Below are 72,089 nucleotides of genomic sequence, written 5' to 3'. Positions count from 1 at the left end.
TGGAAGGACACAGTAACAACCTATAACAACAATTAACTCTACTTCTTAAATTTGTTGTTACATAAATATTCTATGAATGGATTAAAGAATTAATGTATTGAATATAAACAATGAAAATTACCGTAACTCAGTATCCTTGTTTTGGACTCAAGGATGTTCCTCTGCCCACAGGTACCGCGCTGTTCCTTCACGGTTCAGCATTCTGACAGGTCCTAGGCTCTGTCAGCGCACAAGACGCCTTCAGTTCACCTTGGGCATCAGAACACACGTGCTGCCAGCCTGAGCACTTGTGACTGGCTAAAGTGAATGTGTGCTCGATTTAGGATGTGGCTGTTTGGTGTTTCCAGGAACCTTCTCATCTTCTGCCCTTAACGTGAAAAACCTCCCAGAGAAGTCACATGGCACAGAGGCAGGTGTGGGCTCCAGACCCAGAGTCACATCTCGTCGTGGACAAGTCACAGCAGAGGCTCACTTGGGCTCCGTGGATCACCCTTTGTGGGATGCGGGTTTCTCACCTGTAGGGTGAGCGTGCCTGTGAGTTCCCGGGACAGAGCACGTTTGACAAGGACGAATCCACAGCCCCTGCCTTGGTAAGTGGAGTGAGAACAGCCACCTCTCATTGTGTCTGCCGGTTGCCAGGGGCTTTATGTGCATGACCTCATATAATCTTTGCCATCATCCCACAAGACAAGTATTATTACATTATTATATCTGAGGAAGTGTGGTCTGAAAGAGATATCACATAATAGTGCTTTTTCACAGAGAGAGCTGGAATTTGAGCCCTGGGTTACAAGGCTCCTAGCCTTTCCAAACAGAAGAGCCTAACTTTGAACCAGTGTTTTTTTTTGCAAAATTCTCTTTTTGTTTTTCTCCCATATTATGCCTTTCTAATGATTAAGCCTTTAGATGGTGCAGATTTCAGGCCTTGTTATCCACTACAGGAGCTTGTGCAGGTAAACTACACGGCTAGGTGCTATAGGATAAGTACCCTGTAAATGCAACACAAACACACATTTAGACAAGCTACGCAGAGGGAAAACATTTGAGCAGATCCTGAGCAGTATTTACACAGCAGGGATGTGGGACGGGGTGGGGGTGGGTACAGGAGTAGACTTCAAACGGAAGAAATGACGCAGATAACAATGTCACTATTTAAATTCACCTCGTGGGCTGCAGATAAAAAGTAGATTGGGGTCAGTTAGTCAGACCTTTGGACACTGGAAACAACAGCACAATTTCTGAGTCTGGGGATCCTCCAGGGGTCGTCCAGCTGCTCCCACAAATATGTCCCCCTTGTCACCTCCTGGACCTGCCCGCCTCCCACCACTATGACAGCGCTTAGGATGAAGGAGCATTTTCACATGTTAATAGATACACTGCTCTGTCATCTGAGACGTGCAGACCACCCACTCGACAGCTATTTTTTCGTCCAACTACGTGGACCAGAAAGCGAGGTGGCCTCTGCGGCTACAATTTTGTAGCTGAGATGCAAGCCTCGGTCAGCCGTGCCGGGCCAGGAAGCTAGCTAGCCTTTTACACGTTGTGTCGCATTTTAATCCTTTCATCAAACCCAGAGGTAAATGTTGTCTTCATCTTCTGTTAGATGGTAAAATGGATGCTATTGAGCGATATAAAATTCAGCAAAGGCACGCACAAATCCTCAACTTTCTTCAAGAGGGGCATGTACTGGAAACAGGAAAGAAGGCTTACAAAAATAGCCTCGTGCTACTGCGTATAAAGTGATCTGACATCCACCTCTGACCTGAGTGCTTAAAGTTTGGTGGTGTGTTTTCTAGAAGACTGTAGAAAGAGAAAGTATTTTTTTTTTGAAATATACCAAAATGGGGCCCAGGATTCTCCAAAATGCATACATGTTCTTTGAGACAGTGTTTATGACACTAAACTCTGAACAAAGACTTCCTGCTTCTGATAGGAGGAAAGAAGGTTCAGGAAGAGCACCACTTCCCAGTTTGAACCGGCCCTGTGAACCCCATATGAGCATCGTCAGCCGTGCCCGGGACAGATGGAAAACGAGGCCATTATGCAGCCTCCTCATTATTCCTTGTCAGTGCTGAGCTCCACTGGGGAAATTCACGTATTGAATCTTTCTCCTGAGATACATCCCAGGAAAACGATCCATGCAGAAGGAGGCTTCAGAATATCTAATGTTGGTGATAAATCTAGTGGGAGTTTGGAATATTTGGTGTCCAGGAATCCCAGAGTCCCTGTGACCCTGACAACCCATCCTGACTTGCTGGTGTAAATGCCGGCGCCCCTACTCAGAAAAGCCTCTATCAAGCAGGGGCGGAGTTTGTCCACAAGAGAATACTTTATTGCTGCTTAACTGCCACAAGCCTCGTTTATCATTTTAATAAACTTTCCAAGGGAGAGGAAGGATTTCCCTAGATCCTCTTTATAGTTGGCGTGGAAACGTAATGGGTAATCAAGTGTTAGGCCCATGTTAATCCCTCTTAATCCCCACATGACTATTTTATTTTTATTAATAATCACACTGAAACCACTGAGCATTCTTTTTCTTCATAATGTGTTTGTTTGGAGGAGAAAAGACTAGTCCAAAAAAAAAAAAAAAACAAAAAAAAAAAACCCAGTTTAAACCCAAAGTTCAGAGTAAATAAACAGAGTAGATCATGAGAAACCCAAAGATACCAACATCCAAACATTCTGAAAAAGGTAGTTTTAATCTTACAAGAGCGGGAAGGAAGAAGGGGAGGTTGAGTCTTCAAGTCTTTACGGAGCATCTGTGATGGACCAGATGCCTTGTACATGTGACTTTGTCTCATGCTACAGGGGACATTTTAGTCTCTGAACATGAAGGGAAAGCGGCTCAGGCTCAGAGAGCTAAGGGAGTGAAGAGTGATGTGTCAGACGTGAACACAGGGAAACGCCCCAGCCTGTGCCCTTAACAGTGTGTATTGCTGCCTTTCAAGCAAATGATAAAGAATACAGCTTTACTTCACGGTAATGATAGAAATTTTCTTTCTATAACTTCCTCACCCTGCCCCATCTCCTCACCCCCTCTGTCCTGCCTCAAATGAATCATATCTGTAGTCCTATGAAACTATGTCTGCTGGAATTCCAGGTCTCATGCTAATATCTAGACTTATGAAAATTGCTGAATGTTTCAGGAAACTAGACTGAAAAAGGCAAAGTATGGTTCCTGGAAACTCTGAGCTTGTCTTGTGAAGGAACCCTGGGAGAAAATCGCTGGTACCCAAAGTCGACCTCTGAAAAATCAGGGAAGTGAGTGTTCTATGAGATAAATCACCACCAGCCTCAGTTTCTCGTGTGGCCAATGAGTTGGTTGTACCAGTTTCCTTTCTGGGCTCTGATGGCTGGGACCACTCTTGAGGGAGCTCCTAGAAGTTTATATTCTCCGTGTTTGCACTGAACAAGAAAGTAACTGCCAAACTTTGGAAATAGAGAGCCAGTGGTCAGAAGCCAGGAAAAAAAAGCAATCAGACATAAGAGGAATGAGAAGAACTGGGGAAGCAGGAACAGAGAAGGTATAACCAAGCAGGACCATCTGATAGCTGTAATGGTGTTTGCAACTGCTTAACTGTAATGGTTTAAACTGTAAATGGTTTAAAGGGTTTTACTCAGGCTTTTGCTGACCAGGATTGGGCTGGAGAGGATGGAGGCTTGGGTGGTCCACCCAACCCCCTTGTGGTGTGGGTACAGTGTGCAGGGATCATGCTCAATGCCTTGCTCTTGCCCCCAGTGCCCTCCTCTTGACCCCAGCACCTCAGAAACAACAATTGGGTGTTTTGTGCATCTCACAGTTCATAACTTACCCCAAATTGCACATGTCTGCAGTTGTTTTTAGACCCCTCATGATTTCCTTGTATCCTGTTGTTTGAGGTACAGTCCTTAGCCTGCTTAAAAGGCTAAAAGCATTTATCAGACTGACTTTAAACTGCACATGTTTTTCTCTAGAGCTCTTTTCCATGGAGGCCCTGCCCATGCATCCTTTGTTCTAAGTGCAAGAATATTAAGAGTCCCAAAGCCTGAGGTGAACTTCATACCCAGCAGAAGGAAGGGGACCATTGTACCTACAAAAGCAAGAACAACTTTGCAACAACTTGTTACCTGGTATGTAATCTCTATAGGAACTAGCTCTGCCCTTGAACTTTTACCATAAAACCCCTTGCCTTCTCTCCCCAGCAGACTCACAGTCTTAGAAGCGTTAGCTCACTGTGACCTCCTTTGCCTGGCAAAGAAATAAAGCTGTTGTTTCTCCTTCATCCAAAGCTCCGTCCTTGAGTCCCAATTTGGTAAGCGAGATATAGAGGCAACAGGGGGGTGACAGGAGGGCGTGATATGAATGAAGCAGGTGGTTGGGGTAACGAGCAGACTGGGCCACCCTGCAAAGTCTGGCTGGAGCTTGTGCAGTGCCCGACTCCTAGGAGGCCCTTGGTAAAGAGTAGCTGGTCAAGAGTGGTTCTGCCAGTGAGATAGTGAAGCCAAGAAAACAAGAGATGTGATGTTGCAAAGAGCAAAATGGTGGCCCTGAAGAGTACTTGAGATGCTTGGGTGTCTACCCCATGTGGGGCATTGACTCCTGCTCTGTTGGAGAGCCTGGACCCTGGCTACAAGGCACTCTCTGAACCTCAGGGGATGGAACGTCTGCATTTCCTTTGTAAATGAAATTCTCACACTGTTTCAATACTGTCAATTACACCAGCACCTTAGCATCTGACAAATAGGGTCAGATCTGCTCTATCACAGCGAAACCTTGTGTGCTGGGATTTCCCACTTTCCACCCCCCAAATAAGAGAGTGTTGGGACTTTGGCCATGAACGCCTCTGAGCAGATGGCTCCTTGCCATGATGCCATCACCAGGCATCAAGAAGGCAGGGCCTCCATCCTCTGGCGGCCTCTGGGTCTCCATGGAGTTCTGCGTGCTGTCCTCGGCATTGAAGGGCCCCCTTTCATACAATATAAGTTTGTCTATGCAGTTGGCCTCTGCCATTGAGAGCTGCATTTCATGGGGCTAGAGAAATAAATTGACAAAAGGAAGAGTCGCATATTTCCTTGCTGGCAATGAAACTTGCAAAACCAAGAGAAGAAAAAAAAAAAGACCCTATTGTCCTGCCAACCAAGAAAAGATTGCCAGTTTCTAAGTAACACTTGTTATCATTTAATTAATAAACATTTCTCCTTGAATTTGCAACCCTTTCCTAGGTAGTCCTCATAAAAACCCCCCTGACATAAGTCACCGTTACCCTCTGCACTCTGCACAGAAGGAGGTTCATCTCTTCCCTGCCCCTTGCTAACAAGGAATGACAAAGGGGCCTCCTCTCAGGCTCGCCATTCTGTCCCCTAGTGCTGCTCAGTCCTCAGCTCCGCCACTGGGAACGAAGTCTTAGATGAGCGGCCAGGATTCCAAGACAAAAGAAGGCCAAGGTCGTCCTGACCGAGTGTCCATCACTGCTCTCTGAGGAAGCCCAGTGTGTACACTCAAGTTGAAGAATGTGGCCTAGACGAATCCAGAAAGGCTTTCTGAGACAAAGCCTCGTCACGGGCACTGTTGTCCATCATCTGCCTCCAACGTGTCCTTCATTTTCAGCTCCCGTGTGTCAGTGGAACAGACGGAAGGAAGGCACATCCCGGGACGGGGGTGATCCCGCCAGCGTTCGTGTGTTCCTGGTATGTTTCTTGTCTGCTGCCAGAAGAGGATGCGAGTTCAGCAGGACTTGAGCTAATTCTGAACTGGGGACTTTTTTTAGTAGTTAGTTTTTTGTTGTCACTGTCTTAACGGAGCTTGAATGCATATCACAATGCAGCACACTGGGGTGTTTAAGTACGTGTTCGCACATTCTAAATAGACACATATGCCCTTCCGAAAAAGCTGTGAGAAAGTCTTGTAACAAAAAATGGAAGTAAGATAAACAGAGAAAAAAGGACTTTTTACAGATGTACAAAAAGAGTCTTTTCTGCGCGGACGCCTTCAGGCAGTTAACAGCTATTTGCTTCTGATGGGGCTGCTCCCTTCCTGTTGATTCCTGAGTCTCAGCTGATGACACGCTCCCCAGACTGATGCTCTGCTCAGACCATGCTGATGTCTGGCCCCACTGCAGCAGTAGACGTGGAGCCTTAGCAAAAGCTATGAAACCAATACCTCGTGGGTCTATAACCAAAGATGAACTCAAAAACAGAAACAGACCGCAGAGGTGAAATACAAGAAGGTGTTTTAAGACATTAAAAGAAGGGTTCTTTCTCTTTCTCTTCTATTTCCCTGGTTTGTTTTGGAGATTTATGGCTCTTCTCCAGCCAGGAGGATTTAGTATTTATAGAGGGAGACCGATTTAATGTTCATAAAAAGTTCCGAATAGACTTGCACGGACCGTGGGCTTCTCTGCAGCGGTTAGGAGGGGCTATATCTTCATGCATCATCGCGAGGGCAGGGACCAGCTTCCCTCCCCCGATCTTCGCAAGGACTTGAACGAGCTGTGAAAGGCCTTCGTCTTCCACAGGCATTTCACGTCTCACTCCAGAGAGGTGTGGCGACCCTTTCCTGCCCTTTGGTCACGGCAGCCCTACCGACTGCGGAGGCGGGAAGTCAAATCCAGGTGCCTTCAGGGTCTTGAACCACCATGACTTTTCAGACCAAGATCTGAGCGTAATATTTAGCTGCCAAATTGACGCTACTCAACTGGGCTTTCTTATTAATTCTACCGTTGATTTATTTAAAAAAATTAATCAGGATCCTTTTATGTTCGTAATTCTGTGCTGAGCAGCCATACAGAAAGCGGAACAATGTAAGTGTTCAATGCGTGTCTCATGGCTGACGAAATGAGCGAATCACCGTGTGTTGTTATGACGGAAGCATTTATTCAGCACTTACTCTGTGTGTTTTGTACTTATATTAGGTAGATGCCAAGGTGACACTGAGATGCATAATATACACATTCTGACCTTGAATGCCTTACAATTCAGCCTAGGAGGATGACCTAGATAAAGCAGAATAAACTCTATGAATTAATACAAGTTCAAGAAAAATGGGGTGTGAGTGGTAAGAAAGTTATCATTAATTGCAACCAGGAGGATTGGGTAGAAGCTTCAGTCAGGTTTTAATCATAAGACGACATGTGAGACTGGAGGGCATTCCTTTCGAAAGGAGTTGAATGAATAAAGGAAGTAATTAAAAGTCAGCCCCAGAATCCACTGCCAGTCATTGACCACTCGTAGAATGTCGAGCACTAAACCATGAACTTTACGCATATGATCTCATTTGCAAATAAATAAACAAGTTCTCTCATCATCTCTCTCGTACAGAGGAGGAAACTGGGACTTGAAAGGGTAAATAATTTGTCCAAGTAAGAACTAAGCTTGGAAGCAAACCCAAATCTTTCTGAGAGCTGGAAAGGGCCCAGAAGAGGGTAAGAGGTGCTCCTGTAGACTGGGACATTGCAGAGAAGAAAAAATGGGTGACCTTGGGTTCAAGACACCTCTGATACAACTGAGGGATGCACACATGATGGACCACGAACAATACTGGGCAGTAATGACAAGAGTCAAGTAAATAAATAGTTAAGTGGGATCACACATCAGCAGTGCTCCGAGGACAGTGGCAGGAGTCAGGGGACTGGAGGAACTCGGAACAGGCTGCCCTTGCTGAGCTGGGGGACTTCAAGCAAGTCACTTCACTCTTTGGTCCCTCCATCACCCTCAAATGAGAAAAATCTGACCCTACGATTCCTCCAGGTCCTTTCAATTGTAAATTCTGAGCCTAAAAATATTAACATGGTTTGGAAAGAAAAGAAAAACAAAGGTTCAAGGGGAAAATGAAGCATCTGATAATATTTAAGGATAAACAAGTGGATAGAGAGAAAAGCACCAGGAGGGCGGGGTGTGTACAAAATCCCACACTCTTCCTTCTCCCTCCAGGGCAGTCTCCCTCAGACCCCGCCGTGCAGTTTGCGTGAACTGCTGCCCGTCCGTCTCCCCAGCTGGGCTGTAAGTCCACTTGGGCAAAACTCTGGTCTATCTGGCTTACTTTGTACTTTCAATGCCTAGAACAAATGCTCCCAGAAATACCTTGAGCAATCAACAAAGCATCATTTGAACATGGAAAGCAAGATTTATGGGAGTTTTGATTGAATATAAATGGACAGGTTAGCTACCTGCCTCCTCAGTCTTACAGGGATATTACAGGGCAAAACACGGAGCTCATTTCATGAGAAGAATTCTGGAGGAAAAGACATTGCATTATTAGCAGAGTGGTAGCTGACACAGACCAGGAAACCAGGAAAATAATAAAGCTTTACCAGGCAGTCAGGAGATTAGCTGAAAGAAGTGGTTTTTCTACTTTTCTAGAGCAGGGAAGTGGGGGGATTGAAGAATTCTGTGTGCCCAAACTAGATAGTTGAAGTTGAAAAAATTCTGAATGTATCAGTGAGGTTGCAGCATTATCCCAGAGGAAAAATTAGAAAAAAAAAAAAAAAAAGAGGAAAGGAAAAGAGAGAAAAAGAAAGCAGGAGAGGAAGGTTCCAATGCGAATTATTGCTGCTGACTTCTCCTTTCAGGGGCAAAAGGTAAACCGTGGATAAAAGACCCCTCCGTCCCCAGTCCCTCCTCTGGTCTTGTGACTAAACTCTGTAGTCAGAGGGTGATGTCTCCACAGGCATCCAGGTGGAAGCCCCTTCCTCCTCTCTGCGCCTTTTAGCTTCTCCGAGGTTAGTTTAGATGGATTTGGGAGGCTCATTTAGAGAATGGACTACTGACATCTTTGCTAATGTCCATCTTTTAGAAACCAAAACTCTGCATCCACTTCAATGTATGTTTAGATGCTTATCAAGCTGTAACAAGACGGGGGGGAAAAACTCTGCAAATGAAAGAAGAGAGGTTTAAATTCTTAAAATAGTAGAAAGCCCTTTACTCTTTCTCAGAATCTACATTGCAAACTTACAAACATACAGGTTTTTCTTTTAAAATATTTCAGTTAATTGTCTTGAAAAGTGAACGATTAAAATTTTCTGGACTTCCATCTGGTTCTTCCTGACACCTTCATTTTTCTTTCCTGAGACTTTCTATTTCTTACTGAGATGGTATTTATTCCTTTTTTGAGCAGTAAGTTTGTGCTTGGTGATTGAAGTGTCTTAACAATGGCTGCTTTAAAATCTTGGTCAGATAATCCTGACATTATTTCTACCTTTTCTCCCACATGTATTCATTCATTGTCTTTTTCTCGTTTGGTCTGAGATCTTGACCCATGATTTCCAACAGAACTTGTACCATTTAAGCATCACACTGTGAGAATCTGGGTCTTATCTAACCCTTATTTTAGCAAAACAAAATACGTCAGTGACAAAGAGGAGTGTTTTGTATTGGTAAGTAGATAAAGACATTATAGCTGTCAAGAACTTACATGCCTCTAACAATACAGACTTATACTTTATAAAGTATAAAGAAATTGATAGAGAAATAAATACATCTGCATTTTTTATTTAAGAATTTTAATAGATGCTTCTCACAAATTCATCAGTGAGAAAAATACAAGGAGAAATTAAATTATTTAAATAATCAAATTTCAAACCATGAGAGAGTCTTTATAAATTAAAAAAATATATATCACAAAGCAAAGTGTTATGGGCAAAATACAATGAAATTAGCAAACAAGAGCAAAAAACATTGTTGCAGATATATATATATTTCAGTATTGCAGCAGAAGACATGATTGCGAATGTAAAAGGGTCCCCCTGGGTCACCTCTCTGTGTCCTCACACAGTGAAGAGGTAAGGGTGTTCTGTAGGGTCTCTTTTATAAGAGCAGTGGTCCCGTTCATAAGGGCTCCACCCTCACGACATAATCACTTCCCAAAGGTCCCACCTCCTAACACCACCACACTGGGGATTAGGTTGGCAACACAGGAATTTGGGGGACGTACAAACTTCAGACCAGAGCAATACCTACTCTTGTTCTGTGCCTAGGGCTCTGATGCTGAATTCAGCTGTACTCTATAGAATCAAATCGATACGAATCTGTGTTTGCTTACAGCCTCATATGTTCGTGGATCTAAGTTACTTAGCCCTTCAGTGGGTTTCTGCTACATTATTTCCAAGATGGAATAAAAATGCTCACCTCAAAGCATTTTTTAGGGGCTTCAGATATTACATATAAACCAGTTGGTATATTGCATGTGCTAAATAAATGTAAATAGCCAGCTCTCCTGAAGCCGTCTGCCTGCCTGAGAGCTCCACGTGAGCTTGTCTCTTCTTCCTGCGATGCTAACCTCACGTGCTGGGAAGACCACAAAGTTTTTTGATCCCTGATGTCACTAATGGTGAATTTCCTCTCCCAGCAGCCCTGCTTCCAGATGGCCTCAGACCTGACCATTGCCCCACTGGCTATGCCACAAAATACGTGTGGGGAGCTTTCCCTGGCGCCGTCAGTCATAAGTACCGCGAGGCTGCTGTTTTTGTTTGGTTGGTTTTTGTTTTCCTTTCCTTTAAAACTCTCTGCATTTGTGTCAGAGACTCTCAGACTATTTCTACTGCCACACAGGCCCGTTTCTGTGGTTTTCTAAGCTTAGCGTGATGTGGTTTCCCAAAGTGCGAGGACACATTTCTTTAGTTAGAAGATCTGCTTACTGCTAGTGTTCTTTTTTGATGACCATGTACCATTTTGGTATATTCCAGATCTCGTTACTGACACTAATTTAACTTCTCACCCCTTCCTGTACCTGTGCCCTTCGGTGTGTGACTTGGAGCTCCTCCCTCCCGTGGAAGCAGAATACCTTTCCCCACCCTTTATCTGGGGCTTGGGCTTTGCTTTGATCAAGAGAATATGGAGGAAGTGACGGTGTGCCAGTTCCAGGCGGAGACTTTAAGAAGCCTCGTGTGTTTCCACTTGCCCCCTCACACTTCTGCCATCGCTGTGAGAAGATAAACACACCTGGGCTACTCTGTGCATCTCAGAAGAATGATTAAAAACAATTGGAGACGCACCGCCTCCGCAGAGTTACCTGCTGTGTCCCTTTTAGTTCAGCCACCCTCCAGCCAGCCCACCAAATCAGAACTGATAATAACATTACAGAATGTGCTTTTAAGCCCCTTAGTTTTAGGTGGCTTATTTTATAGAAAAGTTAACCAATGAAAAGGATATAAAGGATCCTGTAGATGCAATGTGATTTTCCAATTACACAGGAATTTTGTACACTTTGCATTTATTATTATTGACACTGATTTGAAAGGGAAATACAAGTTTGCGAATATGATTGGGTTTGGTGGGCCAGTGGAAGAGCAGATCTGATTCTAATGGTCCTTTTCAACAGATAGGGTTTTCCTAAACAGTCCGGTCTTTCAGCCTCTGCTTTTCCCTTTTCTGTTCGTACCTGCTGTCACATTTTGCTTCAGGAATGCACTGAATGAATATCACCTGGGGAAGCATCTTTGGAACAGAATGAGTTCTTGAGGGGCTTCCCTAGAAAACTGACGTTTTCCAAAATGCCAACCTGACAGAAGAGCCAAGGGGAGAAATGGACCGGTCTGGGATTTGCTGCCTTCCTCTCTATAATGTGTCCGTGATTGTGGAACAGCGAGGAAAGTTGCTAAATCTGCAATTTTATGCAGTGTATCATTTCTTCCTGAGGTTATGGTGATCACCCAGGTCTCAGCGTTTTACAGGAACTTGCAATAGAATACATTCCAAGTGAATTGTAAGTGACCAAAAGTGACTTGATCAGAAGAATTCAATTCATAACAAGATTCGCCACTTCAAAGTCAACGCCATCTCCTTTATTACCCAGCAGGTAGAGGACGAATCACTTTCTGTGGATTGCACTAAGGTCACGCGCTAGATACTTACAAGGTCACAATTATCAAGACCCAGGGTCGGACCATGAGGACCACACTGTGCTTCACTCCGTGGTGCTGTCGTTGTCTCAAAACTGGAATTTTCTTTAATTTTAAGTCTATGTGCTCACATTTCTAGACACTGTGTTGCTCATCAAAATTCAACTCCAATACACACCTTCCCATACCTGTTCACCTCACACTTTGCACCTTCACACACTCTGCTTATTTTGCAGCCAATTCTGTAACATTTCTGACACACATCACACCAAATGTGCTCCTTTTTTAATTCTTTTTTACTTTTTTAAGTTTTGTTTTACTTTTTATTTTTTTTAACTTTTTTATCGAGTTATAGTCATTTTACAATGTTGTGTCAAATTCCAGCATAGAGCACAATTTTTCAGTTATACACGAACATACATATATTCATTGTCACATTTTTTTTTCTCTGTGAGCTACCACAAGATCTTGTAACATTTCCCTGTGCTACACAGTATAATCTTGTTTATCTGTTCTACATTTTGAAATCCCAGACTGTCCCTTCCCACCCCTCCTCCCCCTTGGCAACCACAAGTTTGTATTCTATGTCTGTGAGTCTGTTTCTGTTTTGTATTTATGTTCTTTTCTTTTCTTTCTTTCTTTCTTTTTTTTTTTTAGATTCCACCTATGAGCGATCTCATATGGTATTTTTCTTTCTCTTTCTGGCTTCACTTAGAATGACATTCTCCAGGGACATCCATGTTGCTGCAAATGGCGTTATGTTGTTGGTTTTTATGGCCAAATAGTATTCCATTGTATAAATATACCACATCTTTATCCAGTCATCTGTTGATGGACATTTAGGCTGTTTCCATGTCTTGGCTATTGTAAATAGTGCTGCTGTGAACATTGGGGTGCAGGTGTCTTTTTAAAGTAGAGTTCCTTCTGGATATATGCCCAGGAGCAGGATTCCTGGGTCATATGGTAAGTCTATTCATAATGTTTTCAGGAATCTCCATACTGTTTTCCACAGTGGCTGCACCAAACTGCATTCCCACCAGCAGTGAAGGAGGGTTCTCCTTTCTCCACACCCTCTCCAGCATTTGTCATTGGTGGACTTTTGAATGATGGCCATTCTGACTGGTGTGAGGTGATACCTCATCATAGTTTTGATTTGCATTTCTCTGATAATTAGTGCTATAGAGCATTTTATCATGTGCCTATTGATCATTTGTATTTTTCCTTGGAGAATTGCTTGTTTAGGTCTTCTGCTGATTTTTGGATGGGGTTGTTTGTTTTTTTCTTATCAAGTCGTATAAGCTGCTTATATATTCTGGAGATCAAGCCTTTGTCAGTTTCATTTGCAAAAATTCCCTCCTATTCCATAGGTTGTCATTTTGCTTTACTTATGGTTTCCTTTGCTGTGCAGAAGCTTGTAAGTTTAATTAAGTCCCAACACCAGATGTGCTCTTGCTGTGTGAATCATGGATGCACGTTGTCTGCTCCAGCGGAACCTGATCACATCCCTCCCCATCAGCTCTCTGCCCCACCACCCAAGCCAAAGTTTTTGCTGCAAATCAGAGGACATGGAGGAGAGGTAGAAAATGTAAACCTGACTGAGACTGAAATTATGTGACTTTATGCTTATTAAGTTCTAGGCAATCAGGTAAAATGTCTATTGGCATACAAATTAAATTCAACTGTAGATGCTTGAGAACTCTGTACCCGTCAAACTCAACAATTCCAATAATAATATCCTGGGATCAATGTTATGAAATGGAAATGTACATGCTGTCCAAGCGGTGGGGAGGAGTGGTGAGCAGAGTGATCAGGGAAGATGCTACCTTAGGTCACCACCTGCTCCTTTTCCAGTTAGATACAGTGAGTCTGGAACAGGCTATGCCCCTGTCCTGGAGTTACACCACTAAGTTTTGCTAGAGCCACAATTTGAAGCCCAGTAAGTTTTAATCAAATATCCATGTTCTTGCTTTTTTACTCTGCTGGGGAGAAGTCTAAAAAGAATCTTTCAAATTAATATATATTTGGCATTTAAATATTTTCTATTTTTTATCAAGCTATGCATATAATACATACTGTCAAATCAATATTGCAAAGGATGATTTTTTTTCTATATTGGTAAAATAACCCGACATTTCAGATCTCATTTTTTCATGAGTTTTTTCACTCATGATTGATTTACTTTTATTGGGTTCTATGTAGAGCTGTCTCTGGACAAGGGGAGAAAAGGCTACTGTCGTCTCCTTAGTACCTTCTGAAGAAGACTGATAAAGCCAAGTAGTCGTTTATAGCCCGGGGAAGGTTAGTTCTAACTGTGGCACAAAAGAAGACTATTGCGAAGAGGCACCAGTGTTTATAAACGTCAAGGCCACAGAGCAGTAATTTAAGCACCACGAGCTGAGTCTCACTTACCCAATTTGGCCACCTCTCCCTCCCTGCAATTCTGCAAATCCATGTGGAGCACGGAACCCAGATGGGGATGGTGAGGCATTTAGTGCAGAATCAAACTCACTCCTTTAGTGAATGGCCTTAGACTTGAATTAAGTCTCTTGTCTGATCAAGATGTTAGAATCAAGGAGGTGGATTGGCCAGGTGTGGGCTCACTGACGGAGTGCTAAGATTCGGGTTCACAGACACCCTGCGGGATCCTTGAGGAGCAGTTAATGCCAAGCTCTGGCTTCGCAGCTGAGAAACACTGCCTTCAGCCCGGACTCTGCAGTTGTGCGCTGTGGGTGCAGGATGAGTTGGTAAACTGTGCTGACCCTCTGTGTCCGTACCTAGGAAAGGTGTCCTTCACCCCGGTAGCGTGCCCTGTGGCTGTCTCCCAAGACTGGCACTCGTGGGGACTCGACAGATGGCAGTTACAGCACGATGATGTCTCCCCAGGGGGAAGACACTTACCCTTCCACACAACTTGCCCCCCGACACGCTGTACAAAGGGGGGAGATGTGCGCATTCGTCTGTCAAACACTGAAGCTCAGAGACGTGCTGTTGGCATTTTCCTGGCTCCTCTAACATAAAAGGAAGGGGAAAAATTAGTGTCATCTTCATTGCTATGGCTGAAATTATTAAAAGATAAACTGAGGCATATTTTAGAATTTTGAAGAGCTTGAGCAGAAATCAATTTGAATCAATTCTAATTCGGCAGAGAGAAAGGCGCTCAGAGGAGCTGTGCAAAATGAAAGACTTTCGCAGGCAGAAGGGAGTGGGGATGAGGAAGTTGCAACGGGCAAAAAAGCAGACTGGTTATTGCAGAGTTACTTTCCTTTATGGGACGGCAGGGATCCACCAGGCAGGATACCTGACTAGTGCTGTCCAGCTGATGTCTGGTTGACTGGTTCAAGGTCCCATTTCTGGGAGAGCTGAGTCTGTAATTAAGTCATGGTTTGGTGATGTGAGACTTTGCAAAAGTGACTCCATTTAGGGCTTATTGTCTTGTTTTTAACAAAATGATTTGATTCTTTCTGAGGAAGAGGAATGACATGAAACTGATCAGAACACACACAGACACACAGACACGGTGATGAACACAAGTTTTAGTGGCTTCTTGGAGAAGAATCAGACCCAGTTGATAATATTTGACTACCAAGGGCCAGTTCTGCATTTTCCTTAAAAGTGTCAGATTTTAGTTTTGGTTACTTTTAAGGAACATTCATATGCCTTGTGTTTGCGAGGGCTGGGGTGTGTTCACCATGTAGGTGTCTCTGGACGAAGGGGCCATTGCTTTCAGGTAAGTAAAGGAAAACGGACAAGGCAGATGTTGGTTAATAACAAGAAATAGATTCGACTCCAGCGGCAAGCCCTGAACCCACCCCAAGTGACCCACATGCCACCTCAGCCAAGAGCCAGCTCGTGGTTCCTGCTGAGCCAGGATCACAGATGCACAGGCAAACTAGCCCCGTCCTCGTCCTCAGAGAGAGCCCTCCGGGACACAGAGAACTTCCGCTGAAATGGTCGCACTTGGCTGTCTCTGCCTCGGGAATTCCTCTCTAGAGGACTTAAGCTCCCAGGAATCATGAGAGACAATGAGAAGATTTGAGTAAATCCCCACCCTCCCCCAACTCCATGGCTGTCCTGTGACAAACCATCCTATGTATTTCGGTCCTTTAACATCAAAACAAAAGAAATGTGCTGTTTGGAGGTGAGGGGGACACAGCCATAACCTTTTCCTTCTCAGAGGTACAAAATTCAGCATTTATAGGATTTTTGCTAAAAAAAATGGAAATTTATTTGGAGATGGAGAAGAAAGGAAAAATCATCTCACGCTGCTTTGAAAGGGAGGACTTGGCCAGGGTGCGGGTTGTTTCTCCCCTGGCAAGGGCGGCTTTCTCGGTTTTTAGAGTGCAACGAGCAAGAAGGGTTTTAAATATCATCTAAATAACAACAGACCCCGATGAAGCCACCCGCTCCCTCCCACCGATTCTGAGCAGATACCACTTTTGCACAAGTCCTTATTGTCAGTCAAATGATCCCATGAAATTAGTCTGGGTAACAGCAGTTTTATGCACATTTTCACAAGTCACACCATTTTATGATTACATATCAAAGCCATTCACGATGCCAACCAATCTGTCAGCATTTAAATGAGGCATTTTGGAAAAAAAAAAAAGTCAGATGCAGCGTAAATGTGAGTCGTGTTGCAGCATTATAAACCACGCTCTGGTGGGGATGGAATGTATCTGGGTCCTCCGTAAGTCGCGTGCTGTTTCTTTTGGTGAAGCAAGATTAATTCCCCAGAAGTACCCATGCAGGGGAGACGGCAGCTTCTTCTGAGAATATGAATGAGAAGTACCTGCCAACATGAGCCCTCCCTTTCTCCTTTTTACACACCTGTATGCAGGGCTGGTTTTAGGCAAAACTGTGAAGGGGTCAGATTTGACGTCCAGAACTGTGTTTTGAAAGCACGTGGCATGGTATTTAGGAAAGAATCTGGGAGCCAGACAGATCTGCATTTCAATATCCCCTGTCATGTATTAAATAGATGCTTAAGGCAACTCACTTCAGCTCTAAGAACCTCAATTTGTTCTTCTGTTAAATGGAAATAATTATGTCAGTTCCTAGGGTGGATGTGCCTAAATTCCCTTCTCCTATCCATCTTGGGACAAAACGTAAAATCGTTGCATACAGAGAACTCTTTTTAAGGTACCAACATTTATTTTTATTAGTTGGTCTTCCATTGATCATTTTCCATATTTTAAGTGTATTTACTTCACCATGTTACTGAATTTTATTGTAGCTTCATCAAATCCACACGGAGAAAGGAGAATGTGTAACTAAACGGCAATGAAATGCCCACAGGTTCTTAATTCTCATGATGGTACGAAGAGCCGACAGCAAGTCAGAGCTGCGTTTCCCGTGGGACACGCATCGTCGCTGATCATCAAGCCCACGCCCTGCAGTTCTGACGGCGAAGCTTCAGGCACAGTCAGAAAGCACAAACTCACGCAGGATGTGCAGGTAAAGGGTGCAGCGAGGAGAGTGTGTGGTCCTCTCCAGCGCCTCCAAAATCAGACCATATGGGAGAACGTTTGCTCCATCCTTCGGTCAGGCCGGCCCTGCCAACACGAGATACTGAAACCACTGAGATCTCATCTGCCCCGTTGAATCAAAACTGAAAGGATCAGTTCGAACCAGATGGACCGGGAAATGGCAGTAATTGCCGACGAGGGTCTCTGTTTGAATTTAAAGCGCCCAGTCCCAGGAGGGTGTGAGGGCCAGAGCAATCCCAAACGCTGCCCTCTGGCCCGCCAGTCATCGCCAGGGTCTGAGCTAACTTTTGGCAAGGGCCCGCTAGCTACCCTGTTCCATCCTGAGGCTGGATTCACAGACTCTGCGGCTGGACTTAACGGTGAGTTTAAGAGCAAAGGAAGAGAAAAAGATGATGAAATTCTGATGGCAGCCAAGTCGACTGCTTTCAGGGCAATGTAAGGCTTAATGTCGAAGAGATTAAACACAAATACGAAGTTCATTGACCAGAGATGGGAGAAGAGGCATTGAACTGGACCCCCATGGAGAATCAGAGAGCTAGAACACCAGGAAGTAGGAGGTGGGTTCAGGACACCAAGCGTGGTTGTTACAATACCTTGGGTGTCAGCAGTTGTTCCCGTAGGCGTATAGCCTCAGCTGAGCTCATGTCAGAGCCCGAGAAAACACAGGCTCTTTCTGCCTGGTCTCCTTTTCTGGGTGCAGAAAGCATAGCCCTTGAATAGGATGCTGAAACTGGAAGTCAAGGTGAGCAGAAATAACTAACAACTAATAAGGTAATGAGGAAAGAGTCTAGGGAACTCATGAACAGAAGTAAAGCATCATGTCTAAGGGCAAGGAGCCAGCCTGGGATCTGTTAAGAACTGAGTGGGTGTGTCCTCCCCAAAGTCCTGTACTGACATCCTAAGCCCCAATGTGATGGTATTAGAGTCAAGACCTTTGGGAGGTAAACAGGGTTAGGTTAGGTAACAAGGGACCCTCATGATGGGGTTCGTGTCCTTGAAGAAGAGGAAGAGAGAAAGAATTCTCTTCTCTGCACGTGCACAGGGGACACCATATGAGGCACGGATGGAAGGCAGCCACCTGCAAGTCAGAAGGAGGGCTCTCATGGGAGCCCAACCCTGACGGCACTTTGATCTTGGACTTCCAGCCTCCAGATCTGTGAGATAAGGCATCTGTCAGTTAAGCCACCCAGTCTGTGGCATTTTGTTATAGCAGCTTGAGCTGACTGAGATCAGACCACAGGCAAAGCGTCAGCAGAAAACAAAAGTTCAGCTGGGGGCTGTGGGCGGGAGGCACGGGGCGGAGCCCACAGGTCTCAGGGGAAGGGCATGTTCCCCGTACCGCCCCTGGGGAGGGGCTGCATGAGCTGCAGAAGATGTCCATCTTGAGGGGTAAACAGAAAGCCAGTGTTTACAGAACATAACGGGGATGGGGCCTCTTCCGCTTCTACCAGGGAGGGGCTTGTGGGGCAAGGGTGAGACAACCAATTCAAAGAGATCTGTGTGGGCCGAGACCCTGAGGCCAGACCAGGAGAATGGCTTCATCTGAGGAGGAGACAGAGTGAAGCTGAGCCTCATCCGCTGGATGAAGGATGGAGTAGGAGGAGGGGCCATCCAAATGATACGAAGGATAAGTTCATTCGTATCTTCTTTTTTCTTTTTTTTTTAGATTCCACATATGAGTGCTATCACATGGTATGTATGTGGATGACTGAAACACGATGCCCTACACCAGAAACTGACACACTGTAACTGACTACTCTTCAACAAAAGGAAAATGATGTGAAGGAAAGCGGTCCATCACAATTAACCATGGAGGCCAGCGTGGGGCCAGGGATGCGGATCCCAGCAGACACAGAGGTACTCCGGGGAGAGCGACAGAGGACCGCAGAGAGGCAGTTCCAACAGTGCCACGTGAGTGATGGCCAAGAGCCTGGGGGAGGGAGGGGGTGGGACTGAGGACCAGAAGCAGTGGCAGAACTCAAAGGGGTAGAGTGAGGAAGTGCAGAGCCAGAGAGAGACTTAAAGGTGATTTCGAAGAAGGAATAGTCTTTCCTGTACACAGACATTCATTCAGAAATGGACTGAAATCTCCAGCAAGAGTTTCAGGGAAATAAATAGCCTATTTAGGATCAAAAGAAATGCCCTTGATAGGGAGCATGCTTCACTATTTGTTCTTTCTCACGTGCAGAGGCCCCCACAACTGCAGGCTCATGGTCATATTATTTTAAATATTAAAAAAATAATTCAGAAATGTGAGGTTTAGAGGCTGAGGCACTTTTTCAGATCCCCGCAGCTGCTCCGGAATCGGCCCGGTACAGAGCCTGGCACTGAACAGTCCTTTAATAAGCATGTTGAATTTGGATTCTTTTACTCTAGGATGCTGAAAATTTATCATTAAATTAACATTTTTCAGAAATATCAAAGTGTAGTTCTCCAAATTCTATATTTTACAAAAACATCAAAATAAAAATATTCAAAATAGAAGTAAATTTAGTGGAAAAGTAAGTAAACATATTTGTAGTCACTGACAGTAAACACGTTGTTGCCACATTATCCAAATACACTCAGTTTTTCTTGCAGATCTTTTTATACATTTTGTTATTACAATAAATTTCTAAATCTTTCATTTGTTGTCAAAACTGTTCTTTATATCAGCCTTACTAAAGTGAGCTTTCAGGAAAAGTTGCTTAATTCTAAATGTCTGGATTCTTCTGTAATGTTTCCTATTAATAGTATATGAATTTAGTGATTTTTTTTTTAATTTAATGAAATACTATAGAAATTAGTAAGGCCCTGAGTGGTGACAGATAATGGAATGCATTTAATGTAAATCATTTATCCAAATCAGGTATCCGGTTTCACATATTAAACCGCATACCCATAATCATAAATTTAAGAGTGATAACTTGTATTACCTGATTTTAGAGATAGAAGCTAAAACTTGCCAGTGCTCGTTTGGGTACATTGTCCCCTATTAAATCATTCTCCTAGTATTTACTGTCTCGAGTATGGAGCATTTTAAGAGTGGTGTTCGATTATTCTGGTTATTGTCAAAAGCAGGTTTTCTGGTAGCTTTTCTGAGGCAAATGAGCTAGATGATACCAATGTGCAAAATGTATGTCATGTGATCTCATTCTCATCTCATGTCCAAAACATATATAAGATATGACACACATATGCATGGTGCATGCAAGAGTCTTGGAAGCCTCGAGGACAGAACTGTTGACTGATTGAGGGAACTTTCTGTGAAGGGTTCCAGCCTCGATGCAGTTCCAACACCTTTGAAAGGAGCGCAAGAAGAAAGGAGCGCGTCAGAAGAGTCGGAGCACAATGGAGAGCTGAAGAAATCTCAGCCAAGCCAGCGTACGTCCCGAGGTGTAACCTGCCTGTGATAGCAGGAATCTGTCAGCACGAGGGCTCCCCCTGTACTTGGTTGAAGGCCAGGAGCAGCCTAGAAGGAGCATGGCTCACTCACGGGTGCAGAGACTAGAGGCTTCACTGACCTCTGCTTCCCACAGCAGGTTTTGTCAAGATCCAAGTGGCCCGTTTCCACAGCTACCACACAGTCCGTATAGAAGTAAAATTAGCACATTTCCCGAAGTTGAAATTAGTCAGTCTTTAATAGTATCGCACATGGGGCCCAACAGCCCAGGCTAGGCTTACCATATCAAACTCAGTCCATGTGCCCTTCAGTCCTTCTCCGCTGAGTGCATGTGTTACCAGGGTATGTGCAGTAACACACAAGCCCGACAGGCTCTGCTGGCTCACCAAAATTAATTCTATTTCTAATTTGTAAAGAGTTAACTTTGGTCCAGGAAACTTCCCAGGGCAGTAGTCCTCTTGGTGGGGGCTCAGCAGTCCAGAATGACATCTCATTATCAGTCCATGCCGCAGGGGTTACTGTGGCAGAAAAATGTGTGTCAGAGGGTCTTCGGCTTGGAAGGGGCACACACCTCACTCTCATTGCATCTTCCAGGACTAGTCCAATAACTAATATGGAAATATGGGAACAAGATGGCTCTCTGCCCTTGGAAGGAGATGAGAACTGGGTAGAGCTTGGAAGTTTCTAGTAAGCTCAAACAATTGCAATAGTCAGTTCATCCCTAAGGTGACCTTGTAGACCTTAAAGGGAGTCATGAGGAAGTCATACCTTGCACACTAGGATGTACCAGCTTTTCTAGAAAATATCTAGAAATTTCCAGAAACACCTGTCCTGTTGGTGCCAGAAGGATTCCCTGGGAACTAGGGGTGCTTCAGGGCAAACAACATGGGCTTATAACGAGAGTATTGCAAAAAAAAAATGCTATTGGAGAACTAAGAGGAAGAAAACTTTCCATCCTGAATGCTTACCCTATACAAAAATATTTTCATAAATTTGTCCTGCTTTTAATTTTGAGAAAGCTAATTGGTATTTATATAATCAAAACACTTTTCAAAGGAGCCCCACTACTCATGGTGATGTAAAGTGGAGAAAAGTGCTCTGTGTTGGCAAAAACAACCATATGTTTCACATTAAAAAAAAAAATCCTGAATATATCTCTTTCCATTGGCATTTCCATCCAGTCCCCAAAGCAAAGAGGTGAGAAAATGAATGGTGTACCTGGTGAAGGGCCTGTTAAGCTATCTGATCTCCAGGTATCATGTGGGCACCTGTTGCCACGCCTGGCTCGTGGCTCCCACCCGGCCGGAGGGCACACCCAGGCTGGTCCTCGGCGCCGGCTCGCTCAGCCCACCAAGGCCCGGCCGTGTCAGCACCTCCACCTCCTCACCTCCCAACCGTCATCAGCACCCCACAGCACCTATTTCCCGACTGCTTTACAAGCTGCTGTCAGGAATTTAGTACCTTAAGGCTGACTTCAACACCTTTCTTTCATGTTTTATGTTTTTTCCAGTTTTATAGTCATTACACAGCTGCAGAAAATGGCGACAAATCAGGCGAATGACTTAAAGCACAGCAGGGAGGGGACAGAGTAGCCATGCCTCTCCACGGTGAGCTCTCAAAGACAGGTAAACCTTTATGAAAGCAGTAATAACATTCCGGCCTGCGGGTGGATGCATATTCTGCTTTCTCCGTTGTTTACTGTAAATAAAGCAAATGTCTCTTCCCTCCCTGTGGTTAGAGAGGAGGCTGTGAGCTCGGCCCTCTGCTCAGGTGCTCCCGGAGGGACGCAGTGGGCAGCCTGGCTCAGCGATGCCCCGGGCCCGCCGCGAATGCCCTTCCCTCTCCAGGGGTGGTTGGTTCTTTCAACAAACACATCCCTCACTGCTGAGCGAGAGCTGTAACTCAATATTTCCACCGAAGTATTGGTAGAAATGTCACCCTTAGAAAATGTACGTTTTCTCATTTCACTCTCTTACCTGTACGGTATTTGAAATCCTTTTTTCAAAGACAGTGGGATTTGGACATGAGCAAGCCCATGGGGAAAGCCTGGTGGAACAGGCTCAGGCAGGCTCATTTGCCTGAGGATTTAAGAGCTCCTAGGGGAGAAACCGTGAAGGAGGGAGCCAGACATAAAATATTCCGAGTTCAGCAGGACAGCCACCATCTGAATTTATAACTTCACCAAAGCTCTATCTGAAGGCACAGGCTGTATGGGAAAAACGTAGAGTTACCTCAGTAAAAACGCTGCAGGGCTGCATGTAGATCAAAAGAGAGAGGGCACGGGGTGCCTCTGTCCGGGGCAGGCGTAAGACGGGGGACACCTGAGTGAGTCCCCAGTGTCGGGAAGAGCAGGGCGGAAGCGCAGGGAGCAGCACGTGGGGAGGGGGCATCGTGGTCCAGGCGCCATGATCCAGAGGGGGCGCGTGAGAAGGGAGTGCGCAGAGACAGAGCCATCATCACTCATCACCCGCGTTCTCCGCAAGAGAAGAGCGCAGAGTGGGCGAAGAGGACATGCTCCCGGTGGTGTTCAGGGGCGTGAAGAATCAGGAGGTGCTTCTGAAGATGTGACAAGATCTGGTGGGTGAGTAGAAGTTCGCAGAGTGGAGAGTGAAGAGAAGCTTTTCGGGTAGCGGGGGTGCGATGTGCGATGTCTCAGGGCCAGGAGGGCCTTCTGTGCGGTCAGGTTCCCTGTCTTCCCGCTTTCCTCCCTTTCCTTGCTCCCTCTAGTAGGAATCCATTGAAGGGTTTCTGTTGTTGTTGTTGCTTGTTAGTTTGTTCATTGAAGCACAGCTGATTTACAAGGTCGTGTTAGTTTGTGGTGGACAGCATAGTGACCCAGTGATACTTATATATATGTTCTTTTTTATTATTTTTCATTATCAGTTATTACAAGCTACTGAACACAGTTCCCTGTGCTCTATGGTAGGTGTTTATCTCTTTCATATGCAGCAGTGTGTATCTGCAAATCCCAAACACTGAAGGATCCGAAGCAGGAGCCAGACACAGCAGGCCCTTTTCCCATCAAAATTTGCACACGGAGCTTGGGGACACTCAGGCCATGAGTGTGTATGAGTTAACTTGTTGCTGCTGTAACAGATTGCCACTAACTTAGTGGGGGAAAAATAAAATCATTACAGTTCTGGACGTCAGAAAAATAAAATCAAAGTGTCAGCAAGGCTGTGCTACTCTGGAAGCTTCAGAAATCTTATGATATTCTAGAAAAACACATATCCTACAAAAGTGAATGAAAAATATGCTTAACATTTACATAATAATGATAAAAATCAATCCCCATGAGCTTCTCATCAACCTTTAGAAACAGACAATCCCTTATTCGCACGTCTCATAATATCCCTCCCTCGCTCATAACCTGAAGTAATTATACCTCTATTTTGTGTTAATTCTCCCCTTATTTTTCCTGAGAGATTGATTGCACAAATAAACCATCATATAATTATAATAATATTAGTAATTTCCAAGGTTTTGACCTTTCTGCAATCATAAATATGTGCATTATTCTTTTCATTCTTTTCCTTACAGTTCTACCCAACATTACATTTTCTCAATGCACCTGTGTTGATCCGTGGAGAAGTGGCTTAGCTGTCAGTCTGTCCTAGATTCCCTAATGCAGTTAGTTCACAATTTACCTATAAATTTGATAGACATTTGTTTGGGTGGTTATTTTCCAATATTTTGCTGCTAAAAACAATGCCTTGATTATGCCCTTACATATCCTAATTCTCTTGAGCTATGGCTTTTCTAGGGTGTGTATGTAGAAGTAGAATTTCTGGATCTTAGATGTACAGGTCCCCAGCTTTTCTGTGTCGCTGGTAAAAGACTAATGTATATACTTCCCTTGGAAGCATATGTGTTCCTCCTGCTCTGCATCTCACCAACTCTTAACATCATCATGCTGTATCTTCCCGCCAGTCTCCTGGCTGTTCAGTAGTAACACATTTACGATTTTAATTAAACATTTTCATGATTACTAATGAAGTTGAACACCTTTCCAGACATTTATTCACAAGTTGTGTTTATTTTTACATGAAACGACTGTATTTTTCCCTACTTTTCTGGTGACTTTTGTCTTTTCCTCATCAACTCATAGAAAAAGATGAAATATACATGGTGATAATAAACCTTTTTGGTTACATATGTCATAATGGCTTTCTCCCAAGTGATAGCTTGCCTTTCATGTGTTTTGATTAGAACAAAAGTTCTTAATTTTAATGCAATAAGGTACATTTTGCATTCCTTTTATGACCTAATATATAAAGATGTTCTAAAAGTTTCAAAAATTTTGCCTTTCACTTTGCAGGGTTTATCCATCTGGAATTGATTTGAATGTGTGGTGTGAGGTAGGGATACAATCTCATTTATTTTTCATTCAAATAACCAGTTATATCAGCACTGTTTGTGGAGAGCTTCACACTTTCTCCATTCTCCGTCAATATAAAATATTACTGTAGACATAAAAGAGTTTATTGGTTGTTATATCTACCTAGTTTTATTAATCTATGATCTGTATTAATATTAATTAATAAAATAATTAATATTGCTTTATAATAAATTTCAATTCTGAGGGTGGAGAGAAAATATCTCTTTTCTTCCAGCCATTCATTTCTCAGTTGGACTGAACATAGCAAGTTCCATCACAAGAATCCTTTTGGTCATAAGATATAATGGAATCAGAAGACTCAGATTCAAATTCTAGTTTTTCCACTTAGCGGATGAGCAATGTCAGGAATTTTAAATGATTTAATGCTCATGTTTTCTCCATTACAAAATGAAGAACTTAGGCTCACCCATCCAGGAGTAAAAATACAAACCTCCCCACACAGCATCTGTCATATTGATGGGGCTTTTTGACAGTTTCCTTTTGTTTCCATTTTACACTTTCTGCCCTCAAAAAAAAAGTATTTTCTGTCCACAAAAATATGCAGTGTTGTCATGTCACTATGAAAATAAATAACTAAATAAATGTTTCATTGAGTCTTTTCCATGGAAATACCCACATCCTTGTTGGAGTTTTTCCTAAGAAATTGCTTTTTATCTTTTTTTGTATCCTCTGCTTATGGAATCACATTATGCTATTGGTTAAATAGTTTTGAAATAAACATAGAGTTGACCTAATTGGAAGAGCTTAGTTAATTAAATAGGTATACATCTATACTTTTCAGAAAGACAAAGGCTTTTTCAATCACTCTTTTTTTTTTTAGAAAATCAAAACTATTGCAGACCAACATATGATTAAAAAATTAAGGACATATTTTTATCATGATTGTCTCAGTTATGAGGCACTACTGGGAAATATACTGGGATATGCAAATTCGAGAATGGAGGGGATATTTACTACCAAGCCCTTGTTTATAAAAATAGAGATAGTTGCTGTTACTTCTATTATCTTCACAGATGGTGAGTGGGTGGTTGTAAAACTGTGAAGGAAACCTCTACCCACACACGGAGATAAAGTTCGCTGCCCAGCCTCCCCAGTCCCACCGTCTGTAGGCTGCAGAGAGAGCTACCACTCGCTGAGTCAGATCCTATGCGTTGAGATGCTTCACATGTTATTTAATTTCCTCTTCATCACTGCCATCTATCTTTACTCCAATTTCAGAGATGACCTAAGTAGGTTTGGAGAGGCTGACTTGTCCAAACCCTAAAAGTCACTTGTTAGTTTCCTAGGGTTGCCATGGCAAGCAATCACAAACTTGATGGCATAAAGCAATAGAAAAGTATCTTCTCACAGTTCTGAGGCCAGAACTAGGACATCAAGGTGTCAGCAGGGCAATACTCCCTCTGAAATGTGTACGAGAGGACCCTTCCCTGTTTCTTCTAACATCTGCTGTCACTGACAGCCTTCAATGTTCCTTGGATTGGAGACACATCACTCCATCCCTCCCTCCCCCTGTGCATGGCATTCTCCCATTACATCTGCACGTCATAATTTCCCTCCTCTTATAAGGAAGCCATTGGATTAGTGCCTGCTCTAATTGAGTATGACCTAATTTTAACTTAACTGATTACATATGTAAAGACCCTATTCCCAAGTAAGGTCATATTTATAGGTACTGGGGTGCAGGATGTCTTTTGGGGGAACACAATTAAAACCAAAGCAACTTAGTAAACGACCTTTTTTTTCTGAGTAAGTGTGAATCAGATAGTTCCAGAGATTTTTTCTTTTCACAGTGAACTATGAGGTAATGTACATTTGTTTCCTCATTTCTTTGAGAAGCAGGAAAGAGAAACTAAATAAACCCTTTCAAAGAGCCAGTCTTCCACAAAATGACTAATGTGAGAATTATCTAATGCCAATCTGTGGAAGTTCCAAAAAAGTTGAAGAGGTCCAGTGCTATTGTGGAGAAAATTGTATGGAGTGGTACATTTTGATGGGCAGGCTTGCAGATTTCAATCCACAGCAAGCTTAGTAAGGAGCAGCAACGTGATACAATTCTTCCCCCAAAGTTAATACTGTGATGTTAACATTAATAGAACAGCTTCTAGAACTCATGTGGGAATTGTCCTACTCAGTTCAATGCTGGGTAAATCATATCAGGAGCAATATTCTCGTTTTGGAGCATATATTCTGTAAAAAATAGGCTAAACTGATACAACAAATAGATGCAACCACAGAGAGATTCTATTCTCTATCATATAACAAGACAGGATGTTATGGACTGAATATTTGTGTCCCCCCCTAAATCCATATATTGAAGCCCTAACTTTCAATATGGTGGTATTTGGAGGTGGGATCTTTAGAGGTAATTTGGCTTAGATGAGGCTATGAGGGTGGGGCCCTGATGATGGAATTAGTGAATTAGTGTCCTTATTTGAAGAGAAGAGGAAGAGACTTTAGAGCATTCTCTTCCTTTCCACCCTGTGAGGACACAGTGAGATCACGACCATCTGCAGACCAGGAAGAGAGCCCTCACCAGGAACCAAATCCTACTGGACCTCGAGTTTTGATTTTACAGCCTTCAACATTATGAGAAAACATATTTCTGATGTTTAAGCCACCCAGGCTATGGTATTTTGATATGACAGCCTGAGCCAATTAAGACACAGAGGTAAGATGGTGCAGAGCCAAAAGGCAACACCGCTCCACAAAGATGGACAGGAACCAAGAGTCTTTCACTCATGTTGCTCTATTTTTCCAAGACTGTTGACATATTGTTCATGATCAGAGCAGAGATTTTTTTCATGGTTCTCCAAGATCTATTCTCCCTTTATTACTTTTAGTAATATTATTCTACATATTTCAGCAGGGCAGCAATCATCCAGCCACAGACCTCACTTCCAAGCTCTTGCCAAATTGGTACCAATGGAATGTGAGTAGAAGTGATGTGGGCAGTATCTGTGTCTCTTACTGAAAAACAAGTGGCTTGCCCTGTCTCTGCTGGAGCATGGATGTGGTTTTGATGAGTCAGCTTTGACCATGCAAATTGCAACACTTTAATAACATATTGAGATCAATTAAGTGTGGCTGGAACAGCAGGGTGTCATCTTCCAGAAAGAAGGGTAACTGAAAATGGATCACCATATGCCCACAGAAAGGAATGTTTATTTTCAACTCATTTCAAAGACTGACACAAACTAGTTCCCTACTTGACCATGTTATGATCTTACACCATTCTCTGGGTGGACTCTCTATTCCAACAACTTGAAAATTGAAAAAAAAAAATCGATTGATGGCTGAATAATGTGAATTTTATGACTACTTCTATCCTCCTTTAATAAAACAGTCTTTAAAATTAAACATTTATCTCAAAATTAAAATGAACCAATGTGGTTTATTGAAAAAAAAGAAAACTTCCTCCTTTCATTATGAAAATTAATGAGAAAATTCTGAAAGGACAGAGAGAGAGAGAGAGAAAGAGAAGAGTGGAGAAACTAAACCTTAGCTGAATATACAGAAAAGCTACATGGGACCAGGTGACTATTCTGCTCATACTTAACCATCAGTGGAAAGGATACACTTCCATTTTTCCCTCCAGGGCTGAAGACAAGTGATTATATTGGTTTTCCCATTATTGTTTTTCTTATTTGCAAAGAGAACATCATGTCCAGCATGGCACGTGTGTCCTTTGAATATTTTTAGCCCCACAGCTAGGAAATGCGGACGTTCCCAGCCAATGATCTCCCTGTAGCATCTAGTCCAAGGGACTTGCTATGAGATTGCTCAAGGACTCAGTGGTGAGACTTGCTGTGACCATCCTGGATTGAGAAGGGAGAGAGTTAGCACCAAAGGACAACGGGGACTCAGGCAAAACATGCTCTCTACCCTTCACCCCAATTTTCACACCCAGACAAAATGAAGTACAAGACTCGCAGTCCCATTGGAGCATAAATGTCTGTTACTCCTCTATTGATTGAGGCTTTCTGCTGCCTGGATAGACTGTAAGAAGAATTTCAGGATTATTAGCTTTCCGTGAAAATCAGGCAGAAATAATAGAAAGGGGAAGAAGCATCCAAATGTCGTAACTAATGAAATGATACGTTGCTGTCCTCCGTTTAGACAGTTTTTCTCCACTTACGTTCACGCTCACAGAGGGCGGCTGAAACTGTTTCGAACTTAGGTCTGCTATGATACTGAAGCAGTGATAATCACTATTTGACTTACTGTTGCCTCATAAGAAATTGTCCGCAAAACAAGGTGACTTTAGCTTTTATTTCACTCTAATTCTTGACAAGGGCTTTCATGGGCTGTTCCAAGTGGGCTCCTTCACATGGTGGCAGTCAGATCAAGGGGAGGGCATACCAACCCTGCCTCTCAGTGGAGAAATGTCAGAGGATTCAGAGCCACCTTTTAGAACCATCAGTCATGCTCGACGGTGATCTTTCTAGAAGTAGACCTTCCCTTTGCCCACATTTTGCTCTTTTTCTGAAGTCATTTGGCCTCAGCCCAAGAACAGAATGAGGCTAACCCGTTTGTCAGACACATAGAGGATCTGCAGAAATTTCACTCCCTTCTTATTGGACATATATTCTTATAGAACTCCTTTCACAAGTTTGAAAGGAGGAAAAGTCAAAGTGAGCAATTAGCAAATTTTAAAAAGCTCACTTTTTTTTTTCCATTTCTTTGCGTCTGATCATTATCATTTGACGTTTTTCCAGGTTAAAATATGACCCAGGCAAGACTCCTGATTTATATCTTCCCAGAGTCTATTTGGAGAGAAACAAGAGGAGAAAACACACTTGAAAAGGTAATGTGTTTATTTGCCAAATTATATCTCTTAGAGCAGCTTAAAACTTGAGATCTATTTGACTTCAGGCATTCCGTGCCTCCATCTGAGCAATTTTTGCATCTGTAGATTATAGATAGTAAGCACTGTCCTGGCCAGGTCCCAGGGTGCTTGGAAGAATGGAACAGACACATGGAGAGTGGCTTTCAGAGCAGCCAGCAAATGTCCAGAGACAAAAATTCATTTATTTATCTTGTGAATGAAAGTCCACAGATGTGTGCTTTGATCTCCAACTGGATTCTCATTTTACCAAATATTAAAGCACAAGTTATTCTGGAATAAATTCTTCAATCCTAAAATCTTTGAAACGCCTTCCAAGAATTCATCCCTGATTCTCACTTTGTTCCTTTTCAGAAGAGGGTGAGTCACAAGGAACTAACACTTACTGGGCGTCAGCCGTATGTATTAGGTTCTCTGTGTGCCTGATCTCAAGTACTCACAGCTGTGTGAGGTGAATGACAATGGTTCTGTACTTTGTTCAGTGTCCTAAGGTTACTAAGTGGCAGGCATAGGCTTCAAACTGTTACCTGATTACAAAATCCAAACTTTTATTTCGTGCCGCTTAAATTAGCACCACTAACAGAAGGTCGTGCTCATTATCTCGTGAGACATTAGAGAGAAAGATGAAATTTTTTTTGGAACGAGTTTAGTATAGGATGCAAAATATGCATGTCTGCCCTTGTCCATACTAAGTGACAATCATCAAGTGTCACACAGTAAGTTGGCTTCCTTGCCCCCTGCCTGAGAGATGCCTCAGCAGAACAAAGCCAGCTCTCCCCCCTGGGCCCGCGAGGGTCAGACCACCACAGGGGACCCTCAGAGCTGGTCTCAGCTGTCAGGCTGGTTTTCCCCTGTGTTTGCATCAAGGAAGTGCGACTCTATTCCTTGAGCCCTTCTCTGTGCCAGGCACTGTGAGATCACGCAGGGAAGACACAGGTAACACAGGTCTTGTTTTTCAAGAACATGTAACTAAATACAATGTGAAGTGAACACATCTGTGAGAGAGGGATGTGCTGCATCGCCTGGAATCACTCACAGCCATGCTTGGAGGCAGTCAGGGTTACTGCTGGGACATAGAGCCTGCGCTGAGTCTTCATAAGTGGCCAGGAGTTGACAAGGTAAAGAACGTGCCTTGGGTGACGAGGCGCGCGCGGTGTGGCGAGGTGGGTAGTATGCTGCGGAATGGCCGCATGGCACGGCATGTGCGACACGGGGTGGAGTCCTGTGGCTGGAGGTCTGGGAGGGGTGAGAAGCATCCCGATGGGGCAGCATTCTTCCAAATTTTTGTTCATATGCAACTAAAGTTATTTTAAAAATACGCATAATGTGTCATGTGTCTTGCTATATTTTAAAAATTTGTTTTAAATTATATAATTGCAAAAGAAGTGGATTCCAGTACATTGAAACATGGGTACTTTAAAATAAAATTACTACATCACTCTGGAAAGGATCCAATGGAATGGAAGTACCATAGGAGTTTGTCATGTAACGAGCTCTTCCTTATCAGCCCAACATTTCACCTGTTCCGTTTTCACCAGGGCTGGTATTTTATTTCTGCTCTTCATGAATTTTTTTCTTAATACGCTTTTGTGCTCGGCAGGCTTTTATTGACACTCCCTCTCATACTTCAATAAAAATATCTATGAGAATTAAAATTAATATTTGCACGTCACTATAACTATAGGCATAAAATGCTTAAAATTGTATTCCAATTGAATTATTATTAAAAATATTAGTACACAAGTGAACAGTAAAGCATAAAGGTATTAAAATTTTATGAGTAATTACTAACATAAAAAGTAAACTTTTATTGCAAAAGCATCTCTTAATGAGATGGATTGGGCTGGGGGATAATTAGACGCTTCAATTAAAGGAATTACTGGACTGTGCTTCCTTCAGTGTCTCGGGGGTTGACCTCTTCAGGGACAAAAGAGATTCATGCTCTTCTCTTATAAAATGTGGAAAGGGGCTTATGAAGAGGGGGAGTTCAAAAGTAGCATCTCCCTTTCAATGAAAGTCCATCCTTGGGTGGATCAACTAAGGAAAGAGTGATATGAATATTGAAGGTCTGGAAAGCAGTTCCCTTGAGCCATCCCAGCATGATCCTCGAGAACACACCTCTCAAACGCCTCCGTTTGCAGGAAGTTGCAAAGATATGAGGCAAGATCTGTCCAGACTGCGGGGGTCATGCAGCCACTCTGAAGACTAGGCTGGGCGGAGTCTGGGGCCTGCAGAAGGTCCACAGAAGGTCGCCCGGGGCAGCACTCCAGGGTCAAAGGTGAGGGTGAAAAAGGCCGGTGTGGAGGCAGTGTCGCTGAACCAGGGTGGGGCGAGAGGCCAACCCAGAGAACAGAGAAAGAAAAGTGAGGGAGAATTAGAAATGCAAAGAGTTCATGAGGGTGGGTAGGGTCAGACACTGAGTGAAGAAGGCGCTTGTAAAAGAGTCAACCCTTCACGTGGCATGAGCCACACATGGTCCGTGCAAGTGCCTGAGACCGCATGCCCAGGTCAGCATCCGTCTGAGCAAGTCTAAGCCAAAGTTTTAGGAGGTACGACCCAATCATTTAAGGGGAGGTGTAGTTTTGATTAATTTTATTGCCAACTTGACTCTGCCTTTGTTGTCCAGTGGTTTGGTCAAACATGAGACTGGATGTTGCTGTGAAGTTATTTTTTAGATGTAATTAACATTTCAATCTGTAGACTTTGAGTAAAGCAAATCACCCTCTATAATGTGGGTGGGCCTCATCCCATCAGTTGAAGACCTGGAGAGCAAAGAATGGTGTTTCCCAGAGAAGTAGAAATTCTCTTCCAGAACGGAACATGGAGTCTACGGCCATGCTACTCTCAACGCACCCGGTCTCCTCCAATCTCGGAAGTTAAGCAGGATCGGGCCTGGTTAGTACTTGGAAGAGAAAATGTCACATAGAAACCCTGCCTGACTTTCCAGTCTGCTGGCCTGCCATGAAGAGTTTGGACCTGCCAACCCCACAGTTCTGTGAGTCAATTCACTCTCTCTCTCCAGCCTCTCTAGATAGATAGATAGATACATACATACATACATACATACATACATACATACATACATAGGTAGGTAGATGGATAGACAGATGGAGATAGAGTGATAGAAGTTGCTATAGGTTATAGATAAATAGATAAATAGGAACTCTATTGATTCTACTTAACACAGGCGTCTTGAATTAGAACGCTTAATTTCAACCCATCTGTCGCATGCTATTGGTTTGATCTTGAGTAAGTCACTGAATCTCTCTAAGTCTCACTTTTCTCATCTCAAATAGGAATAATGCTGGTACCCACCTCCTTGTGCTGTTGTAAAGACAAGTAAGGCCATTCAACGTAAATCCTAATTTTCTCTCCCATTTCTTCCCTGTGAAGACAGTGAGCATGGCTCCTGTTGCCATTCACGGGGTTCCCTGCACTGGCCCTTGGTGCATTTGACGGGGCAGAACCCCATGACGGGTGCATGGCTAACTCTATCCTCTCAACTAGGATGATGTTAGGATGCATTAAAAGACAACAGCAACAACAACAAACACTTGGTCCCACAAAACAAAACAATAATGATGACATGAAATAAATAAGTAAGTAAATAAGTATGATGCATTATTTAAAGTTTTTCATTAATATTCATCTGCAACTTGTTCGTTCATTTGTCATCTGCCAGCACAGAGGAGTAGTAGCAGGTGTCATGATTAAAAATATATTATGGAAGGAAAAGCTGGAAGTGAGAAAATCCTCTCCATTCATTAAATTTGCCTCTGCCAGTTGAAAAAGAATCAAAACCACTCCATTAAAGAGTGGAACGTGTCTACTCTGTGTAGCTCAAGCTGGGAAGCAGTTTAACAACCATCGCCCTCCTCCGTAAAACACCCCATCCTTCGGGGTGCATCTCCTGGTACTCTGGACAAGTCTGGTCTTCTCGACCTATGCAACGTTACCTCTACAGTATTCGTCACACCTGTGATAAGTTAATAATTTATTTGATGTCCGTCTTCCCCACTAAACTATGACCTCCGTATTCTTCTCCTTATACTGGAAGAGTTCCACATTGAGCCTGAGTATTCAATAAATATCTTACAAATACATGAATCAAGTGTAGACTTCTTCACTTCACTTCCAGATTGCTTCCGATTGTATTTAGTCACACGTGGTTCCCTGGGCGTGTCATATTTGCTCCATCTCCACGAATTTTCTCCGAAATTCCCTCTCCACCCTAATTAACCTCTGATGGATCCAACTATCCCTCTGCGCCCAAAGGAGCTATTAGTGAGAACTCCACAGTCCTCTCCTGCTTTTGGAGAGTAGGTGGTACTTTCAAATAAGGTTTTCTTACCTGGTGCCTGCTTCTTGTGGTTAACTGTCCCGATGCCAACAGCTGGATTGTGTGGATCTCGTCCCACAAATTATAGCCATAGCCAGGCTGCTCTGGCAGCCCAACTCCAGCAGAGAGCTGGGCATGAAGTCCTAACTTGGGTATTGATTCCGCTTTGTGATCTTGGGAAAGTCAGGTCATCTCTCAGAGCTTCTGTTTCCTTAATTGTAAACCAGGAATAATAAGAGATAACTGTACCTACCAGTTGGGGTTTTCAGGAGAAACAGAACCATAAGAGAGGGAGCGACAGAGAGAGAGAGAGAGAGAGATTTTAAGGGATTGGGTCACACAATTGTAGGGGTTGGCATATTCAAATATTTTAGGGCATGGAGACTGTCTGGACACACAGGGAAGAGTTGATGTTGTAGCTCAAATCCAGAAGCAGTCAGGAGAGAGAATGCCTTCCTTTTCAGGGAACTTCTCACTACTTAAGGTCTTCGACTGATCAGATGAGGCCCACCCACACTGATTTAAATGTTATTCTCATCTAAAAAATATTTAGGCACCATCGTCTAGCCAAGCTGACACATAAAATAAACAACCAGAAGAACTGATAGAGTGATGTGAGTACTAAATTATGTTTGCTAAGAAAAAATACATAGCACCCACGCATGGTAGGCACTTAATACATGATATACCCCCGTTCCCTTTTTCGTACAAACAGAACCATTAAGATGTAAGGTGTCTTTGTCTAGGTCACGGGCTTTGTGACCATTGCTAACCTCTCGACAGGACTCTTTCTCTGAGAAGATGGAAAGAAAAATTTGAGTGGGGTTTGACCAAAACCGGAAAACTTTGTTTGGTCTATTATTACCAAACAAACACAAAATTTCACCTTCTCTAGACAAGACCTAATTCCTCTATATTTAATTTCTATTAAAAAGTGGCCCCGTGAAACCTTCAAATGGCATATAAACACATTCAGTTTGTCCATTTTTTGCATTTATGTTTTCTGTATAGACAAAAATGATCTAAAGCCACAACACAACTCAAAGAATGTTACTTGGAAAGGATGTAGAGTGAGCTGTCTTTAGAGTTTGCAGCAAACTGTCTGGTCTGTCTTCACCAAAGGCATCCCTGATGCACCTTCAAACATAGCCATGGCCCACACATGCCCTCTGAAGTCCATTTTCTCCTTCACATCAGATCTCTGAGGTCATCAAGTCCAGAGTCTTCCTCACACTTCTGCTAAAATTTGCTATAAGCAGACATGTGTCTTGAGTCAGAATTAGAAACACAAACGGTAGTCCCATTTTTTCCACACACATAACAATTCCTGAGTCAGGAAGACAGCCCAGCTACAATTTTTCTGGACCTGAAAATTAATGGCTGCTGGAACCTAGCAACAATTTCAGGAAGATGGCCTTCAATTTTGTGAAGTGTCATTGGCTGTCATTAGCCAGGCTTCCCCTCCACTGTGGGTGAGACCATGAGCTACAGTAGATTTTTTTAAAACAGCAAAAGTGTTAGAAATAGGAGCTTTTGGTGGTGTTGGAGCTATTCAGTCTTTTCCGGGGTTTGGCTGTTTGGCTTTTAGAAGAATTACAGTGGTTTTATGTCAGTGAAAGGAAATCTATCTCATTTCCACTGTGAAATCTGGTAGAATTATATACGATGGTGTCTGTCCATGTGCTTAGCAACACTACCAGGCATTATAAACTCACCGGTGTGGATCTCCTTCCAGGTGCCCTTAAAGTGTCATTGTTGAATTTGGATAAAAATGGATGGCCATTTAAATACGGATATGGTCAAATGAGAGAATAGGAAGGTAACCAAGTTAACCCAGAAATGATGCCCACAGAATCAACGTGGGAGGAAGTGAAAGTTGGCTTTTTAATTTTTTCCACTGTGGTTCGCCGTGTTGCTCTCCTGACACTGGGTCTCCCGGGCGGCCTTAGTCCTTCACTTAAAGTTTTTACATTGAAATAGTGGTTCCTGCCCCCAGCAAGCCTCAAGCTGTAGCAACCAGAAACAAAAATCTGCTTCAAGAAAAATTTGACATTTGATTCACTGATCCTAAAGGCATATGCCATTTGTTGATTTAAAAGGTACACCTGAAACTTAACACAGCGTTCTATGTCGCTTGTGTCTCCATAAAGGTGGGGAAAAATAGATTAAAAAGTGGTTTTAAAAACATCAGCATCGATTTTTGACCGTAAGTGGAAATATTTGAATTGAATTCTTTTTTCAAAATCAGACAACGCAATTGTGGTCATAAAGAAGCCGTCACAGGAAGTGAATTCCCCTCACGCACAGAAGGGCTTCCTCGTGTTTGCGGAGTCTGTCTCACTCGTGAGCTCACAGCACGTTCATCACTGGGGCTGAGGCCCGGGAGGCAGACCCACCAGAGAGAGGATTGATGCCCCCTCAGAAGCACACTTTGTAATCACGCCCCGTGTACCTCGAGCCTGGTCCTCCAGAAAAGGTTTTACAAATTCCTGTTTCGCACTGAAAAAAATATGCTCCCCCCCCAATAAAGTTCACCACACTTTTTCCCCTGACTTTGTTTCCTGAGATGGAAAGAGTTGTGGACAAGCCCAAGGTCCACATGCAGAGATGACTGTCCAGCTCTCCTACATTAATTAGCTGCAAAAAAGGAAAAGAAAAAATTAAAAATCCTGAAAATAAAGGCTTAGTTTTCTTACCCATCCAGGAGAGATTTCTCAGTGATTCCCCTTAGCACCACTAACCGCTACATCTGTCGAGAGTTCTGCACATCCAGCCGGGAGAGGAGAGGCCAACGCGGGGCTTCGAATTAAGCGCCTTCCCACCCTGAGTGGAGCGTGGAGGCCTGGGGGCTCCCCTCCCTACTCCCCCGTGACCCCGCTGGAATGACTTAACCTCGTCAAGCCCAGATACTCCTTTCAGGTAAAATGGTTGCAAGAATAAATACCTACTTGATGGGAAACTGTGAAAATCATATAAATCAAATGAAATCAAATCAAATCTTTACATAAGTAAGGATGCCCTAAATGGGAAATTCCGTTGGATCAAATAGGCTTTATAATTATTATAATCATTGTATTTGTGAACTATGACCACGGTAACGTGGGGTAAAGCATAAACACAAAACCCAGTGCCTTAAGGCAATAAATACTTACCTACTCACAGGGCTGAGAGAGGCTCTCAGCTGGGCTCCCCTCAAAGCTGCCTTCAACTGTGTGTCACCCAGGCAGATCCACAGCTGGGCTGGCTGGTTGGCCAGCATCCCCTGGTCTTGGCCGAGCAATCCTTCTCTTCCCTGGCATCTCTCACCCACCAGCAGGCAATCTGAGCTCGGTTTTATACCAGTGAGCAGAAGTGGGCAAGGCCTCCTGAGGCCAGGCTCAGAGCCAGCATCCTGTCACCTCAGCTGCATCCTCTCAGCCAAAGCAAGTCACAAGGGCAGCCCAGACTCAAGCAGTGAGAAAGAGAAGCCGCCTCTGGATGGCAGGACTTGCAAAGGGTGTGGAGACCGGCATGGGCGTGAAGATGTGTGGCTACTTTTCAATCAGCCTTTGACACTGTTGTGGACGACCGCGTGAGGACACGGTGAGAAGGCCGTGCCCCTCCCACCAGCCAAGGAGAGAAACCTCAGGAGAAACCAAACCTGCAGACACCCTGACCTTGGACTTCCCGTCGCCAGGACTTTGCGGAAGTAAACTTCTGTTGTTTCAGCCTCGCAGGGTATGACGCGTTGTTATGGAGAACCGAGACAAGTACACGCACGCGTAAGCATCGTGCATACATGGAACAGTGACAGAGTCATACAAATTCAAACTGCGTGGTAAATGCAGAGTTTTCCTTCTTGCCCTGGAAAGGAGACGTTGAGCGTGAACGCTGCAGCGGGAATGAATTTGGAAAGAGACAGGTCACCTTGTACCTGCCATGCCCCATGAGAACCCCAAGGGAGACGGAAGGGACGAGCACAGAGGAGACTAGAGGAGGCCGGGACCCCTCCTGCTGCCCGCGCCCCATCTGGCACGTGTAAGACTTTGGCTTCCACGTTGAGCACGTAGATGAGCGGTGCCTGCTCAGCGGTCTAAGTGTCTCTGTGTCCTAAGCGCTAAGCGCGCAGCCTTTCTTTTAACTCCTCCCTCTTCAGACGTGGCCGCAGCAGTGCTTCACAGAACAGACACAGGCTTCATTTTACAGTGATTATTGGCCAGGGTTGTTTAGTCTCTGCTGTGGTATCAAGTAAGCCCCAAATCCTAACGCGAGATTATAACAGAATCTGACCACTGCGTGTATGAGGCCAGGTGACCCGCCCTCGTCTTGTGGCCAGGCCACTGGTGCTGAGGCAGCAGAGGACAGAAGTGAAACATGTCGAAAACAAACATAAAGGGTGTGGCAGATCATGGCCCTATTGTTTACAATCTTATCATAAAAAACTTTCTGATTCTTTCATGTCTTTGTTCTTGAAAGACATGGGATGTAGGGTAATCCATTTCGGTGGCCTCCGCCATATGGGAAGCAGACACTAAGGAGGAGAGAGAGGAGAGCGTGGCTGCAGCTCGACTGTACGTGGCGAGACTCCTGCCCAGAGGCTGGAGTGGGGGGAGGACGGACTTAAGGGGAAAAGGCCACTCAGCGCCCAGGTCAGAAGACGATCTTCACTCCCACTGCCTCCCTCTCCCTCCTTCATCCAACCCCAGTGGAGGGGCCTCAGCCTCTTTTGTGGGGCCAAAGGATGGGACCACTAATAATTGCTTGCGATGTCTCTGCATACAAGAAACCATATTTGGGTTTGAAGGTCACCACATCAGTTCAAGGTCAGCTGCTCCCAATCCCTACCACTAGCTACGACCTCCTCTTTGCTGAGTGTGAAGGACCGAAGGACTGGACAGTATGACCACTGCCGCCTAAACCCTTCCCCTGACCTATGCCTTCCCCTCGCACCTCACTGTGACCATGGCCGACGCCACGTGAGGGTCCAGCAAGTCGTTTATTCATCTGACCAAAGGAGCTACCAGATTTATGGACCTGAAGTCATGGAACAAACATGTTAAATTCTTGCAACATCCCAACCCTGGGTTCTGAGCGTCACAAGTATTAGCGTATTCCACCCTTGAGGTGACAGTACAGAGCAGCTTTCCCACTGGCCACTTTACGGGTGCGATGACTGAGCCTCAGGGCGAGCCAGCGCTGGGACGCCAGGGCAGGTCCGCCTGACCCGCATCCTTCCTGCTAGGACATTTGCAGGACTGCCGCTGTGTTGCTGTGATGGAGACTAAGGATGAAATCCAGAACGCTGCCGAAACAAAGACGGCAGCTTTTATAATCAATTCCTTCCTCCAAACTTGACATGTCCTTGCACACTTTGTGTCACAAGAGCGAGTTCATCACTATATTAGCAGGAAGGGCAGGCAGACGAGGGGCCCACTGAGTTCACCACCATTTCCCTGAATGGAGCCTAATTCAGTGTTTATTCCAGAAGACACCAATTTGTTAGAGTGTCATCTCCTCCAAGACATCCTCCCCACTCAGTTACGGCCGGTCAGTGACGGGGTCCAAAGTCCGTGTGCAGATCGAGTGGCTCATGCCTGCAGTGTTCATGACAAGAATGATCGATGTGTTCAAGGCAAGAACAAGATTTATGGATCTCCTCACTGATGTGATTTACTGAAAGTCGGCTTTTATGACCTAGGAGCCAGCCAGGGACATGTGCTGGGTGCGCTCCAGATAAATGCCTGGGGTGCAGCTCTGTGGGCGGCTGCCAAGAACGAGGAATAAGAAAGGGGGAAAAACAGAGAAATGGTTTCACAGATGAGACATTTGTCGAAAATCCAGGGGCTCCTGTGATCCAGGAACAGCTGTGGATGATGAGCTCTAAATAAAGGCACCGTTGGCAGGCGGTGGATGGTCGGAGGCCTTGTCATGCTAACTGCCGTGCGGGCAGGGCCGGCTTATGGATGGGCTGCTAACGGTGAAGGAGCAAAGACTGATCTGCTCTAGAGCACGCCTGAAGAGTAGTGGGGACGGTGGAGAAAAAAGAGGAGGGAGACAGTAGATTCTGAGAAAATCTCGTCTGAAGGTACACACACAAGGCTGATCTGAAAATAAGATGATGGGAAAGTTCATGTCTATGCAAGTCGCTGTCACGTGGGCATAGTTAGGTGGCCAAGGCTGCCGTGCCACCGCACACATGGCTGTGTTAATCCTGTGTCCTTCTGCGCCCAGGGCTCTCCCAGGCATCACAAGGGTGGGGGGAGACGTGTGTCTTGGGCCACTGTCTTGGAAGATAGGAAAGATGATGATGGTAGGTCTGGAGAGATAAGACATGCAAAGCTTACAAGCAGTAAAAGAGCTGTGAGGTGCAACGTTTCTCCTTGGAGACATCCTGGGCCGCCTCCCTCCCTGCAGGAGTTATGCCTACTCACCCGTGAAGCCTCAGCTCAGTCAAAACTTCTTTGTAGAAGCTGAGAAAGACCCTGAAAAGATGTCATTCCAACTGATACACTTACATAACAATGCGTACTGCTCTGTGAACAAACGGCACGGTTGTAACTTCACATTGGCTGCTTTTTTTGTTCATTGTCTGTCGCTCTACACATTATACCATAAGTTCACTGCCCGCAAAGACATTCTATCAGTAGTGCCTTGCCAGCAGTAGGTGCTTAATAAGTATCTATTGAATGAATTCTCTGCCCTATTCATTCGACCATTCATTCAAAAATATTTGCTAAATAGCTACCATGCCCTGGGTGCTAACATATGAATATATTCAGTAGTGATATGTGCATTGCAGAGAAGCAGAATGTGGGGATGTGAAGGGGGTGCTGGGTGGCTATTTCAATTTGAAGAGTCAGGGAATGCCTGTGATGTTTCTGCTGAGATTGCATAATAGGAGCCTGACATTCAAATACCGGAAGGAAGCCTCTGGCTGTAGGACCTGGGAGCCAAGACACGAGGAACAAGGAGCAATCTCTGTGTGCCTGAGGAACAGAGAAAAAGCACACCACAACCAGAGCTGAGTTCATCCACTCACTCATTTGCTTGTTCATTCATTTCTGTTCACTCACTCATCCTTTCCTTTGATAACACGAGGCTTTGTGCTCAGCGCACAAAACACAAACACCCAAAAAACATTAACACCACTTCCAAGGTGCTGGCAGCCTAATGAGATAGCTTGAAAGGGGCAGAGAGAGTGCAACGCTGGGGGTCTCAAGGTGAGGTCTGCAGACCCCTGGCACCCCTGACACACTCCCAGAGGCCAGGCAGCCACAGCTATTGTCGTGATGTATGAGCCCATTGGTGCCTTTTTCACAGTGTCCACACTCACACCGGTGGTGGCAAAGCAGTGGTGGCAAAAGGTGGTAGCGCTTCAACATGATCAAGGCGTTTGCACACACTGTGTCTGTCGTCAAGGAGAAATCGTGTCACTAAGAAAGCCAGCTGTATTTTAAAATGCACTTGATTAATCAATAAAATTATTAATTTTGTTAAATTTGATCTTTGATTTCATATCTTCTAACTATTCTCCATGAGGAAGTGGAAAGGCTGCAGAGATCACTTCACTGTTCGTGGAAGCACGAAAGTTGTCTCCAGGAAATCGTTTGCTTGACTTTTAAGTTACAAGCTAAACTAGCCCCGCTTTTTCATAGAACACTATGTTTACTCAAAAGAACCTCTGACGGCAAACTTTGATCATGGAGACTGAGCATCAGACATATTCTTAAAAATGAGCAGCACCAGCCTGTCACGTCAAGGAAATTAGTTGGCAATTTTTGATGCCAACTATAAAGTTCAAGCTCTCAAGAGAAAATCATAATTTTGGAAAACTCAAATCTGCCACTGTGATCCTGACAGCTTCCCAATGAGGCAAGAATTTTCTGATGAAGTTGGTGGTAAAAATTGTCGATGTGAATTTTTGATAATGTATAATAAAATGCGTTAATATTTGCAAGAACTGTGTAATTCAAGTGAGCCAATAATTTTTCAAATGATCGATGCAAGATGTCACATGCAGAGGGAAAAGACACTTTAAATAAAGTGCAAGACAAAAATGAATTGTAATGTACACGAATATGAATATTTGTACAAAATAAAACTTTCCGTATTTACCTGAAAGGATTGTTAAAATGATCTTCCTTTTTTTTCCAGTTTCTCATCTGCATATTGTGGCAAACTGAAAACAAAAGTAAATATGATAAATCTCCTCTTTTCTGTGAAGAGAGACGTTAAAGAGATATGCAATATGGAAAACAATGTCACCCTTCCTGCTAATTTTATGTCTTTAAAAAACAGTTACTTTTCATGCAAAAATTGTATTTGTGTTAGCATAGCATAAATTAGAAATTGATAAGTGATTTTAAAAAATTTCTCAGTTCAAATTATGCGTCTGTTATATTTTGATAGCTCTGCTCCACATACAGAACATAAAGGACACCTGACATCAGTGTGTTTGAGAACCTATGCTCTATGACATAGTGAGAAAAAAAATGGAACTACATAAGGTTAAAAGTATATTGGCGTATATGAAATTTCAAACTGTTTGGATTCTTAGGCAAATCTGATGATGAAAGTTATTCTCAGTGACATGTTATACAGGATTAAAAATAATAATTCTTCTAAAAATAACCAAAACTGTTTACAAAATGTTCCTAATATGAAAGATGCTTTACCAGCGTATGTATCATGCATAATTTTGCTAGAAAACACATCTAATATTTGTTGATGGCTTTGTATGCACAAGGCTTTCTCCTAAGAGATTTGTATGTATTCATTTGCTTAATTCTCAGATCAATCCTATGACAGACATGGCATTATCTTCATTTTTTTAGATGAGGAATTAAAAAAAGAAGGAGTTAAGTAATGTTTCCAAAGTTTCCCAGTAGTTAGTAATAGGTACACCGAGGCAGGGGACTCCAGAATCTGCACCATACAACTATACGGTTAATCTGCAGAATGCAGTCAATGAAAGTGTGGCACATTGACGGATGTATTTTCTTTTAAAAAATGCAGTTCTTGCAGGCAGGTTGAAATGTGGGGTTCCAGACAAAGCAGCCCCTCTGTCAGTGTTTAAAGACTGAGTCTCCTCGATCACCTAGACCATCTCATGTGACGCGGTGGTGCACTGGTCTACCTCACAGCTCGCACACACATGCACTGAGAGGGAGAGGGATGCCCCCCTCTTTCTGTAAAACATTAAATCTACCCATTTGTTATGCACGACCTAATAGACATTTCACTATAAAGGAGCATAATTCTCTTCTCTAAGTAACACTGGAATATTCATTTTAGTCTCATTACGCTTTAGTCTTCTGATGAATGGGCAACCGAAGTATTTAACAGTAATAGAGTCCGTAATGGCGTCTGCAGACAGACGAGCTGGGCCCTTCAGACCCAGCCGTCTGCCTCCTAGAATTACTCGACTGTTTGAACTCTTGGCCAATTACCCGCACGCCTTCTGCCCTCGCAGTCCAAGCACCACCCAGATGGCTTTGATTTGGAGGCACTCAATTTATCAAAACAGTTTGTTATGTTAAAAAACTATTTGATGTCAAAGAAGCCATATGACCCTATTTATGTATAGTTTTCCTGGAATAAGAGATCATTTTGCCTACTTTAAACATAGTTGGGGCCTAAAGAGACTGGAACCAGGGCTACATTCATAAACCACAAGAAAAATGTACCTAGAAAACCGTATTCTCCCCTTTCTGGAATCACAAGGTGTTAGGAGTGGAGGGGGCATCTTCTGAGGGCTCTCCTGGTGGGGGAGACCTTCCCACTTAGCCTGTCTCGGGTCCACCTGGGGCTCTGGTTAAAAACACAGCTGACTGAGCTCCACTCCTAAAAGTCTATCTGACTCAGTGAAGTCCTGAGTTGGGACTCAGGAATCCGAACTTTTACAAGGCTGCCTGGTGATTCTGATGCAAGTCTTTGGCCCACAATCTGAAAAGCAATGTTTTTCACCATCAGCATCCTCTCCAGAGAATAATGCTCACGTAATGTTCCAACCGTCCTTCCCTTCCACGCTGCCCCTTAAATGTGAATTCCGTATGGGGTTCTGTGCTTGTAGACTTGCCTTCCTACTACGTAGCAAACACACACTAAGGACTCCCAAATATGAAGCCCCAAATGTGACTTCTTTCTAAACTTCAGGCTTGGTTGCTGGAGTGCCTGGTTCTCTCATGGGCCCTTTATGGTGAATTTTGTAGGTTTCTGTGTCCCCACGGTATTGCAGCTGTGTGGTTTGAAGAACGACTCCAGGTCCAGCAGAGAGCGATAACAGATTACAGGTGATCCTGGTGATCCCATCCCTCCGTGTCAGTGAGTGACGAGGACAAGGCTAAGCTGTGGGTGGATGGCATCCTTCACGCCATCAGGATTGGTTCTGTAATGAGCACATACACCAATCACAGCAAATGCAATAAAAGAAGATGTGCCAAAGGGAAGGGGCGCTGATGTCTCTTCAAATGGATCCTCTGTCGGTGGCCTGATACCCAGAACAGCGGCAGCCACTGGCTGAGGGTAAAGCCTTCACACTCTGAAGGGCAACTCAAGACATTGACCAAGAAATAGAACCAGACCCCTGAACTGAGCCAATCGCTAGAGCTTTTCTTACTTATGAACTTACAGTTACTTGCTGAGGCTTTTAATTAGATTTCTGGTTTGAGCTCAGGTTTCTGTTAGCGTTGAAGGCATCTGACTGAAACAGATAACGCTATGCTCTGAATATTTGTGTCCCCCCAGATTCGTGTTTAAATCCTAATGCTCGTGTTAGAAGATGGGGCTTTTCAGGGCAATTAGGTTATGAGTGGAATTAGTTTTCTTATTAAAGAGGCCCCAGAATGCTCCCCTGCATCTCCCACCAGGTGAGGATCCAAGAAGTCTGCCATCTGGGAAAGGACCCTCACCCAACCAGTCCGGCACCCTGATCTCAGACGTCCAGCCTCCAAAATGAGAGAAATAAATTTCTGGTGTTTATAAGCCACCCAGGCTGTGGGATGCTGTTATAGCAGCCCAAAGTGACTGAGGCAGATAACCACAGATATTCAGACAAAACTTACGTTCAGGGTTTTTATACAGGCTCTTCCTCCTGGAGAAGGAGGTAGAAAACGCAGGCACCCACTACCGCCACGGGTGGGGCTCTCAGGTGAGCACATTCTCTCCATAACAGAAGACTCTTTCTGAAGTCTGTGCTTCTCTTCCTCCTTTAAAATCCTCTACAGCCTTAACCCTTCAGGTACACACTTCAGTTATTCTTACATCTTAGTTCATAGAACTAGATCACGGGTCTTGCAAGAACCCACTTTCCTTTTTTCCTTCCACTTCCATCATTATTAATTTTCACCTTTTATCATGATTCCACCCAACCTATATCCATGCCAAACTTGAGTCTTGTGTCCTGGGAACGTTCCAGCTTACACTGCCCCATGTCATTGCGAGGAACCCCCATCCCCACATCCACTCACTGAGGGCGAATTGGCTAAATTCTGCCAACTCTATGGGGGTAAAACTGTTGTTTTAATTTGCATTTCTATGATTTAGTGAAATAAAAGGTCTTGGAATATGTCTCCGCTGGTTTTTTTCCCTCTGCATTGCTTACCTGCATACCCTCCTCACGCTTCCGTTGGGTTTCAAGTTTCTGCTTGCTGATTTGAAGGGGTCACTCTGCTACTTTACATATAGTTCCTTGTTTGTTTAGGCAAGAGAAATGTATTCTTCCCCAGTCAGTTAACTTTGTCTTATCTTTTATTGCTTTTTGTGCACTCATGTGCACACATCATACCCACCCAAAGATTAATATATTTCAGTTTTAGTTTAAGACGCTCTTCTTTATCCTGAGATTATAAAAACATAGTCTCCTTGACTTTCTTTTATTTGTTTTTTGTTTTTAATTTTCCCTTTCAATTTAAGCATTTACTTCCTTGGAGTTAACAAAAGATATAAAGAAGGAACATAACTTTATATTATTCCATAGCCTGAACCAGTTTGTGAAACACCGTTTTACTAAATAACTGATTGCTTTCATAATTATGTCTGATGCCACACATATCATATCCTGCTTTGTGGTGTGTTTTGCTCTGTTGATCTGTTTTTCCACAAAATGATACCATTGATCGTCTGTTTGCTTATGTGTGTTGAACTGAGACCTTGTGCTACTTCTTAATAATTGGCTGGATGCTTTCCTTACTTTTGATTTTTTTTTCCAAGCTACTTGTCCTACTATTTACATCTTGGAATCAGCTCATCCAATTCCTCTATATCCTGCTGGGATTTTGAAAGATATTACATTGAGTTGAGATGTTAATTTGGGAATTGTTTACATCTTTATAATGTTATATGGTCTTCTATGTGCAAATAGTTTTCTGTGCTTTTATCCTATGTTGTCTTGAATATTCTATTGAGATCTTGTGCATTATTTGCTAGTCCTTAGTTATTTCATATATTTTGCTGCTATTGCCCCTGGGCTGATGTTTAATACTACATTTCCTGGTCTATTTTTACCATTAAGAAGGATGCTTATGAATTTTGTATGATGATGTTATATCAGGCAAAAATTGCTAAAACTTATAGGTTCTATTAATACTTTTATTTATTGTCCTGGGTTTTCTATACACATAATTGTGTTATCTGCAAATAATTATTTATTTTCTCTTTCTTTTTAATTACTTTTATTCACATCTATTTTTCTTGTCTTATTATTTGTTCAGAAGTTCCAAGCAGCAAGCACTCTTGATTTCTTTCTAAACTTAAAAAAGAAAGTTCAAAGTTTCTCCCTAAAAATGATGGTGAGTGAACATTTTTTTGGTACAATCTCTTTTTCTATATTTCAAAATCTCACGTTCCAGTGGAACTCTGGGCAGAGGGATCACATGATCCGCCAGAACCACCTCCCACCCCGCTGGATACTAGACAAGTCAAGGATTCTGGCGTCCAAAAGAGAAGAGCAGCTCAGAGGGAAAGTAAAGAAGCTACGTGCTGGCCGTTCCCTGCACAGAGACCCCCCTGCCTTCCTTCTCCCCCTCTATGTTAAGTTTTGGTTGCAGGATGGAAAAATTGGTTTGAATGGCTAGTAGAAAAGTGGCCGCAGGTTTCAGCCCTTAGTAAAACCAAGCAGGAGCAAGAACCATGAATCCCTTGCCCCCAGAAATTTGAGAGCAGAATAAATGGCCTGTGGTGTGTTTGGATTTGGCAGATGACCCTGAGAGCCTCAGAGAACAGCAAAATCAACCCAGAGAATAATCAGTGTCCAAAGAGAATAGCTTTTCATAGCATCTAAAGGTCTAGAAAATAAAGAATGCTTTCTCTTTTTTGAAAAAAAAGTATGGATATGACAAAAAGAGTTAGTAACATTTAAGTAAATCCCTGCTGGGAACAAGAAAGAGCACAACAGAGCCCAGAAGACCAAGTGGGAATAAAGGTATTGCAAGTAGATGCCAGTACAGAGGATGGTGGCCAAGGATCAGACAATCTTGCACTCCCGCCTCTGTGGGACTTCCTAAAGCTGGCAGAAATTAGATGCAACTCTCACAAGATTAAGGTTTTTTTAACCTACTTTCTTTAGTTTTTTTTTTCAGTTTAAGCATAGTTGATTTCCAATATTGTGTTAGTTTCCAGCACACAGCATAGTGATTCAGTGTTTTGTATGTATATATATATTTTCATATCTTTTTCATTAAGAGATTACGTTTTTAATATGTTTGCTGAATACAAGCATAGAGTCAAAATTAAACTAAGTTAAGGGCCAAAGATATTTACATTTCTACACACCTGATTTTGACTGAGGATTGTCAATCTACATTTGCATTCACTCCTCAAAGCTGCCTTCTGAGACAAGTTCATCAACTATTACCATTACCCGTTTAAAGAGAGAAAACTAAAGTTTACCATGATAGCAATTTTCCTGTGATTACACAAGTACATGTGGAAAAGCCAAGATCTGAACCCAGACTGTCTGATTCTAGAGCCCTTCCTTTTATCCAGTACCCTGGACCACCTCCTTAGCCAGGTGCCATGTCAGCTCTGCCCCTTGGATTTGCTCTGAAGCATTTATTTATGCATAATGTCTCCTTCCCCATAACTGTTCAGTCCTCAGGCTTTCACAATCCTTTGCTGAGGTAATTGTGACAACCTGACACTTCAAGTTTCTGATAGCCCTTCTACAGATTTCTTGCTCTCGTCCTGCTCTCTCCCATTGAGAAGATACGTTACGGTGAGTACATTATAATTTCATGTTAATCATTCACTGAGATAATTAAATCTTTGGTTGTTTAAATATCCTTTCAGTTTCAATTACTATTGTTTATTACTGTTATTATTACTACCACCAAGTTCCAACAGTTAGAGAAAGCAGATCCCGTGGGTGTTGATCAGGGCACTTCTGCATTCTAATTGAATGGCTTTGTGATGGTCTCATCTGTCCTCCTTTCCTCGGTTCTGTTTGCACCAAACAAATACTTGAGCATGTGTGTTTCCATGACATCTTCAAATAAAAATGTTCCCTAAAGAGATTGGAAATTCTTAATAATATACAGTTTCGACAAAAGATACTTGTGCGTTAATGGAGCATGTCAGGCTCCATACTATCATGGGATGAGCTCAATTTATTCACCCAGGCTGAGACTTGGGGTTTGTTGTGTATGGAGACCACGTCTACCAGCTTCAGAGGTGCACATAGAGTCCTAAGTGTTTCCTTCAGCTACATGTCCCCAGGTCCATTCCCACGAGTTTCTGGCTCAGTGGCTTTGGAGTTGAGTTCAGGGACAGTTACTAGGAGTAGGAGTGCAGGGTGGCCTCCACGGACGACCCCAATGTGTATCTCTGGTTTAGGAATCACTGTCCAGGCAGGGCTGAGACCACCTCTTGGCAGGGCCTCCTCTCTTCAGAGACATGCTGAGGTGCAGTGGATCAGTCCTGTCATGAGTTTATGACATGATGCTTTATTCAGGGTCCTAACTTCAAAAAAGTCTGAAAATGTAAAGGACATTTTGGAACCCATTTGACAGCAACACCTGACCTCAGCTTGCCTGAGACTATGTATAGTCCTTATTCATCTCTCTCAGGGTGGATGTGGGTATGTTTTCCTGCAGAAATAAAAATTAAAAGCTAAAAAAATTAAAAATGAGTAAGTAAAATGTTTGAACACAGAATGTTACACCAGAACTCACTGAAGGGTTGGGGGGTAGTTTCCAAAACACAGGAATTAATATCTGGAAGTCTGCCCAGGCTCCCAGGTAAGCAATTGCAGCCTGGTGTCTGCTAACAATTAGAGCCCTCCCCTCTACGTTATTGATAACCCCCTCTGTCTGAGAAAATTGACGCATAATCTTGAAAAGATAAATCAGTGATACAGACCATTTCCAGGTGACTGCTGCTTCTGCGGGAATCTCCATGGATGTTCAGGTGTTCTTAAACCAGGAGTTTTATGTTTATTTGTTTTGCTTATTTGACTATGAAAATAAAAGAATTTAATACCCTGCTGCCTACTAAAAATAGTTTGTATTTCAAATTAAATTTTTAATAGTGAAAAGTTTCACCAGATTTGTGTTCTGGGATTCAAGTTAATATGGTTTGCATATGAACCCAAAAGAAAAGCATAAAATCTTTCCAAACTAGTCTATTAAGAGCTGTGCCACAAAGAGATAACAGACGTACCGTGGCCGCCATTCCTGGTCCAGGCAAATCCTAGGACTGATTTTCTTCAATAGTCACTTGAGTAAAATGAGCACATTTACCATTTGGAAGCTAATTAAACCATCAGAAACAACCCAGATTCACCACGATCATCTGTTAGAAGTGCTGATCGTCTCCAGTGTGACTCTGTCTTTAAAACGGCCTTTAAAAATTTAAATGCAAATCCATATTGTATAAATGCACTTAAAATGTGCTCCTTTGCTCAGTGAAGGGTGACAATGAAAAGAAACCCCAAGGGCGACACTGGAAAGATGATGATACAGGTTTTATGATTTGAAAACAAAAATGAATAGCAATTAGTTGAAATTTCCTAGGGACACTATTCGATGTATATTTATACATATATATGTATATATATTTATGTATATATGTACAAAGTATGTAATATGTTGTGTCTGTGTATATGTGTAGGTATCACTAGAATTTACCAGTAGGGTGCCAGGTAAAATGTAAATTCTGTTTTGCTTGTATTTTAAAACTTCATCAATAATATGGTTCAATTTTAAGAAACCTTCAAGAATTGACTAAAGACTAAGGCAGGTAAAATTTTAAAAATTTACATCTGAAATGTAAATATTCCCTAAGGGCATTAGAAAATGTATTTATGGCATGAACGATATTTTCATTGAGGTAACTTTGATTTACAACATTACATAAGTTTTAGACATACAGCATATTTCTACTTTTGTGTATGCTGCCACGTGCTCACCACCAAAAATTTCGTTTCCACCCATCACCATCAGGTTGAGCCCCTTCACCCGTTTTGCACCCCCCTCCTCCTCTGGTAACTGCGCTGTGTGTCTGTGGGTTCGTTAGGCGGGTGTTTTACAGGCACACATTCTAGGATGCCCTAATGAGCCGGTGAGAGGTCGCTACCCATTGAGAACATTGTTAAGAAGGGGAGTTCCAGCTGCCTTTTTTTTAACCTTTATTTGCCGATGCCTCAACCTGTTAAAAAAAAAAAGTGAAAATCACTAATTCTATAGAGTACTGTCCAAAAATCAGACTTTGTAGAATTAAGTTTTCTCATTTTCTCTGACCAGCTTGTGACTGTTTAATCTTAGGAAGATTAGAGATGATTTAAGCAATTTGTACCTTTTAGAATAATCGATTGCTAATGTTAAAAAAGGCATTTTTTTCTAAAGTACAAATTTTTGTGGCACCAAGAGGGAAACATACTTGCTTCTTCCTCAGCATAAGGCAAGGAGGGCTCTAAATGTAAGCAGTTTTGATTGTGAGTGAAAAAGACACCATCTGCCAATAGGCGTCATTCACTGAACTGAGACAGAAATTGAGGTATGTGTTTGTTTTAATGATTTTATAATTTTATACGAATCCATCTTGTCATCAGGTTCACACCCTGGGCAGTATCATATTCAGACAGAAAAATGTTGTTAACTGTATTCATTTTTATTATATATATATATACACACACACAACAGTACATTAATATCAATGTATTAATAAAATGTTAATAATATATGCAATAATTATATTTTATGTAAGTTATTAATGTTATATAACATTGGGTTTTAATCCATTTTTCCATTTCTCTTCATAAATACACCATTTTATGAAAGGTTCTTCTATAGATTTGAAATAGATTTGCTCTGTCTGACCCCAGAAGGGACACTAGAGTGAAGTGAAATAAACTAACATTTTTCAATGACCAAATATTTTCTAGGCATTTTAAATACACGTCTGATTTAGCATTCACTATAGCGTCATAAGGTAAGCGGTTTACTCGTGTTCACAGATGAGGAAGGTGAATCTCCGGAGGAAGGCACGACCACTCTAAAGCCACGTGTCCAGCAAGTGCTCGAGACAAGACCAGAATCAGACTGGAAGACGTCAGGCAAGGAGGTTCTCAGTCCAGCTGAAAAGAAGTTGCTTGTAACGGGGGCTGTCACTGGGGTGGCTGCAGTTAGTGAGGACCGATCACAAGGAAGATACTTCAACAGAGGTTCAACATACATGTTTACTCTTGAGAAGAATTTCCTTTCCTTCCCCATCTGATAAACGTCTCTCATCCTTCAAAGCCTAGCTCAAAGTCACCTCCTCTGAGGATGCATTCCTGACTTGTCTGGCGCCTTTGTCTAGCAGTAAACAGAAGCTTGTCTTCACCTCTACAGTTCACATCGCATCACACGGCATGTGTTGACACTAGAATGCACACGATTTTTCTATTCCAGTTGTCTTGAGTGGAGTGTTTTTCACTTGGTAAGGACTTAAATGACATTAGTTAATAGAGTGAATATTCAAGAATCAATTTATTAGTCAGACTTTTCCAGGGAAACAGAACCTGTGTGTATGTGTGTGTGTTATATGTGTATGTGTATATATATATATATATATATATATATATATATATAGAGAGAGAGAGAGAGAGAGAGAGAGAGAGAGAGAGAGAGAGAGAGAGAATATACATATATATATATAAAGAGAAATTTATTTTAAAGAATTGCCTCGTGATTGTGTGGGCTGGCAAGTCTGAAATCTAAAGGGGAGAACCAACAGGCTGGGAATTCTGGCAGGAGCTGACTTTGGCAGGGGTTTATGCTGCAGCCTTGGGCCCAAAGCAGGTCTAAGGGCGGAATCCCTTTCTCTTAGGGGAATCTCAGTCTCTTCCCTAAGACCTTCAACTGATTGGATAAGGCCCGCTCACATAATGAAGTGTAATCTGCTTTACTCAGTATCAACTGATTTAAATGTTAATCACATCAAAACAAAAACAAAAACAAAAACCTTCAAAACAACATCTAGACTGGTGTTTGGGCAATCTACTAGGCACCCTAGCCTAGGCAGGTTGACACATAAAATTAACCATCACAATGAGTAAAAGATGTCAAACTCGTGCGGTAGTATCTAGCCGTGAGTTTCCCAAACGAGTGAAATTTCATATAACATAAAATTAGAGCTAGCTGATGTGATTGTATACTTTCTTATTTTGCCAAATGAAGAAATTAAGCATAAAACATTATAACATTCAATTTAAAAGCACCAAAAAAGCCCAAACAAAAATGGAAACTGACTTAGTAGAATAAAAGATATTTGAAACATGGATTTAAAAACATACTACCAGTGCATTTAACCATGCTTAAACAGTGTATTTAAACTAGTGCCAGTTTACTGGCCACATTTTAGTGCTTTCCACGCTGAGATTGTGTGATTCTAACCTTCTGACGCTTTGCACAAGGACTAAGGCTGGGCGGCTAAAGGCACACCCCTGCCCCTCCGTCGCCCCGCCTGCCCTCCCTGTGCTGTTCCCTCCCTGGTGATGCTCTTATGCCCTTACTTCCTTCCCCTCACTGCGTCCACTAACCACCTGCGGCTCCTGTGGGGACAATTCTCTCAGTTAAGCCCTATCACTTGCAATACTTTTGTCTCCAAATAATAGTAAAACTAATTCAAGCAGGCTTCTGCCATGAGAAGTGGCACAGTGTGAAACTGAAATGTAAGGTGCGTTTCCACATTAACCTGATCCAGTAGCTCTGGTTCAAGATGTCTTCATCTTTGTCCCTCTCGGTAGGCCAGTAAGCTGGTAGCAAGACAGCTGACGTTGTCTTTAGCCTTGTGTTTACATAACACAACACCACGAGGAATCCAGAAGAGGTCACTTCCAGGAGGTCCTAGCAAGATAAAGAGAGACCCTCCAGAAGCACCCATAAGAATTCCTGATTGTCATCACTGGCCCACACTGGGTCTCATGCCTGTTCCTCCTACTAATTAGTGAAGTGGAATTATCCTTAAATCAGTCTAGCTCACTCCAAGGACACCTTCTTTTGGGACACATGAGATCTTATGAAAACAAGTAGATTCTAAAAGCAAGTTGAGATTCTGGTGGAAGGGAGAAAGAGGAAGTGTTTGCTGCATCAAGTAACAACGTCCACTAAAGTTGTCCTGTTACTCACCCAGGATTCCCACACCTGCTACTTCGCACACACTCCCTTTCAGGAAGGCTTACACACCTAGACAAAGGCACTCATCTCTTTTCAAAAATTAGGCCACCCAAAGCCTTATTTACTAGGTCCGGTTTGAAGTCTAGGGCACTTCGGTCCTGTGCTTTCTTCATTAGGTCCTAATGCCTAGAGACCCCTGATTATAATAAATGATGGATCACTGGGACAGTTCACATGCCTGATGGGAAAGAAATAGGGTAACTGAAAACAACCCCAAACTTCCTATTTGGAAAGGGGAGTACTGGGGATGGACCCACCTTGGCCACTGACCCAGAGCATCAAGCCCGTACCGAGGAGTGATTGCAGCAAGGACTCTGCCTGGTTAGAGAGCTCTGGGCCAGCTTCCGGGAACAACATCCCTTTTCCACTGCACCTGTGGCCGTATCTTTGCCGACAGTGGAAGGTGTTCCTTTGGGGAACTATCCCCCATCGTTGCAGTTTTGCAGCACAGAGGTTGTCTTAGGTTGAGTGACCATAGGCCCCTTCTAGCCAAGCTCTGGTCCCTGTAAGTGCAGCTTCAGATCTCCCCAAAGGACCTTACCTAGCACTGTAGCCTAGGACATTTCCTGATCAGGGTTTTGAGGGTGGACTTTTCCTGTCTGTTAGCAACAATGTTCTGCTCACTGTCCATCCCTTGATGCCTTAGAGCAATACTTGCTAATTTTGTCTTGGCCCCTGTCTTTAGCCATTTTGAAAAATCTGGCCTTGAGTGAAAAAATATCCCTCTTGAATCCAGACTGCTTCTCAGCTGGATCTTAACAATGAGGATGAGCATGATTTTACTTTTCACAGCAGAGAACCCTAAATTGGGGTAGAGAGGGTAAGGGGCTGGGGGAAGAGCTGGAGGAGACATTTACACGACCTTGTGATGGTTACTATTACTATTGTAATGTTTTCCATAAAAACAGATACAAAATGTTGAATCACCATTCATAGACGACGGTCTTATTTTGGAACATCATGGAGTTTTTCTTTTTCCTTCTGAAGATTACTTCTTTGCATACGTTCTTATTGACAACTGCAAGGGGCAGCCAACATAGTCCAAAACCCAGGTATTTTTCCCTCCAGGCCCCTTAATACAGCCATCAGCGGTCATCACAGACTAGAGTTTGGCCAAGTGTATTGCTTTGACATAGGAAAGACTCCCAATGGTCTGGTCCAGGAGAAATTAAAAAAAGAAAAAAAGATTTCTTACCAGCTAAATCCTGCCTCCTTCACCTGCCCCTATTTTAGAGCCTGTTACCTGCAGCAACTCATTTCCAGTTATCAAATCATGTTGGACGTAAGCAACAGAAAAAAGAACATGGCTACTCTTTTCACCAAACACCTCGTAAGAGCAACGTTCTAGGAAATACAGTTTGGAAACACTAGTTGAACACAAAACAGTAAATAGAGCAACGATGTATTTGGAAGGAGTGATTTTAGGTTACGGGATAGAACTTCACAGCTACACTCTGCTGCCGCTCATTAACGCAAGGGTTTCCTTTCACAGTCAGGTGAGTAAGTGATTAAAGAAGGAAAAATGGTTATTTTCTATCACACATATCTGTACTTAGAGGGTACAGAGATTCAAATTTGAGTGTATAACACTAGGAACTTGCCGGTTTTTTTTATTAGTGTTTTAGAGCTCTGTCTCCAATTTGGCAAGATAAACATCTCCTTTTTTTGTTCGTCTTCAGATGTTAGAATCTCAGTGTACACACTTGTTCTAAAATCAATCTTACGGCATATTTTCTACTTGAATTGTTTTAAAGAGGCTACAGTAACTAATTCGCAGATTTGACTTTAAAATCCTATGCACGTCAGCCCCTTTCTATGATGACTCACTGACATCTTGGACAGTCTAACTTTCATTAAAAAATTACATGTATTGCATTTAAAATATGCCGTGGATAGATAAGCTCTTTCTTGTCTCCCCTCATCAATTTTTATAGGCCTGCCAGTGCAGCACAGATCTGATACTCCTAGATTATTTAAAATCCCTAAATATCCCCTGAAATATGAGAATGTAAGATTGTTGTTGGTAGAATTTATGAATTTTCTCTGGAAATTTATGTCACAGATGCAGTATTGAGACTTTTTAGCCCTTTGCCTTGACTTTCCTGCGAGCTCTGTCCTGAGCTCTGGATGAATATATTTATCTTAGTTTGTCGGAAAAGGCACTCCGGGATCTGCAATTCGAACCTGATGACGGATGGATCATTGAAACTGGCTTTTAAAAGTGACATTTTGGTTAAAAGTCATTTCAACAAAGAAAAACAGGTTTTAGAAAGTGTGGACGTATTCAATAAAATTCTAGATGTTGGCCTTGGCTGGCGGTCACAGAATCCCACACCAGCAATATTTTTGAAATTCTCCAGCCTGGTGGAGAGCTAAGTGTCTTGTTCCAGAAGCACAGGGGCTGCTGTCCTCAGAAACGTCTTTTCGTAGCATCAGAGGAAAGCAAATCCCATGACCAGCACCCCCCCACCCCTTTCAGTTTGGAATATAGTCTATCCCTGTGAGATCCTCTCTTTAGCCATAATCTTTCTGTTGAGATGCGAAAATGTGCTTCACATGGTGTCGGGACGATAAACACCCCAGTGATGGATCACCAACTGATTAATTTCAGTAAACCTAAGCTGAAAAGAGGCAGAAGAAAGCCACTGTTCACCTTACGTCTGCAGAAAAAGTAGCCTTAAGAACACAGCTTGACCTCCGCAGAACAGCCTTAGGTACTTGAAAGATACCCTCAAATTCTGAAATACATGTGTGTATACGTATGGCTGAAACATGATGCTGTGCACCGGAAACTGACCCAACGCTGTAAGCTGACTACCCTTAAAAAGTGTACCTTTAGTCTCCATAACTTTCTGATTGCTTTACATGTAATCCATGGAAGTTATTGGATGAGAATGAACAGGTTATTTCATAAAACATCTCTTTGATGTAAATTACTGTAAGACTGAGACAGAACATGGGAGCCACACCCAGACGTACACTAAAGTCAACGTGAGTGCACGATCAATGAGCAGATGTGGGAAGGAAATGGAGACTTGGAGGCGGGAACGAGGAAAGGTGAAATAGGACTGCCGGGAAGAGAGAATTAAAACAGACCTGAAGAAGAGAGGACAATGGAGAGGGGAAGGAGCGAAGACCAGGAGAATGAAAGGCAAGAAGTATGGTAAGTTTGACTAGACTGTGCGTCCACGTGGGCTCAGCTGCCCCCCCAGCCCTCTGAGAAGGTAATTTTCTGACAGCACTGTTCCCAGCTCTTAAATGACTCTCTCTTCCTCCAATCTTTAGAGACTCACGAGTAGAATAGCCAGTGCCACCCTCAGGAAGAAAACTGATTTCTGTGCTGTAACATCAACGACCAGAATTATGACCACCTAGAGACCAAGCCGAAGGCGGGACCTGGCTCCCAGGTCAGAAGTTCAGCATGTCCATCCGGCGCAGCCTCAGATGTGGCCGAGGTGAGAGCATGCCCCCCACCCCCAGGACCACCAATGACCACACGTACTGAAAACTGGCCTCAGAATGACTCTCCGTCTAGAAAAGAGGCATGGCTTTTCTCCAGTGCATTTGTTTTTAATGTTTAACAAGCTGACAGGAACGATTACTCAAAGACTAACGGCTGACTTACTGCTTAGTCCAACACAAACAAATCGTCACCCGGCTGTCAGGACCTCCACAGCGTCCATTCTGCTAAAAATGCTTAATGTATCTCCCTCCTCTGCGTGCAGTGAGACACCCTCTCAAATCCGTCATTGCCCCCCAAAAAGCAGCTAGTTGCTGTATTTTTATTAAAAGGTGGGAGGACAGACTTTCCACAAAAGTGCGTTGTGGGAAACAAACAAAAAAAACAGGGTGAGTTTAGAACGCTCATAACCAGGTCACCATCTGCTTCCATCCCTTAAGCAGATCAAGGATCTCCTCTGAGCCATTGATGCTCCCAGCTACATTGTCTGTGAAGATTCTGTGCCCTCCAGCATTAGACGTTCAGAAAAAGGAAATCCAACTGCAGTCCATGTTAGGAACCATTCCGGAACACATCACTGGGCCAAACTGCAGCCCTCCTAGAAGGAGCACATTTTTTTTTCAAGTGTTTGCTGAATATAAAGCTAGTTCAAGTTTCCAACAATTTAATGTTGATATTCCTTTAAAATCTGGGGTAGGATTCCCAGCAGGCTTGGGCGTGGAAACAAAGGAGGATTAGATGTTCTGGTTTCCTATTCATGAAGCTCCGAAGGGGGTATGGGCACCTTGTCGTTCCTGACCCGAGTGTGAGAGCTGGCCCCCCTCCCCTCTCTCAGGCTCCCGTTTTCCTGCCTCCACACCCCCCTGAGACACTAAACAGAGTCACCAAGCCCCTCGGAGTGGGCTGCAGCGTCTGCCTTCACAGCTGTCCCAGGCGCTCAGAGTATCTCAACAGCGTAGGGCAGATCAGGGAAAGTCACTTTTGATGATCATATTAGGAGAGTCAGCCGCCATCAGAGATGAACCTGAGCGGCCCAGACCTGCTGGGTCCCCAGGGAGCCCCACGCCTGACTTCCCAGCCTTTGATTAATGGATGGTATTAGCAATTAGGAGAATGGTGCCCTTCCAAGGCAATTTTGTCTTTTGCTCAAAGGTAATGAAGAGTAAACAAGAAGCTGAGATAAACTCAGCCAGACAAGACTCAAATGCCCTTCCCCCACACACATCACCCCAATTCTTCATTTCAGCAGTGCTGACAACTCAGCCCACCAAAGGGGCCAAATAGCCCATTTGTTTGCAAGGGTTGATTAATAATTCTGCACTTTTGACTCAGCTGAGTGTTTTCTTTGCATTTGTCCAGGTATTTGAAGAAGATAAGCATTAAATGACAGCTTAAAAGGTACTAAACAGACATACATGCACACACACCCTATCGCAGACACCTTCGATGTCCTTCAGATTGGCACACGTCACGCCTACCGAGGCAACAAATGATTCCGTTTACCTTTCAAAAACTGTCCTGCAGTCATTTGGATCTGTTACATTTTTTCATTAAATAAGTGCCTGTGAGTCAGGCGAGGGAGAGAGAAAGACATAAAATGTTAACTAAGGCTAGCAGCCACGTGGGCATGCTTTGTCTTCGATTTGTCTTCCAGTTAAGGGCCAGAGATGAAATTTCATCTCTCAGAGTTAAGGTCAGACACCTCCCCCTTGTGGTTAAATGCAACTGGATCAATCCTGTTAGAACCGCATTCAGGTGTTCTGCTTCCACGGGTAGGTCACTTGACAAGAGCTGAATGGCATTTGTGTCATTATCACCAATAGCGTTGTCCTCAAGTGAGAATGAATCATAACCAACGAAGGCCCTTGACGCTACTGAAAAATAATTAAGAATGGAAAGATATTTATACTTGTAAACATACATCTAATTTCCCCTGGAAAAAAAGTCAGTGTTCCATTGGCTATATTATTATAGGTGGTTGTTTCAATTATTTTTAAAAATTGTGTGTACCATATATAAGAAAAGGAAAGGATAAAATATTCAAGAATATATAAAAAGCATCTACAAATCAATGAAAGAAAATATTCACAAGCTAACAGAAACTGAGCAAAACAAATGAACAGGCAATACACGAAGAAAAAAATTTATGGCCAATTAATACAGAAAAAGAAGATTAGCATCATGTAGTGGTCAAGTGAAAACAAATTAGAACTATAATTAAATATTATTTTTTATTCCAATATATTGGAAAAGTTTTTAAAGTGTTGCAAAAACGTGTGAAACTGGCAGGATCACAATCTTGATGGGAGTACAAGCTGGTAGAACTTTTATTAAATTCGGATTGTCCGTACCCACCAACAATGTGACTTTTGTTTGACCTAGTAATTGGATTTCTAGGAAACTGTTTTTGCAAGGACATTCCCAAAAAGTTAAATTTTTAAATATAAGGATATTTATTGCCGCACTTGGTATAGCAGTAAGTAGTATAAATGTGCATCAATAAGATAGTGGTAAAATGAACCATGGCAAACTCCATGGAATAAACACACACAGTTATTAGAAATGATGAGTTAATGGTGTATGTGCTGACCTAAAAATGCATATTCATATTTTAAAGCAAATATTAAGAAAGAGGTCTGTTTACTACGTCCTATTAATGTTATAAACATGTGTGCACACATTTATATTGTGTACGTAAATGTGTAACAGTATGTCAAACTACCCATGAGGTGGGGATGGCAGGTGGCAGTGAAGGGAGTTTCATTCTGAGGGTCTAGTCAATATGTAAGCGTATTGACTGCATTGTTGGACCGTGCTATATATTGTGTAATAAAAACAAAAGTATGAAAGGGGAAAAAGAGTGTTGTTAATGGGGTCGGTGCCCTTACCAATTAAGGTTAAACACAACTTTCCTGTGAGATTTTATCACGTGGTTGTCACATTACAAGTTTTAATCAGAAGAAAAAAATGCACCAAGGGGTACAGCCATTTGATGGTTTCTTTCTCTTCATTGTCTCTTTCCTGGTGTCTCTCTTTCCACAGTACCTGAGTCATCACAATATGTCCAACACTGGGTATGCAGTAAAGAATAATTAAAAATAATGTCTGCCTTTATGCTGCTCATAGACATTCAGAAACATCTGGGGGAACAATGTTTAATTACTATTAGCAAATACCACACATTCCACAAAGGAACCAAAGATGTTTCAGTAACAGAAATGCTGAGAGCGCTCTGTTGGGACCGGGTGATGTGTAAACACATTTTTGAGAAGACGGTTCATGAGTGTCCCCGGGTGGCCGTAACAGTGTGCAGCACATCCTGTCCTAGTAAACTGTTGACACCTTGCATGTATGAAAATATCTCACTCCATCCTCATACCCACTGATGGTCTCCCTGGGTGATGAATATAAGTCTAAAATCAACTTTACTCAGAATCGGGAAGGCATCATTCCATTTTCCTGCAGATCGCAGTGCTGCTGTTCTCGAGTCTATAATGTTCTGAATCTAAATGCTTTGTGAGTGACTTCCTTTTCCTCTCGGAGAGGTTTTTGGATCATTGTCTCTGAAAATGCCATAGATAGTGTGACTCAGTAGGGGGTCTTTTTCCCTCCATTGTGCTGGATACCTTCAATTGTAAAATCCGTGGCCCTTGTTCCCTCTCAGAAGTGTTCTTCTAGTGTTTCACTGAAGATTTTCTTCTCTCCTTTTCCTTTGATTTCTCTGTCTGTAGATGCTATTACTTGAGTGTTGTACCTTCTGCGCTGAGCCTTTAATTTTACAAACTTTGTTATAAACTGTCCCTTGAGCAAAAGTTCAACTTTCTGAGAAATTTCCTCATTTTCCTCTCTTCCATTCCTTCCACTGAATTATTATTATTATTTTAACTTCAAAGAGCTGCTTTTGATTCTTCCTTTTAAGTCTCTGGTTCATGGGAACATAAAGTTATCACTTATCTTAGGAGTATTAACACCACTTCTCTCCTCCCAAAAAATCCTTTGAGTTTTGATCCCAGAGTGCTGCACAACCTGACTCATATTCCAAGAGTTATTTTCTGCCACTTCCTGAGCCAAACAGCACAGCGAGTTTGGGAACTGGCATGCTGCATAAACCCCCTTTCTACGTGTCTGCCTGCTGTTTCAGACATTCACCTCAGTCCTACCCCCAAAGTCCAAATAAATGCCAGAGAGAATGGTGCTCGACTCCTATTGTTGGAGCTCATGCACAGATTGGAAGAGTCACTCCTCATAGTTTGATCTAACTTCTTCAATGAGAATCATGCCGAATGCCTTGGCCAAACACATCTTGTTTGCACACTCGGGACAAAGAGAGACAGATTAAGTGCAGGCTGGGTGGGAGTAGGAAAGACTTCTAGGACTGGAAAACTTGGCTGCTCCTTACTGCCCTGTATTCATGAGGATTGGAATAAAGGGAACTTTAGCTATAAAAAATAAATAAATAAACATCCTTCAGAAGAACAGAGCCCCTTGGCAATGGAGAGCAGCCAACAGATTCATGGTTAGAACAGAGACTGGTCCCTCCTGAATTCTCCATCATCGCTTCTCAGCCATTGTGGTCCCAGGTAGATAAGCTGACCTGGCTGACCGCAGGGAGTAGTTTACACCTGACTCCTCAAGCCAGGTAACTTTATCCTCCAGACTATCACGGCCTCTTCTCTTCTGTCTTCATTTTGGTTTAGACCATTGTCAAGGTTCCTAACAGTGCAGATAATCATCATCATAATAAAAGATACCCATTTGAGCAATCACAATACACCAGGCACTGTGAGGGACTATACTTACATGATTGCAGCTCAGAAAATAATTGACGTGGAGTAGATGCTATTAAATCTATTTGACGCATCGTAATATGAAGCTCAGAGAGTTTAAAAGGCTTACCCACACTCACACACCCAAGCGTGTTTTCCATCCTTTCCAACTTCCCTTGGTTTCCATTCTCAAATCCTCAATTCTGTCTAAAATAAAACAGAAGAAGATTAATGAGAAATGACAAAAGCAAATGTGGCTAAGAAACACAAGGAAAACAAGGAACATATTTTTTTAAAAAGATCACAATTTAGCTGTTTCCATTCTATTTCAGTGGGGCTGAACCTCATTTCATGTGCCTCTTGCTGGAGTAAAACACAGAGCATCAGAACTGCAGATTACTCAAGATGATAGCTCCCTGTAGACATGAAAGACTCCTTTATTGGAAGGAATAAAAGGAAAACGACCCCAAAATCACAGCCCTAGAATTATAACCTTATTCAGAAGCTATAAAGCAATGCCAGTTATCTGTTAAATTCATGCATACTTAAACATCCAATAATGGCCGTGTTGTGAATACCAACTTCAAAAATGATCAGACTTGTGTATAATGAATATGTTTTCATATAAAAAGGAAAAAAATAAATGACACTTTTCTGTCATAAATTAGAATTTATGCCTACCAGGATTTTCCAGAATATTCCTGTTTTAAAGCAGCATACCCCACTGTCAGAAAATACCCTAATTTTTTTAATTAAAAAAAAGTGTATATGGTTACTTTAGCTTTAAAAATCGAAGGTTTTTTTATCTTTGATCAAAAATCATCCCTATGAAGAAAAAGAGGCCACTGGTATCATCTTCATTTTGATGTGAAAGAGATAGACAGAAATAAGGCAATTTCTCACTTAGGTTACCTGCCAAGAGCAAAAGACGCCAAGGGCCCACATATTTCTCCTGGGCCCCCAGTGTTTTATCCACCAGAGTCCTCCACGTGGACGACATGGAGTTTTGCAATGATAAGAAGACTTAACCAATTTGGCCTGTGGAATCAATACTAGTGCCTCACCCTCACAGTGAGCACAGAAGTGCTCACACACGTACTTAGGGATGCTCAGCCTCGCGGGTCAAATGCTCAGACAGGAGAGAATGGAGAGGGTGTGAGTGGAGGGCAGAATGGAGTCAACGCATGAAAAGTCTAAAATGTTAAACTAATTACATTCCATTTTTCAGGGGGTGAAATAATTTGATCATAAAAGCGCACATTATAGAATTGAACTAATTGGATGTAAAATGGTTTTTTTTTAGTCGTGTCAAAACCTGACAAGGGAAGGGCTATTTCTCATAAACCTAGGGCACAAAAAGGCCAGCTAGGACTTGGTTTTCAGCAGAAGAAAACAAAGACCTGTAAGGTGTTCCCTGAGGCCCTGGGGCCCACCGTCAGCCAAGGCTGGCGTCATCAGAGGAGGGGGCCGCTGAGATAACAGAAAGCACCCTTTATTTTCGTTCTGGCCATCTAATGATGCAGAACCAGGTGGAGATTGAATGTGTTCAGCACCCAAATGAAGTCAAGAGTCTTGCAGTTAAAAATGAGTGAGTTTGTCAGTTGAAAACACTAAGGACTGATAAACACACACGTATCTTTCATGTCACAGTTGGGAAAATGAACGTTGGAAACAGGAATTTAATCCAAGTCATTTAATTATCTTGGACCTGTTTTCCCTTTTCTTACAAGATGAGAAAATGTTTTAAAAACTGAGTTGTGATGTTGATTTTTGCTTTTGCTTTTTGTTTTTGTTTTAATTACACAGCTACAAACCTAAAAATTTTTACTTGAAACTTACCTTTGACCAGGGGCTGAAAAAGCTGTTGAGTTGGGGATTAGCTGAACTGCAATCACACTCCAATTCGGACACGTATGAAAGCCTGAAGGGACTTTCATGGAACAAAATATTGGAAATCAGGACAATCTGGTGCAAGAGAGATTGAGACCTACCATAGGACAAAACAAATGCAATCTTTGCACGGCACACTCTTACCACCGCTGAAATCCGAAACAGGCTGCTTCTTTGCCTGTGTCTATGTTCTGAGTCCGACGTTTCAGAATTACTGGTAATCGGAACCATGGGCTTTCTGTGCACGAGACAGAAGAATAGAGGAACATGCAAACGTCCTCTCTAATCCTACAGCTCCGATCTCATCTCTGCCGGAGGAAATGGACGGTTCACCAGGATGTTTTTCCTAGAGAGTGAATGATTAAATATTCAGATGGTATTCGCCCAGGCCTGCTGGACTTTTCCTCCAGACCCGAGTGCGCAGAGGTTGCCTTCCTGTCTGTTTCTTCTTGTTCTTTCTCACTCTCCCTCCCCCGCTCTCTCCCTGCCTGCCTTCCTTCCTTCTTTCTTTGTCTTTCATTGTTTCCCCCTTAAAGAGATGATGCTTAACTTCAAGCGGAAGTCTGGGGGTCTAGGGCTATCCACACCAGGGAGTGCGGGTCCTTCCCCCTCTTCCCTGTGCTGCCTGGGGGCTGTGCCAGGGACTACCCAGCCCACCAAGACCCAGAAGTCTCAGGTACAAACCCCCTGAGCAGTTTTACGTGCCTTCCGTCGGAGAGAGAGCAACAGCCTACAGATCTGAATCTTTAGGGGGACCCAGAAACAGATCTTCTGACCGTGCTGCTCCTGTTGGCCGTGCGGCTGTGTCTACAGCCAGCCCAGAAAGCTCCAGGCCACATCCAGTAAAGACTCGAGCTGCTGCCGCCCCTGCCCCGCAGGCAGCTGCCGGAACAAGCAGTCCCGCCTCCTGGGGGACCTGGACGGGAAGACGGCCTCTCAGCCCGTTGTCCTGTGCAGACACTCACTAACCCGGCTGCAGTCAGAGCAAGGGCTCGCATCAGTATCCGCTGATTAGCAGTCGCAGGGCAACGATCCTCCTGCTCTGCGCAGTGCAGCCCGCGGACCAGGTCTCACCCCCCAGTGTCCTCTCCCCTGGCCACCGGTACCCTTGTCCGTGCTTGTCGAGACTCTGAGATGCTGAAGGGAAGGTGAGCTGTTGTGCTGAGTGTTTATAGTTCCGGGCGATTCCTGGTGATGGGACACCTGCTTCCGTCATCACCTTCCGCCAGTTCTGAGAGACTTTCAGTAAATTTTACCAAATAAGAACACTGTATGAAACAAAAGGAGAGTCCTCTGACGCTCATCCCTGGACTGCAAACCACAGCAGCCCTCTGGCCGGGTAGAGGCCCACACAGGCAGCTTCAAAAACCGTTCCACACATTGGTTTCATTCTTGCGCTGGATCTTGTAAGAGCAAAGTGGCTGCCTTTGGCTTGTTTGCCTTGGGTGGGCATTTTCATGAACAGAAACATGACTGAGAAACATTTCCTGTATTTTATTCCTATTGATCTATTTTGTCTTTTAATTGTCCGTTAAACAATTACGTTCATTGGTTTATTTAAGGAATCCATCTGGGAACTCAGGATTTTGAAAGGGATATTAAACAAGAGTTGTCCAAATGAAGCCAGTTTTGTCCTTAAAATACTGTGCAGCTAAACTGCTGGGAAAATAAAGCCAAGGGAGGAGAAGAGGGAGAGCCCTGGAACTGGGGGGAACTGACCCGCTGCTGACGCGTCTGAGTTCCTTGGAGGTGGAGGTTCGCGTTTCCTCCCCCCACCGTGGGCCACCAGTCGCTTTCTGATGAGGGAGGGTCTACTCCCTCGCCACACATGGGGATACTTTGCCTAGAAGCCGTATTTTATTTTTTGTATGTATCACTGTGATAGCTGTTCTAATTCCTTTTTTAATGAAATATAATTTATTTACGATGTTTTGGGTATACAGCAAAGTGATTCAGTTATATATACATATTATTTTTTCAGATTATTTTCCATTATAGATTATTGCAAGACATTGAATGTAGTTCCCTGTGCTATAGAGTAGGTCCTTGTTCTCTATTTTATATATAGTTGTGTATCTGTTAATCTCAAATTCCCAATTTATCCCTCCTCTGCCCTTCTGCTTTGGTAGCCACAAGTGTGCTTTCTACATCTGTGATTTATTTCTGTTTTGTAAATAGTTCATTTGTATCATTTTTCAGATTCTACATATAACTGATATCATCTGATATTTGTCTTTCTTTGACTTACTTCACTCAGTATGACAATCTCCAGGTCTATCCATGTTGTTGCAAATGGCATTATTTTATTATTTTTTATGGCTGAGTAGTATTCCATTGTGTGTACACATGTATGTATGTATGTATACATATATATATCACATCTTCTTTATCCAGTTATCTGTCCATGAACATTTAGGTTCCTTCCATGTCTTAGCTATCATAAATAGTGCTGCTGTGACCATTAAGATATATATATTTTATTAAATTAGAATTTTTGTGTTTTCCAGATATATGACCAGGAGTGAGTGGGACTGCTGGATCATATGATAACTCAATTTTTAGTTTTTTTAAGGAATCTCCATACTGTTCTCCATAGTAACTGCACCAATTTACATCCCCATCAACAGTGTAGAAGGGTTCTCCGTTCTCCACACCCCTTCCAGCATGTAACGTTTGTAGACTTTCTGATAATGGCCGTTTTGATTGGTGTGAGGTGGTACCTCATGGTAATTTTGATTTGAATTTCTCTGATAATTAGTGATACTGAGCATCTTTTCCTATGCCTGTGGCCATCTGTATTTTTTCTTTGAAGAAATGTCTATTTAGCTTTCAAAAGAGAGGGCGGAGAGATCCTGGCTCCCATATTCAGGATTTTGTGACGCCTTCTTCAGATAGCCCTACAACTGCACCTAAGGGTGGTCTGAGTCCATCCCACCCCCACACTCAGGGGCTCTGTCCTCACCACCCTGGCCTCCACCATGCACAGACACCCTTTTATGATCTACTGGTTTCTGAAAGAATGCCGTCTAGCCATCTCTTTCGAAATCTTGACTACAGAAAATGATTTAAACTGAGTGATATAAGCAGGGAGCAGTGCACAGGGAGTGATCATTAAAGTTAGGTAGAAAATCGTCCATCAAAATCCATGTGACCTAGCCCTTAAGTGTATGTGTACACACCTCCACACCACACACTTACACACATACACCACTCACTCACATATGCCACGCCACACACATACAACACACTCAAAATTGCTCACTCTGGTAGAACAACAATTAGAATAGTTTTTAATAACACAAAAGAAAAGTATTAAAACTCTAAAAGAATATGAGTTTGTTCCCAAATAATTCCTCCACATAGATGTGAAATTTTAACATACGTGTGTATCCTTGTAGTGGTAACACCAGATATTTTCATCATTAAAAGCTCAGCTCACAAAGACTCTTGGTGGATTTTCCACAGGGGTCCAGGAATTCAGGGTCTTTTTAGTAAATTAGGAAAGTGATAAATACTCAAACCTCACAATCCCAATTGCATTTTAGTCCTCTCTGTTTTCTCTAGATCGTTTATGTCTGTTGTATTTGTACGGTGGACTAGTACCACATATCTCTTCCCAATTCCACATTCAGTAGTGTTACACTGACAGGTTGAAATCAACCATGGCAGGAGTATTTACACAATAAAACAGGCAAGCTTTTAAAATCAGGGCTTGATTTATAATATAGATTGGAGATTAAGCTGTCCAGATTTAAGAAAATGATGAAAACAATCTTAATAAGGCTGAACAAACTTAAGATGCGCATGTCAGTAGCTGCTCCACTGCAGGCAGCCTTCAAAATTGAAGCAACTTTCTTCCGTAATTGAAAATTCTTCTCTCTTATCTCATTCTCTTAACTCTTACCTCATATCTCATTCATATTCTTGACAAATATGCATGGGGTTCCAACAGACATCTTTGGGGGTTTTTTTGTTTTTGTTTTTTACTTTTTTATTTTGTTAATTAAATGAAAATATCAGCCAATATTCATGTTGAAACTACATTCATTTGTCAATGTTGTGAGCAACTTCTTTGCTAAATCAGATAGTAATCAAACATTTATTCATGGTCTGATTTTGTCAAATTATGATTTGATTGCAGCCATAGACTGGTGATGAATTCAAGAGTTTGTCAAGTATCAGAGAATGATTTCCAGGAAAATCAATTGGGAAAATGGAATTTACAATAAAAAGTATTGCATATTTAATTATTTGAAAATTGTAATCTTTAAAATAAATTTACACACACACACACACATACTTTTTTTTTTCAAGAGAACTGGTCATTAAAGCAGAACACCACTGGGTAGGAAGATAGGAGTAAGAGATAACTTTCTGTCATAGTGTGATAGAACTAAAAGACAGATCTTGTGAAAGAAACAGAGAGAGAAAGAGAGGGAGGAAACAAGGGGGGATGACATTGGTAGGAACCAGATCCTGCAGGGACGGTTTATCCTAAGAACTTTGGAAAGCCATTTAAGGTGTTAAGCAGAATATGAAAATGAGTATGTGTATGTAGATGTATGACTGAAACATATGCTATACACCAGAAATTGACACAATATTGTAAACTGACTATATGTCAATAAAAAAGAATGCAAATTAAAAAAAAAGATGTTAAGCAATGGCATATACTTACCATATTTTTGCTTTAAAAATATTTCTGGATGAAATTGGAAATAGATTGAAGTAGAGCAAGAGAGCATGAGAAAAGATCCTTTTGGGGTTACTTCAGTATTCCAAATGAGAGATATGGTAGCAACCACTAGGTGCTGGCAGAAAGATAGAATTTGTATTAGTCAGTGTATGTAACGCTCAAGTGCTGTAACAAACATTCCACAATATTCATTGTGTCGTTAAAATAAAATAAAAGTGAGCATGTCTCACTCACAGGAGTGAGTGAAAGTTTTGTCAGTTTCCACGTGATGGTTCAGGCATGAGCCTTTCCCTTTAGTGGCTCCACTGACACATGAGGTCTCCTAGCTCTCTCCCTAACAGGGGCTGAAAAAAAGGGAGATGAGAGAGTGGAGGACAAAAGGAAGGGGCTGGAAGCGGGTAACATTCCATTGCCCCAGACTAATCACTTAGTCTCACATGGACACAAGTGGACAGGGAGGTTTAACCAGCTTCTATGCCCGGAGGAAAATTAAATGATTTCTCTCTGCTCACCTTCACTTTGTAAATGTCTCTTTTACTGACAGTTAAGAGACACAAATATTTGTCGACTGAATGCACAATCGTGAATTTTTCAGCTTTCACATTCTAGAATTCACCAGAGAAATAGAAAGATTGGTCCTGGCAAGTTTACAGGAAGAGCAGAAAACCTGGGTTTAGGTTTGATTTGGTTTGATCTCTGCTGTTTAACTTCCCTGTAACCTTTAACAAACTCTTCTTTTTTCGTGTCTGAGTCTCAATTTTTGAAAGTATAAAATAAAAGAAATAATAGCTTTTCTACTATGAGAAGCTCTAATAAAACCATGTAAGTAGAGATAATATTGTAACATATTGTAAGGTGTTAGCACTCTTGCAAAACCCGGCAATTTCAAAAAGAGCATCTTTAATGGAACCCTAAATACACTTCTGGGAATATGACATGAATTCCTAATATGTGAAGATACTCTGAGTTTTGATTGGGGAATATTCCTCTCGCTCCACTGAAGCAGCAAGGTAAAAGCTGTTACCTGGTTTGCCTGGTAGGAGCACCATGCAAAGAAGAGATTGCCCAGAACTTTCCACCGCCTGCCTCTGGGCACAACAGTTAGCTGCATGATACATATCACTAACAGGACTTCTGCAGTTTTCTTGTTATAATAAAATACATTAATATATGTTTCCTAGGCTCTGTAGATTCCTGTGTGATGGATAGTTGTAGGACCCTGTTTAAATTTAATAAATTAGCAAACAAATAAGGGCTTTATTTTTAAATTTCTCCCAAGCAACACAAAATTTAGTTGGCAAATGGTCTTTATCCAATTGGGAAAAAAAAACATCAGCAATGAATGAATCAATAGAGACATACTGTTGTGTGCCTATTATACATGGTGTTTTGTGCAAAGACAGCAAAATTTGCAATTTTTACGACCCCTCCCCACCAAAAACAAAAGATGCACTTTCTTGTCTCCTCCATGCATCTTCTGCAAACCTGCCTTTCTCATCTGCCTGGACCATTTCCATCACTTTCTTTCCGTAACATTGTTTCTAGTCTCACATATCTCCTAACTGTCCCACACGCATGTATTTTTAGTGCACATTGTCATCTTATTACTACTGGCTTCCTCAGTAGTCCTCACTTGTACTCAGTCAGCTACAGGATATCAGGTCCTCTTTGTGGCACCCACGGCTGTCAAAGAGTAGACCACACACATTTGTCTAACTGTACTGGCTACGCTTACCTCCTTATCCTTCAGATACGTGGCGCTCCTGGAGAGCTCCATGCTCACAGCTCTGTGCCACTGCGTGGATCTTTCTGCCGACCGGAAACACCTACTTACCTGCCTTCTGAAATGACAAACTCCTATTCTCCTTTTAAGCCTCAGATTGAGTTTCTGATGACCTCACAGATTTCCCCGTGCTGATTTCCAAACCCCCCATCACCCACAGCACCCCGCAAATCCTCCTTAGCCGACCAGACTGGTAAATACTTAAGTGTTTAAATGTATACCTGACACCGCTGTACTGTTAAGAACCTCGAGGGCAAGGATTAGGCCTCTTGTATCCCCGGACCCCTAGTTCTCAGCACACGGTGATTCCCGCGTGTTTACTGCAGGAAGGAGAGTCTCTAAGGCCGAGGGACTCATCTCGGTGGTGTGCGCGGACCACCCGCCTGATAAGCATCTCCACCAAGTTACACGTCAGACCAGAACTTCACCTGTAACGCAGGTGTCACTCTTCCCCTCCACCCCATCCGCTGGTTCACAGATTAGGGACAGAAGTCTATCTTCATGCTTCGTCAGTCTAGGCGCGGAACTCAGCTCCTTCAAATATATATACATAAACACATGAAGCAAGAAATAAAGACTTTATAGAAGATTCTGTAGGGGTAATAGAAGGAAAGATTTACACTGAAAGCCTCTTTAAAAAAATACCCAAAACTCCCTTTTAGGCAAATTTTACTCCTGTAGGGGGGCATCCAGTGATGCTCCTGCTCTCTCCAGAATTGCCTTCCCTGTGGGACACACCCCAGGGAAACTGAAAGGCTGAAAGTCACTGTCCTCTTGGGTTAGACCTGGTCCTAGGGTGGTCTCATTTCTGGGGAGAAAAACAAATCCTCAAAAACTGAAATGCAGTCAACAGAGACCCTAAACACTGCATAGTTCCCAGGGGGAGGGCCCCATCCCCTGCACATCTGTGTGTCCAGCGCTTTGGAAAATGGGAGCTGCAAAGCTCAGCTGTCTGAGGAATGGGCTTGAAGAGTAGGGAGGGAGGGAGGGAGGAAGAAGGAGGGGTTATAGGTTTTACACAGCAAATCTTCGCTCTCTCTGCTACACTCTGACTCCCAGCTCCTGACTTTCTGTTCAACAAAACAAGACGAGAACTGGGAAACTTAGACATAATCTTGCCTAGGGCTACTGTGGGCTGGTCCTATGGTCTCCGGCTGCTCCAGGAGATGAGCTCAGGGATAGGAGATGCCCTCAGGGCAGGATAATAACCAGATTTCCACCTCATACTTCAAGTCAGGAGTGCACTGGCCACTGCAACTGCAAAACACGGGGCTGGGAAAAAGGGAGGCTCTTTTCCAGGGAACCCCCAGCAGAGGTTGCTCCAGGCTCCTCTCCAGCCTCCAGAACAGCAGTGTTCGTCACTCTCGATCACTGGAGCCCAAACAAGTCTAATCATTACCACCGTACGCAAAGAATTCATTCATTTTAAAGTGAATTAAGCTTACATCAAGGTGTTTTTGTTCCTTTCTCTTTCCATATCCTGCAGTCCTTAGTTTTCTGTGTCAATTTGGCTAGACAACAATTTTTGCACAGCCATCCAGTCCAGTGCAAATCTAGGTGACGCGTCAACGTGCTTCAAAGCTGTGATCGGTTGAGTTTAA

This window comes from Camelus dromedarius, chromosome 15, assembly GCF_036321535.1.
Source record: "Camelus dromedarius isolate mCamDro1 chromosome 15, mCamDro1.pat, whole genome shotgun sequence".
Taxonomy (NCBI): Eukaryota; Metazoa; Chordata; class Mammalia; order Artiodactyla; family Camelidae; genus Camelus; species Camelus dromedarius.
Note: the sequence above shows the minus strand (reverse complement) of the source record.